This window comes from Heteronotia binoei, chromosome 1 (genome assembly GCF_032191835.1).
Source record: "Heteronotia binoei isolate CCM8104 ecotype False Entrance Well chromosome 1, APGP_CSIRO_Hbin_v1, whole genome shotgun sequence".
Lineage (NCBI taxonomy): Eukaryota > Metazoa > Chordata > Lepidosauria > Squamata > Gekkonidae > Heteronotia > Heteronotia binoei.
In genome coordinates this window covers 250,723,518-250,786,305 of record NC_083223.1, presented here as the reverse complement: position 1 = coordinate 250,786,305, position 62,788 = coordinate 250,723,518, and the positions used below count along the sequence as shown (strand labels likewise).

General features: G+C 47.2%; 2 protein-coding genes across 3 annotated transcripts; one reads left to right on the top strand and one right to left on the bottom strand.

Moving 5' to 3' along the window:
- The first annotated feature begins 2,052 nt into the window (after positions 1-2,052).
- KCNK7 (potassium two pore domain channel subfamily K member 7) lies at positions 2,053-7,220 on the top strand. The gene is made up of 3 exons (XM_060260181.1): positions 2,053-2,377; positions 4,778-5,173; positions 6,980-7,220. Exons 1-3 carry the CDS (start codon positions 2,053-2,055, stop codon positions 7,195-7,197), a joined length of 939 nt encoding a protein of 312 aa, XP_060116164.1. The 3' UTR covers positions 7,198-7,220.
- Positions 7,221-12,832: 5,612 nt separating this feature from the next.
- Positions 12,833-62,315, bottom strand: EHBP1L1 (EH domain binding protein 1 like 1). 2 transcript variants are annotated; one of them, XM_060252355.1, is made up of 18 exons: positions 61,955-62,315; positions 49,762-49,819; positions 49,536-49,631; positions 49,115-49,168; positions 47,274-47,452; positions 46,599-46,753; positions 35,819-36,155; positions 29,175-30,942; positions 28,068-28,237; positions 27,013-27,061; positions 25,088-26,353; positions 23,060-23,123; positions 22,035-22,111; positions 19,701-19,821; positions 17,032-17,131; positions 15,848-15,921; positions 15,112-15,226; positions 12,833-13,690 (listed from the first exon to the last, which is right to left on the bottom strand). In XM_060252355.1, exons 1-18 carry the CDS (start codon positions 62,056-62,058, stop codon positions 13,603-13,605), a joined length of 4,875 nt encoding a protein of 1,624 aa, XP_060108338.1. In that variant the 5' UTR covers positions 62,059-62,315; the 3' UTR covers positions 12,833-13,602. The 2 variants fall into 2 exon arrangements, with proteins under 2 accessions (XP_060108338.1, XP_060108347.1); XM_060252364.1 differs by lacking the exon at positions 29,175-30,942 and having other exon boundaries at positions 36,037-36,155.
- Positions 62,316-62,788: the final 473 nt, after the last annotated feature.

Sequence of the window (62,788 nt, the reverse complement as noted above, 5' to 3'; positions counted from 1 at the left end):
CTTTTTATTGCAGTTGAACATTGTCTCAACATTTTCAGTGAGTTATCTACCATGACTCCAAGATCTCTCTCTTGGTCATTCTTCAGCAGTTTGGGCCCCAACAATATGCATTTATGGTTAGGAGTTTTGGCCCCAATGTACATTACTTTGCACTTGGCCATGTTCAACCTCATTTGCTATGTTGATGCCCACTCGCTCAGCCTCGACAGATTGCTTTGGAGTGCCTCACAGTCCTCCCTGGTTCTCACCACCCTGAACAATTTAGTGTCATCCACCAACTTAGCCACTTCGTCACTATGGGACTCCTGCTGCTTTGTATGTTAAAGAGCTGCAGTTCAGTTCTTGGCATCTCCAGTTTGGGGAAATCTCTTTGTTGGCGGGGGGGGGGGGGCAGAGCAGGAAAGGCTACACCAGAGACAGTACAGGGGTCAAGTACGTGGCTCTTTGTGAGTTATGGCTTGCATGACAATGTATTTTACTATGCACACAGGGTAGAACTCGCAGCACTCTGTTGTCAAAAGGATCATGTGTCTTAGAACCTCCCCTGGAATCATTTGTCTTGGGACAAGAGGCAAAAGGAGGGTCTTGATTATGGCCAGGGTGGCTGGATCTTCCCAACTGGCCACTTGGAATGTATGAACAACTCAGAAAATGAAATTAGTGCAGGGCTTCTTGATCTCCCCTTCCCCAGCAATCCTCAGGGTTGCCATATGTTGCAAACAGCCAAGCTGGAAAACTTTCTGCTTATTTTGGCTGGGAGCAAACAGGCTGGTGAAAATAGTGCTGCAGTCCCTGGGACTCAGTCCCCATCTGTCCCTGTTTGCTTTCATTGTTGTAATACCTATTTGTGTTGGTTTTGCACTGGAATATCCTGATGGCATCCATCCACGGGGGCAGCAGGGAAAACAGCACTGAGGTAGAATGGAAAACTCACTGAGAATGTCAATTCAGTGCAGTGGCAATGAAAAGGAGCACATTCCTTGGGATGAATCAGGGGAAATACCAAAAAGTGAGTGCAGCGGTGTAATATTTGTGATTAGTAGAAAAGATTCAGGGGCTGTGATCCAAGGCAGCCACAAGAACTTCCACTTCCTCTTTTTTTGGGGGGGGGGCACTGCATACAGATTTGTCCAGCCTTGTAGGAACTTTGGAACCTCAATTTTTTGACAATTTCACTTATCCTAAACTGAGGGTACTGCAGCCTTTTAGTAGGAAAGTGATACATCCAAATGGCAATTGAGCTCTGGAGATGGCCCCTAAGTGTTCTGGAAGGGAGCTGAAGGTGGAAGCTTCACTGCCTATTATACATCTCTTAATTTGGGACTGCAGAGAACAGTTTGCACAGTTTTGCAAATCATAAACTGCACTGCTGCTGCTTACCAGAAGCAAAAACTGGGCTCTGGAAGGCATCTGAAGCAGCAATCCCTAAGTAGCTTCAACTCTCTTATTTATAGAACACAGTTGTAGGCCAGTAGCACCTTTAAGACCAACAAAGATTTATTCAGAATGTAAGCTTTTGTGTGCACGCACACTTCATCAGACAATGAAATGGGGTATAGTGAGCAGAGTTACCTGTAGCTGTGGGCACCAGCTATAGGTAACTCTGCTCACTGTACCCCATTTCATTACCTGATGAAGTGTGCGTGCACACGAAAGCTTACATTCTGAATAAATCTTTCTTGGTCTTAAAGGTTCTACTGGCCTCCAACTGTGTTCTATTGCTTCAGACCAACACGGCTGCCCACCTGGATCTCTTATGTGCTAGTTCCATTAAGTTCTCACAGCAGCACCCCCTTGGGGGCCAGCCTTCCCTTCTTTGCCCCGGCCGGGCTCACACCTGCTTTCCTTGTCTCCAGTGGCGCATCTTTGCCCCGGTTCTTGCTGCCGGCCGCCTCTACTACCCCGTGGGAGGAAGGGTGGAGGCCGCGTCTCTGTGCAGCGCCCAGCACCGCCCTGGGATTAAGAAACCGCTCTGAGTCAGCGCGCGGGCCCTCCCTGGGTCGGGGCCAGCTCACCTGGGCTGGCACAGGTGGGGCTGCGAGGCGAGCGAGGATGGAGCTGGCCGGCGTGCCGCGGCCGTGGCGCTACGGGCTGCTGCTGGGCGCCTACCTGCTCTTCCTGCTGCTGGGCGCCGGCGTGCTGGTGGCCCTGGAGGGCGCGCCAGAGGAAGCCCTGCGCCGGGAGCTGCTCGACGCCCGCGCCCGCTTCCTGCACGACCACCGCGCCTGCCTCTCGGCCCCGCAGCTGCAGCGCCTCCTGGAGCGCCTGGTGGCCGCCGACAGCTACGGTGTCTCCGGCCTGGGCAATGTCTCCGGCGACGAGAACTGGGAGTTCACCTCCGCCCTCTTCTTCACCGCCAGCGTGCTCACCACCACCGGTAAGGCCCCGGAGAGCGGCCCCCCAATCCCACCCCGAGCCTGGACGAAGACCACCCCCACGAAAATCCGCGCCCAGCCCGAGCTGGGGCTCCACGCTGACCCCTATTGCCCCCCCCCCACACACACACACACGCACACCCCAGCAGGCTGCTGAGCCCTGCCCCTGCTGTGGCCCCAGACCAGGCAAGCAGAACTGGGCCCCACCCTCTAAGTCCTCTAAACACAAAACAGGACGCTTGGGGGGGGGGGGGGGTTTGACCTCCGGGCCTCTTGAATTAGGGGCTCCGCAGCACCTGCAAGCAAGGGGAAGCAATCTTGCTGCGTTTGGCTCGCCCGGCAAAGGCCCAGGAGCAGGGCCAGAGCAAAAAGGGGGAAGTCATTGGAAGCGCGGGGTGGGGTGGGGGGCCATCCCACAAGAAAGACAGCTTCCCTCTGCCCAGCCCAAGCAGAAAGTCAAACTGGACATACTTTTCTGACCATCCTGTAAATCCCCAGAGATGGAATTGGGGCAGGGAGTGGGAGGCTGCTGCCCAGAACCCTGAAGATCCTTTCGTTGTAAGGGTCTGTGTGATTTGGAAGGGATGCCAGCCTCAAGGTGGGACCTGGGGAACTCCTGGAATTACAGCTCATCTCCAGACTACAGAGATCAGTTCCCCTGGAGAAAATCGATTCTTTGGAGGGTGGGCTCTATGGCTCTGTACCCCACTGGGCTCCCTATCCTCCCCAGGCTCCATCCCCAAATCTCCACCAGTTTCCCAACGTGGAGCTGGTAACCCTACCCTCCATTCCTCACCCTTGGTGTTGTAGCCTGCAGCATTATGTCTCTCCAAAACCACTCTAGTGAACATACCTCTGGGCACCAGAGACCCCCGCTTTATTACCTGGCAGATTTCTATCCTGCCTGCCAGGACGTGTTCTTGGCAGAATTGACATAACAATGACACAAATAGAAACTTGAAAACTGAAAGTCTGTGAAGGCACTAATAGAACCAAACATCATAAACTGAAATCAGCTACAGTTAAAGAGCAGGCACTTTTTTAACCAGGCGAAACTGGGACTGGCCAGCCATTCGGTACTCCAGTGAGGCTTGATGAGTAGCTCAAAGTAGGAAATGCCAAGCTGGAAAACAAGTTACTAACACTGAATGCTCAGAATAAACTTTCGTTATTCCAGTATGGCAATTTTTGTTTGTAGGAGAGAGAAAATGCCCTCAAAACGTCTGCATTATGTTGCTGCAAACTCTCTTTCTCTTGGCTGCCAAACCCTTTACTTTCATAAACACATATTGTTCAAACTTCAGGCATCAGTGATTAAAGTTCCTTTGTTCAGGCATGTCATTCTGCCTTTCCAGCAAGCGCAGAGACAATATCTCCAATAATAAGCTCTTTGGACATTAAGAACAGAACTCCCAAAATACAGGCTCTTAACAGGATGTCTGCGTGGCAACTCTAGAAGGTAGTATTTAAGTGGGATTAGGGGTGATGTGTAAACACACAGTGAGGATAAGGAAAGGGTTAGCACTGTGGGGGGGGGGGGGGGGGAGGACTTCAAGGAAGGAAAGGCAAGTTTTTTAAAACAAGGAACCAATTCCAGAGTGCTACTCAGATAACCTCATTCTGGAGCTTGCTCCATCTCCCTAAGAGCAAACACACAGTTCACATGGCCTGAGATATTCTGTTTCAGAATCTACATACCCATGCACCCTGGGGCAAACCTGTTGTTTTTTGTACCTCTGTCCCTTGGAAACCATTGTTCCAATTTTGTTTTGGAGGATGTCTTTGAGATGGTTGCTAGAGGGACATTTCAGCAAAGAAAAATGATAGAAGAAATCATTCTTTAAGCTACATTTTCAAGATAATATGAAAGATGCCAGTTACCACTGAACCCACTTTAAACTGACATAATTAGGGGTTTTTTTGAGCAGGAATGCACAGGAACACGTTCCGGCTGACTTGGTGTCAGGGGTGTGGCCTAATTGGAAATAAGTTCCTGCTGGGCTTTTTCTACAAAAAAAGCTCTGATAAAGATCACTGTGATTAAACGGTGAGCATTTCTTCCTGGTTTGGGTGTGAAGGTTGTAGACAAGTGTAAACAGAGTGAGAGTGGTTTTTCAATCTGGTTCCTTCCTCATAGATCAGGTGGACAAAAGTGCAGACGTTCTTCACATAATCTACATTCCTGAGTCTATAAGAGCTGCCACATTACTGTAAAAACCAACCGATAGAGAAAATCCCATTTGAAGAAGAACCTGAAAGCTTGCGCCTTGTGTTTTAGGCATGGATTATTGAGCCAAGGAAAGCGATTGCTTTGGTTGCTTCTGCCATTCCTTGTCTGTTGGGAGTAATGTGACTCTGCATGCTTAGGGCAGAGACTCATGGCTTGTTTCTCTTGCTTGTAGGTTATGGCCACACGGTGCCTCTCTCAGATGGGGGCAAAATATTCTGTGTCTTGTACTCGCTGCTGGGGATCCCGATGACGTTACTGCTCCTGGGCTGCCTCCTCCAGCACCTGCTGCCCTTTGTGAGCTATCGGCCCGTACAGTACATCCACAAGCGCTGGGGTTTCTCGCTGGCCCGCGTTGCCCTGACCCATGCTGCAGGGCTGGGGCTGGCCACTCTTGGACTCTTCATCCTCATCCCAGCTGTCTGTTTCTGGGCACTGGAAGGCAACTGGAACTTCCTGGAGTCTGTCTATTTCTGCTTCATCTCACTCAGCACCATCGGTCTGGGAGACTACGTACCCAAGGGAAGCTCCCAGCCATCTCTGCATGAGCTATATGAGCTCAGCATCACCTGTAAGCTGTCACCAGGGGGCAGTGTCCACCAGAAATTATTGTGTAGTCAGTGTGTTTGGGAGGGGGGAGTTGGTATTTGAGCCCCACTTTTTCAGGCAGGGATTCCTGTCTATTACAACCACATGAGAGATCTGACTGCTACAGCTTTTCTCAGCATGGAGATGTGTGTGTGTGAGAGAGAGAGAGAGAGAAAGAGGGAGGGAGAGAGTGAAAAAGATTAACCTGTTGAACTTCTGCTTACCATGCTTCTGTTAAAGGCAGGGGAGGACTGTTTGGAAAAACAGAGCCAGGCTGATCTGAAACCAAAGGTATAGATGCAGTAGTATGGATTCATTGAATAAAAGACTCTTCTTATTTAGGTACAACTAGGGTTCAACACCCCGACCTGAGATGGCCCAGGCTAGCCCTGGTTAGTACATGGATGATAGACCATCCAGGAAGTCCAGGGTTGCTACCTGGAGGCAGGCAATGGCAAACCACCTCTGTTCAGCTCTTGCCTCAAAAATCCTACAGGGCCACCCTAAATCGTCTGCAGCTTGATAGCACTTTTCCAACACTGCTTGAAATGTCAGAGGTCCACTTTGAAATGTTCAGTGAAATGTTTTAAGAAGCAGAATATATATTTGTTTCGTTTCATTTTTAAAATTCTGCCCTTCTTCCCTGGAGCTCCAAGATCAGTCTCTGCTCTTCCATTTTACCTTTGTGACAATCCTGTGAGATAGTGCAGTCTGAGTGGCTCAAGATCACCCACCAAACTTCATAGCCCAGTGGAGATTTGAACCTGGAACTCTGAGATCCTCTGAGCATGTATAGAGTGCATTCCACTTATTTATGGAATGACTAACAGCTGAGATAAGGAGGAAAAAACTTGAGTGTCAAAAGGATTGGGCTGAAAGATGAGCGTAAGGGCCAGCCCCTTGTGTCAGGAATGAAATGAATGCCTCAACCCATTAGGTTCAAATCCAACTTAAGTCACGTACCTTGGTTTCCCTGGTTGACAAAATGGAGATCCTGGTATTGCTGCATGTTCTGTAGAACAGAGAGGCCATGCACTCTCTCCTCCAGGAGTCTCACAATCAGTCATCATGAGCACTGGCAAGAGAGAAATGGGGGGAAAGCCAAGGGAGAAGGAGCAATGAATGGGGGGAAATGGGGGCAGGAGACCAGTGGGAGAATGGGATTGGGACACACAGAGAAGTTTTGAAAATGAGGAGCAGGGGAACACAGGCAAATGTGAGGGCAGGAAGGAAAGAAACGGTAGATGGGCTTGTACAGAAGCAGCAAGAAATAACCAAAAGAGACAGGGCTGAAAATATGGAGACCTGTTGACCAGGAGGTCCTGACCTGGATGGGCCAGGCTAGCCTGATACTGTCAGATCTCTGGAAGCTAAGCAAGGTCAGTCTTGGTTAGTGCTTGGATGAGAGACCACCAAGGAAGCCCAGAGCTACTATGCAGTGGCAGGAAACTGCAAACTACCTCTGAACATCTCTTTCCACTACCAACAATGAGGACAGGTAGGTCCGGAGATGAAAGGGGTGATGTGTCAGGAAAAGCCACAATTATACCACATGAACAATATCACAAGCAGGGCTTTTTTTGAGCAGGAACACACAGGAATGCAGTTCAGGCTGGCTTGGTGTCAGGGGGTGTGGCCTGATATGCAAATGAGTTCATGCTGAGCTTTTTCTATTAAAAAAAAAAGCCCTGGTCACAAGCGTGTCACTGTGGAAGCATTGCCAGTTCTAGTGGAGGAGATGGGCAGCTTCCCCTTCCTTACAATCTTTTCCTTCCTGTCCTCCTTCCAGGCTATCTCCTTGTGGGCCTTCTGGCCATGCTCCTGGCTCTCGAGACAGCATACAGGCTGCGGGAAGTCCGTGCTTTCATCCACTTCTTTGCCCCTGCTCGTGACTCTCCCCAGGAGGACGATGACCATGTGGAAATTCTGGCCAGGGACCAGTTTGCTTTGGCCACAGTGTCTACAATAAGTTCCCCAGACGGGCCCGCAGAAAAAGGGCCCACTTGATGTTTTCCTTGGCGGAGGTAGGCTAACTGTAGCCTTGCTCCTCAGATTCCTCCACCTCCCAGGGGGAAAGTTTTGGAGACAAAAGAGACCCTGTGGGGAAGGTTTGGGGCAGGGTGGGCTGGGGATCAATTCAGAGAAGAGCTGCTGGGACTCCAACATGCTTGTAAACGGTCCCCAATGGTGCTGTATCGAGATGTGTGTGGGGCTTGTCACTCTGTTGTAGTTGAGACACTCTTTGCCAATGCTTGATACTTTGGTGGGATACTTGACATTTCCCAGCTAAGGCCCAGCAGTTTGGGGTTTTAAAAAAGATATTCCTAGACCCACCCTGACATGGAAGTTCGCAGGCTACCCCAATCTTATCAGATTTTGGAAGCTAGGCAGGGTTGACCCTGGTTAGTATTTGGATGGGAAACCACCAAGGAGGTCCTGGGTGGCTACATAGAGGCAGGTAAACACCTCCAAACGTGTCTTGCCTTGAAAACCCCTTGAGTTTTCTGCAACTTGATGACATTTTCCACCACCACATTCCTGGGCCATTCCTTTTGTTAAGATACCTCATTTGGACTAGAAGATCTCCTTGTACTGCCTCTCAGTATCTTATAGAAAACACAGAACGACTGTGGTGTAGGAGACTATAACAAATACTAAAGCACCTTGTATATAACACATGCTTTAGAAAGACTATATTGTCTGAATTATTATGCGCAATGTAAATCATACAACAGAAAGGTGCAGACATACAGAAAATTACAAGATGATGATAATATTGGATTTATACCCCGCCCTTCACTCTGAATCTCAGAGTGGCCTACAGTCTCCTTCACCTTCCTCCCCCACAACAGACACCCTGCAAGGTAGGTGTGGCTGAGAGCTCTCTCCCAGAACTGCCCTTGAGCAGAACAGCTTTGAGAGAACTTGTGGCTGACCTAAGGTCACATCAGCAGGTGCAAGTGAACAAGTGGGGAATCAAACCCAGTTCTCCCAGATAAGAGTCTGCACACTGAACCACTACACCAACTGGCTCTCAACAACAGGTGTCTATATTCCTCTTAATGGATTTCATTGTGAACTGCTTGGAATTGTCCTTAGTCTTGCAAGCTTCTGTTTTCTGATGAATACAGACATCTTGTTGCATTGTGAACCGCTTGCAATTGTCTATCTGTCTGCATCTTTCTATTATATGATTACACTGTGTTTGCATATTCATAGAATTTATATTGCATATATGTTAATTACTGGGAATTCACAGTGCTTTAGTATTTGTTATAACTTCTCAGTATCTTGGCAGATAAAAATCACTATTCTAGTCTTGTTCAGGGGAGTTGCTGAGCTCTTCTTGCAGAGAGCCTTGGCAGCCTACGTGGGTGGGGTGGCCACTGGCTTAGCTTCTGGCAGAATTTTGGAAGCTCCCAAATGTACACTCCCCACCTTTTTCACACACACATGCACACTAGCATTAACCACTGAAACATAACATGTCTTCCCCATCTGCATCACAGATTTGCACATCTGAATGCTTTAAAATGTATTGTTTTGTAGAAAAATAGCTCATTAGCATATGTCACCGCCTCCCACCAACCAAAAGCAATCCAACGCAAGAAAGGAGAGCCCCGGGTGAGATCTCTAGCCAGCCCAAGCAGGCCTTGCTCACCTGGGGCTCTCCTTGGCCACCCCCCACAGTCAAAAGGCCAGCAAACCACCTGCCGCACAAAATCACATAAGAAGTGGAGAAAAGGTGATGCAGGCTTCTCCAGGGGTTAATGAAGGCTGCTGGGGATGCGGTAAAGTTCCTGATGGCTGGCTGGCTTCACTCTCCTAATCCAGGGATTGTTATGCAGCTGTATCTACTATTCAATGGACAAGGTAGGTAGGTTGGTAGGTAGGTGGGGAGGAAGAGGGGGAACCCTCAGAAAGGTTCAGGAGCTGCGCCAAGGTGTCAGTATTGTCATTACCAGAACTGTGGCTGGCTGTATCCCTGTGACTATAAGCTAGGCATCACTTTGGGTGGTTGCAGTGACCATTCTTTCATCTGGCTTGCTGAGGGGTGGGGGGAGGTTTACACAGTGCAGGCAGTTGTCGAGTAGGGAAATAACTCCTACTGTCCTCCTGACCATAAAGAATTGGCTAGAGCATTCTTTTTCAAAGCCAGCTTTGTCATCCCTTCATTTTATGGGAAGGCTGCTAGTGTCCTCCTTAGCAAAGGGAAGAATGCAAAAAGGACAACAAAAAAGCAACCTTTTTTTCTGCCAAACGGTACAGTATTTCATTTTGGAATCTGGAAGCAAATGGTCTCATTTGTTTGACCAAGTTCAAATGCAAATATACATCTCTTCCCATGTGCTAGGGTTCATGCAGACACATATTCCCAGCATTGTCTCCAGCTCTCCAGGACTTCAGGCAGAGGCTCCTTTCTTGATATGAGAGCTGATGGATCTTCATTCTTAGGTGCATCTGATGAAGTGAGGTTTGACTCGTAAAAACTTATACCCTGGAAAATATTCAGGTGGGTAGCCATGTTGGTCTGAAGCAGCAGAACAAAGTTTGAGTGCAATGGCACCTTTAAGACCAACAGAGTTGAGTTCTGGGTATAAATGCTTTTGTGTGCATACGCACTTCATCAGAAACTTGAATAACTTGGAATGCACATGAAAGATTATACCCAAAATTAAACGTTGTTGGTCTTAAAGGTGCTGCTGGACTCAAACTTTGTCCTGGAAAATGTTGGTCTTGAAATGTTAGTGGACTCAAATTTTGTTTCCCCAATATCCTCTTCACTAGGTATGCCAGCGATTGAACCTTGCAGTGTGAGCAGGTAGCTGTGTAGAAGATGGGGAGGGGGAGTTTGGAGGGAAGGGGGAAGAGTAGTCTGCACACACTCCAGTATGTCCTAAACTGCTAGGAACTAGGACAGGTCAAGTTTTCTTTCCATTTTCCTTTTTTTAGATCCATTCCTTCCATTTTCCTTTTTCTTAGATCCATTCCAGTCCGACTTCCGCCTGGGCCATGGGACAGAGACAGTATTGGTCACCCTCATGGATGATCTCTGGCGACATCTGGACCAAGGCGGTGCAGCAGTATTGCTGTTGTTAGACCTTTCGGCTGTGTTCGATATGGTCGACCACCGGCTGCTGACCCGCCGCAGGGATTCAGGGACTAGCCTTGCAGTGGCTTTCCTCTTTCCTGGAGAGCTGGGGACAAAGGGTGGCGATTGGGGGAGAGCTGTCCCGGAGACACCTACTTAATTGTGGGGTGCCTCAGGGGGCAGTTCTCTCCCCGATGTTATTTAACATCTACATGCACCCCCTTGCCCAGATTGCCCAGAGATATGGGCTGGGTTGTCACCAGTATGCGGATGACACCCAGCTCTATCTATTGATGGGCTGCCGGGCTGCTGATGTCCCTATAAATTTGGACCGGGCGTTGCAAGCTGTGGCAGATTGGATTAGGTCGAGTGGGCTGAAATTGAATCCAGCGAAGACAGAGGTCCTTTGCCTAGGCCGTGGTGGTCCGGAGGGAGGGATCTCCCTTCCAGCTTTTGACGGTGCGTCACTGGTACCAGTGCGCAGGGTCAGGAGCTTGGGAGTGCTACTGGAGTCTTCCTTGACAATGGAGGCCGATAGCAACCACTGCCAAATCCGCCTTCTTTCATCTTAGGAGGGCGAGGCAGTTGGCTCCCTTCCTGGAACGTAATGACCTGGCAACAGTGATCCATGCAACGGTCACCTCGAGGCTAGATTACTGTAATGCCCTCTACATGGGGCTGCCCCTGTGCCAAACTCGGAAACTGCAGCTAGTGCAAAATGCGGCAGCCAGACTGCTATTGGGCCTACCCCGGTGGGAACAACTGCAACCTAGGCTGCGGGAGCTGCATTGGCTGCCAATTGTATACCGAGTTCGTTACAAGGTGCTGGTTATTACCTTTAAAGCCCTATATGGCCGAGGACCTGCCTACCTTAGGGACCACCTCTCTCCATATGCTCCCTAGAGAGCACTACGATCCAGTTCACAAACCTTCTGGAAATACCTGGGCCAAAGGAGGCCAAATTAAAAACAACTAGAGAACAGGCCTTCTCTATAAAGGCACCCCAATGGTGGAACCAGCTGCCGGAAGAGGTGCGGGCCCTACGGGATATTAGCCAATTTCGTAGGGCATGCAAAACCGCCCTCTTCCAGCTAGCCTTCTAAGATGGAACTTGGAATAAACATCACGCCATCATTAATACAACTGAGATAGTAGCACTATAAGATTATATTTTTTAGATTGTTTTTAGATTATTTAAATATTTAATTGTTAATTGTATTGAATTATCTTGTTTTATTGTTTTAACATGGCTTTTGCCACGTCCTGTAAGCTGCCCTGAGCCTGCCTCGGCAGGGAGGGCGGGGTATAAATAAAATTTATTATTATTATTTTATTTTATTCTCTTCAACAAATACCCGTCTGCTCTCAACATTACATCTCATGTGGAGGGCAATCAGCATGCTTGGTCCTCATTGAGCCATTTTCTAAATTTACTAAACTGTTTTGCATACCTGGGGAGTCCTGCAGATATGCAGAAACAGTCTTTGTGAATGGCCTGCTTTTGCTGCCCTGCAGAGGGGCGTACAGTCATAAAATCTCTTAAAATGACAATAAAGAGTCTGGATAACTTTACATGTGCTTCCAGGGAAAGGACTGTGTACACAAAAGTCTCCTGCATTGGAGGAGCAGCCAGTGAGATTCCTTATCCATGGAATCAACCAGTGGCTGTAACAATATGTCCCCCCTGTCCTTACATATTTGTTATTTGAATTGCCTGGATGTACTTTTTGCATGCATGCATACCCATGAGCATAGGCACATGCACTGAACATGATGCCTGCAGCCAAATGCTGACAGCACCTCCTTTACCATTCAAGCTGAACTTTCACTTCCTTCACAGGATGTTCGTCAGCATCCTACTGCTGACATCCTGAGCTGTCGCAATAGTTTGAAACATGATGTAGCAGCGTGGGGCACCAACAACCTTTTTTTAATGAAAAGAGCCAAAGCACATCAAAATTCAGAGTAACAAAGACTCCATGTAAGAAAACACATTTGCATAATTGCAAATAAGCAATATCACTGATAATTGGCATGTTGATGAGTAATCCATAGTTTCTGCAGCCCGAACTGGTTGTTGTGAGTCCTTTATTAGAAAAGGGCACACTCAGGGTCTCACAGTAAGTCATGAATATACACAGAAACATCCTGCACAATTGTTTCAGTTCACAGGCACAAATCTGTGTGTGGTTTTCCCTTGCATCGCTGGCAACAGTTCACCTCTGACATTTCCCTTTCTAAGAAGCATCCCTACAAAGTCCTTTACTTATGTGCAACGTCTTTACCAGCCATTTTCTTCACATACTGGTTACTCCGGCAGCCCACCAACCCTTCCAACATACCTTAAAGATTTCAAAGAATCTTATTTGGGGCCACACTGAGCCATATTTGGCTCTGGAGCCATAGGTTGCAGGCCTTCTGTGATGTGGCCAACAGCTGAGAAGGATCTCCCCAGCAACAGTATGTGTTTCGCTTGTGTTTGTTTGAGTAAGACATACAAAGAGGATTTGGGATCAATGCTTTGTCACAAACTTAATTTCTCAAGCCTTATGTCTTTTTGATATGTTTATTTCAAACCCTGGTACAGATTTAGTGCAAATAACCTGGAAGAGACCAACTTGAGTGCTGTGGGGTGGGGGACGGGAGAGAAGAAAAGGGCGGTGTGAAACTGGGAGAGCTTCACCATGACCAGATCTGGCTGTCTGAGTGTCCAAGGCACTTTGTGACTTTTGTACCATTGAGGAGAATAACATTGATAATTAAAAAATAAAATAAAACACAAAAGCCCTGTGAAAGCTTTGTTTTTTAAAAAACAACAGCATCCTTGGTTTGGGGAGGAAGCAGACATTAAAACCAGAGGAGGAGCTCATTCACGGACAAGCACACACACACACACACACACACACAAATAAATAGATTCAAAGACTGGAGAGAGAGAGAGAGAGATTAAAAAGTTGTTTTCTGCTTTCTCCAGGTAGTAGATTCATGGGCACTGCCCTAAAAAAAAAATGCCATCCAAAATATCCTCTAGTTCTTGGGAATGGAGTCAAAGAATGAATGCAGTTCAGGGCTGCACCCCACCCCAAACCCTTCTTTGGCATAACTTATGTCAAGCGACAAGCAGCTTAAGGCCCCAAAGGACTGTGGGTAATGATTGGCACTGGCAGGACGCAATACTGTGTCAGGGCAGGAGGTGCCCTGAAGGTGGGGAGGGGAGGTGCTGTCTTTAGGGAACAAGAAGTGCTGTCATTTGCTGACTCCCCCTGCTGACATGTGGTGGTGGGAGGGGGGGGAAGGATAGCGACTCGCTTTGCCCCATCTCAGCTGACGCGGCATTTCTCCTTGCGACTCAGCTTCCGTCTTCTCTGTTGCAATCCCCGCTCTAGCCTGGCATCCTCTTCCAGAGCTCTGAGAAGTCCAGGGTAGAGTGGGAGAAAAGAAGGGAAAGGAGAAGGGAGGCAACCGGAAGAGAGATGTTAACCCTTTCAGAGATATGCATAAAAATCAACTTAAATAGTAGGGATGATCGTTTATCATTGCACTTTTTGTCCTTACCATTTTCAAAAAAAAAAAAAAAGTTGTTAACTTCTCAGTTGAATGACCTTGATGACTTTCAGGAAGTCAAATCATGCAAACTCTCTGGCAAGCTGCCAACATTCCTACTTCCCTCCAATATGATGCTAGATTAATCTGGTACAGCAATCATCAAACTCATTTTGTTTCAATACTTGCCCTTCCCAGCAACCTATCTTCCTATCAGTCCAAATACTGCTTGCTTCCCAAAGGGACGTAATTGCCGGGGGAGAGGGCGTTGGGAGATTCTTAAATTTTTGGAGACTGGAGGAAATGCACATGTCATCTTCACTGTATTTGAAATGTTCAGTTTTGCCCATGAAATAAAAGAGAAGATATTCCCGGGGGGGGGGGGGGGCGGGGAGCAGAGTAAAACCCTGTCTATATTATTAGAAAAGTACTAGTTTTTATAAATGCCCTCCCTCTCTGTCCTGCTTGCATCTCCTCTCCCATATCCTCAATACACTGAGAATTTATTAACAGCCCTGTGGACACGATTCTCTATCTCTTGGTTGCTTTGCAATGGCATGGCCAGTCCATGATTGCAAAAGGTGCCTGAAGGACAAGGGCACAAATGTTAATTCTTCTCTAAGAGTTCCATCTATACTCACACCTTTTCCAGCGTCCATCATCTTTTCTCTGCATTCCCCAAGTACTAGGAAATGTTTTCCCTTCCCTTCTGCACCCAGAGTTTAATTTCTAAAATGCAAGGTACAAGAACTCAAGCCTGGCTGGAAGATTTTCCCCTCAGAACTGAAAGCCCTGCCTCGTCCGTTCCAGAAGTAAGCTTGGTTATGAAGGGAAAAGCAGGCCTGTACATGCTCAGAGGCACTAATGCCTTCCTTATTACCCTGGCCCCCTGCAAAAAGTCTGAACAAGTGGAACATCCTGGTTGCTGGCAGAAACATGACACGTGAAGCTAGCTGCCTTATACTGAGTCAGGCTACTCATCTGTCAAGGTCAGTATCATCTACTCTGAATGGCAGCAGCTTTCCGGCATGTCAAGCAGTGGCCTTCCACACCACTGTACTATCTGATCCTTTTAACTGGTGATGCCAAGGATTGAACCTGGGACCTTCCGCATACCAGGCAGATGCAGTGCCCCTGAGCCACAACCCTTCCTCAATGGACCAGGGAATCCCAGCACTGAAAATGCCCAATCCAGGGGGGCTGCCAGCCTTCTGTAGTTTGACTCCTGTTCTCTTGGGGTGCATTCTCTCCTTGGCAACTCATCCCAAGAAAACAGCACTACTCACATCCTTTCTTTGATGTCCAGGTCTCGCACCAGCTCGTCCCTCTGGTTCACCAGGGACACCAGCTCTTCCAGCAGGAGTTGCTCGCGCTGCTTCTGGGCTTCTGTTTTCAGCCAGTCTGGGGGAGGGGGAAGCAGACCCTCATCAGTCACAGACGTTGCAGTTCATCCCTCCCATCTGCCCCCCCCCCGCCCCCTGCTGACCCTTCCTGATCTGGGAAGACTCTTGGTGTGGCTCAGAGATGGAGGCACGTCCAAGAGGAAGGTTTTTATACCCTGCTCTTCTCAAGAGTCTCAAAGCAGCTTATAATTGCCTTTCCCTTCCTCTCCCCACAGCAGGCACCTTGTGAGGTAAGGTGAGGTTGACAGAACTGTGAGAGAACTGTGGCTGGTCCAAGTTCGCCCAGCAAGCTTCATGTGGAGAAGGACTGGGGAATCTCACCCCGTTCTCCAGATTAGAGTCCACTGCTCTTAACCACTACCCCAGGCTGGCTCTCAGTACAGATGAAAGGTTGGAAATGTCCCAACAGCAACAGTCTGGCTGCAGAGGCATTCTTATTCATTTCATTTATGCCCGCTCTTTCTCGCCACAAAGCTTGCCACCTAAGTGGCTTACGTCATTTTCTTATTCCTCATTTGATCCTCCCGACAACCCTGGTGAGGTAGGCTCTTCTCTCCAGCCAACCTAGAGACGTGGCGGCAGCTGCCCTTCCTCTCCTTCCCCAGGGTCAAGGTCTCACCTTCAATAGCCATCATGGCTCTCAGCTCACGGCTCAGGAGCTCGAACCGCCGCTCCAGGTCTTGCTCTTCCATCCTGGAGGAGGAAGCAGAAGCTGTGTTCATACCAAGGGTTGTGAACCAGTATTAAGAGCATCTGCCTAGAGTTCTGCGCTCTTGCTTTCTCTCGCAAATGTGCACACACACTGCCAGGATTGGGTTCCCTACAAGGGTGGTTATGAACAGGAAGGACTTACAGGGCTCTTCTTACAGGACCAACTGTAAGCTCCAGAAGGATTGGCTGCACCAGGGGTGTATGGCCTAATATGCAAAGGAGTTCCTGCTACAAAAAAAGCCGTGTGCACAGGGACTTCCTGAAAGACCAGAGATCTCTACTGTGCTGCTTCAGAAAGTAGGTGGAGGACAGAGGCACCTTGAGAAGAGATGCGGCAGGGCCTGGCCTAGAGACAGTGTTCACACATGAGCTCACAAATTAAGATGAGAGTCCTGAAGCACCTTCAAAACCAAGATTTTGAGGACATAAGCTTTCCAGAGTCAACGCTCTCTTCATGGGGCCTGAGAGGAAGGCTCTCCTCTCTGGACAACCTACAGATGGAGCTGCCATGTCTCTTCCTCTCCCTCCCCAGGGTCAAGGTCACACCTTCAGTGGCCATCTGATAGAGGAAACTTTAACTCTCAAAAACTCATACTCCCAAAAATCTTCTTGGCCTCCAAGATGCTAGTGGACTTGAATCTGGCTCTTTGACTGCAGACCAACACGGCTACGCTCTGAAACTAAGTTGGCATGAAGCCTGCAATTCTGCCCTTTCCTCTCTCCCTCACAGCTGGTTCAGACAAGCCAGTCACCACTCCACACTCAATGAATGGGCAGCCAGATATGGCAGTGTCACCAGGGTTTGTTACGTTGTGCCATTTATTCTGCAATGGCTTGTTCAGACGTGCAAGTCTGGTCTTGGTCCTGAAGCCATCTAGTGAGTGAACATACACGTCAGAACAGCAGCCTCCAGGGTTTGTTGAAGCCAGCTCATATGTTAGACCAATGCAGGCTTTCTTGGGGTGGGGGAGTGCATAGTAAACGCACTGGTAACCCATCCTTGTGGGTACACAGCCCTTCCTACACCCTGTCAGGGGAAAACTGGGCCACAGATTATAGGAAGTCCCTCCCTTTGCTTTCTGCTACACTCACAGAAGCTGCAGTTGGTCCTGCCGCCGGATCAGGGCATTCTTCTTATTTACCAGCGTGAACCATTCCTGGATCAGCTCCTCTTCTTTCAGCTTGTCAGCACCTGCAATGGAATAGCCATCATTTCACTTTAGCATCTCCTACCAGGCACTGCCTGGCCTCAGCTGTGCATTATCTGTAAAATGGGAGCTATCAGGTGTGAGCCTGCGGGCATTCATTCAGGATCCTATCAATGCAGAGTGACTGTCTTTAAGCTCAGGCTTGCCTACAACCACTCTGGTGGTCACCTGGGGTGAGTATGCATCACCTCTAAGTGTTCAGAGTAGCTTCCGTAAACAGGATGTCGAAAACGAGGAGATGATGAGCAAGTAGCTAGTCAACACTCGTGAACCAGCACATTACAGAACATGTATTTACAAAGAAACTTCTAACCCCCCCCCCCCATTAGGCTTGTACCTTCTAACCACCGCCCCCCCCCATTAGGCTCGCAGAATGACTTCCAGGTATAAACCCGCTGGCCATGCAAGGGAAATATTGCTCACCGAGAAGTTTACTCACATATGCAGTTTAGACAGGAGCCACAAACTCACAAAAGATATTGGGTTTCCTCCCCCCCCCCCTTTGCAGGCTTCTTTATGCGAAAGGGGAGCTGCAATCTTGTGCGTTTGCACCTCCTACACGTAGGCCATTTACACAGACAGCTTTTAAAGCACAAGTCAGCTCTGCCATACTGTGAAAACCAGTTTGGGGACAATGGGGTGGGGATTCAACGTTAATATGATAATGGCAGAAGCTGCAGGCAGTCTCCCTCTCAGGGAACTACTAAAAGGATGACAATTGCAATGCAATTACAGAAAAGGAAGCATCAATTTGATGCAGTTGGCATGGGCTCAAGAGACTCATCCTTGTATCCTCCATGCTGCATCAATTCAGGAGGACTGCTCTTACACCTGCAAAGGCATCTTTCCATCTACTTCAGAGTATCATGAACATTTTATACAATGCATCCCCCCACACCTATCTATCCCCCTCCTATATATCCCCCCCCCAAAAAAAAAACTCTTAAGGGCATATCCACAACTACACTGTTAAAGCAGTAGCGGCTTTTCTTAATTGCCATGGCTGCAAAATGAGGAAAATGTGGAACGTTTGGTTCTGTAGAACTCTTTTTAAAAAGCACACTCTACTCCTCACAAAACAACAATACTCAGGATTCTATGAGAAAAGCTGAACCAGTTCAACCAGCCAAGAACAAAATCTGTGCAAGGCTTTTTATTAGGCCAACCTGATTAGCCCCAAACTGCAAGCTTTCATGCTCACCAGAAGTCTTTGTTCTTTTATTATTATTATTTTATTTCTAATCTGCCCCTTCCCCCTTTTGGGGGGCTCAGAGTGGAGTACAACAGTTTAAATTAAGATCACAATAAAATCATAATAAAATCAACTCCAGCAATCAGTAAAGTGCAATAGGTTACTTCAGCATGATGATATGAAGCAAGATAGTATAGCACCACAATACAGTGGTGTAGCGGGCCATAAGGGCGTATGGGGAGGCCAAGTGATCTAATAGGTGGATAGATGCCCGCTGCCTCATCCAAGACCTGGTGGAACAGCTCTGTTTTACAGGCCCTACAAAAGGCCAACAAGCCAGGCAGGGCCCGGATCTCCATAGAGAGCTGATTCCACCAGGTCGGGGCCAGGACCAAAAAAGCCCTGGCCCTGGTAGAGGCAAGACGGGCATCCCTTGGGTCGGGAACTATCAGAAGATCTTGGGAGGCCGAACGAAGCGACCTCCAAGGCATATATGGAAGGAGACGGTCCCGTAGGTATGTTGGTCCCAGGCCGCGTAAGTCAAAACTAATACCTTGAAATGGATCCGGTATTCTATAGACAGCCAGTGCAGGTTGCGGAGCGCCGGCCATATGCTCACCTGTATAGGTGATGCAGTCAGCAGGCAAGCTGCGAGCTATTGGGCTCAATGTTACAGAATTTCAAGACAGAAGGGCAGCAGGCAGAAGCCTTAGGCCACACTGTTGGTGAGCAAGCCTGCACAGAGTTTTGTGCTAATTTGGTAAAAAATAAAAAATGAATTACCTAGATTTTGCACGTGGTTGTACAACTTCTTCCACCCAACAACCTCCAGTGTGCCCTGAGATTGTCTCCTGGTGGTAGTTCCACATTCAGACAGTGGGGGGCACAAACAGTTTGCTTGGGATGGCAAAAGCCCAGCAAGGACCAGAGAGGGTCACCTCTAAGGAGAGCATGTCACTGTTTCATCAAAACTGTTCTGGCTTAGTCAACGCTCTCCTCTTCCAGAGAGGAGATCCAGTTTGGTGTAGTGGTTAAATGTGTGGACTCTTATCTGGGGAACCAGGTATGATTTCACACTCCTCCACTTGCAGCTGCTGGAATGGCCTTGGGTTAGCCATAGCTATTTCAGGAGTTGTCCTTGAAAGGGCAGCTGCTGTGAGAGTCCTCTCAGCCCCACCCACCACACAGAGAATCTGTTGTAGGGGGAGAAGATATAGAAGATTGTAAAGCCGCTTCTCTCTGATTCAGAGAGAAGAGCTGGGTATAAATGCGCAAAGGGCGGGGTATAAATCTACAGTCGTCATCTTCCACAAGCTCCTTCAGACATTGTGTCACTTTTGGAGCCAGAATCCTCTCCCTACCTGATTCCATGAGTCCTCGTAGCTCCTTCTCCACGATGGCTGCCCGTCCATCAATTTGTCTCTGTTCCGTCTCCAATGCCCGAAGTTCAGCTACCACATACTGGCTGGTGTCCTGGAATTTCTAAGGCAAAGCCAGGACAGACATTAGAAGTAGTGCCCTCCTGAGTCAGGGTGAGAAGGACAGTATAAGACTGCAAGGGGGCTGCACCACAAAAAAAAAAGCTCCAGAAAAGTGAAATTTGAGGATGAGACAGGGGTCCCCAGTGAGATGCCTCTGGGCATCATGGCACCTGAAAACACCTTTTCTGGCACCCACCAAATGTTTTTAGGAAGTGGGTGAGGTCAGGCAGGGCTTTCGGCCAGCAAGGCTTCTGATTGGCTACTGGAGATTTAATTGGCTGTGCAGGTTTTTTTAATGCTGTGCCACTGCAGCATAAAGATCTGTACTGTGTTACCAAAATTAAGCTGTGGCAATCATTTCGTGGCTGGCTTTGCCTTCTGCAGCAGCCAACCATTTTGTTGCTGCGCCCACCATACTCTGTCAGAATTCCAAGTGTGGCCACAGGCTCAAAAAGATTGGTGACCCCTGAATCACTGCTACTTCCCAGCAGAAAGCCTGTGTTTTCTCCTTTCTCACAACAAACATTTGTCCTACTGGCTGGAGAATCACACTCAAACATAGGAGAATCAGCCTCGTCTCTGCCTACCCAGCCAGCTTTGGGCTCCTTCTTTCAGTCTCACCTTTCCGGATCATTAAAACGGAAACAACACTAGCCTACCTTGCAGGGTTACTGGGAGGAGACACCAGGCATATGAAGCCACTTTGTGGAATCAAACCAGTGGTTCAGCTGGCCTAGTATTACCAGCTACTGACTGGCAGCAGCTGTCTTTGCTCTGCTGCCTGAGACCTTCCAACTGGAAATGTCAAGGATTAAATCTGGGATATGCTGCAATCAAAACATTTGCTGTAAACACTGAGCTATGTTGCTTCCCTGGCACAGACCAGTGAGAAAGAGGCTGCACTAAGGAAAGACTTTCCACTAACCAGCTCTCTCCTGGAATACCCACACATTTTCCAGCACAGTCATGAAGTCTAGAACTTCACAGCGTTAAAATCATTTGCTTTCTGCTCTGGGAGGTCCTACTATTCTCCTGAGGAATGGAACAACTGAATTTGCTCCATGGTTCAACTGTGCTGTCTTCAGCAAAGATGGTGGCAACGCACATGTGTCACTGGCATAATTTCTGCAATCGCACAATTTCTACAATGACACAGGGCATGGGAAGACGGCCGTGCTTCCAATTAATGAATCAGGCAAGGGGCTCATCACAAACACAGTTGGATCGAGGCTGGGGAAAACAAAGATGCAAGCGGTCTCCTGAACAACAAAGAAGACAGAAAATTTGCACAAATGCCTCGGGATCTGGAACAAAGTGATTTGTTGTTCTTTTTGTTATCATTTCTGAACTTGAATTTTGCTCTATTCCTATAGATTAATGCAGCTACCCACCTGGAACGATCCACAAAAGTAGGGAACTGTTTTTATAAGTATGAGACACAAGGTTTTAAGAATGTAAGAGCCCTGCTGGATGAGGCCAGTGGTTCATCTAGTCCAGCATCCTGTCTCACACGCTGGACAACCAGTTCCTCTGGACAGCTAGCAACACAGCATAGAGGACAAGGCCTTCCCCTGATGTTGCCTCTTGTCTCTGGGATTCAGACGTTTAGTGCATCTGAATGTGGAGCTCTCCTTCAGTCACCAAGGCTAATAGCCACTGATAAACAGTTTTAAGCTGTCCAATGCTACTACAAACAATACTCCCTCTGAGCTGTGGAGTCTTGTGAGCAAAAATTCTACATAGTAAGCTACTGGCATTAAAGTTGTGAGCTACAGCAGAAATTAGTTTGCTCTGGGGCCATTTTTCCTGAGCTGGAGGCTAAAAAACTGTGAGCTAGCTCACACTAACTCAGCTTAGAGGTAACACTGACTGCAAGCTAATAACTTGGACTAAGATATCTGCAAAAGAACTCTGCATGGTCTCCAAACACAGAGGATATGTTCTCTTAGTCCAGGGCTCTAGACTCTTAACAGTGGCCATTTAGAGGCCGAAAGGAGAGGGGAAAGCATATACTTATTTTTAAATAAATTTTAATTATCCTTCCCTGCTGTTCATCTCCTCCAATGCAAAGCAGTTAATTTCCCCCGCTGTTGTCCCCATCATCTGGGAACCTAAGGTAGATTGCTCTTGAACTTGGAGGCTCTATTCTGAGCTCTCCCAGCAAAGTACACCGAAGCCCATTAGACAGCTAGCCCAGGTCTTCCCACACCTTACCGGAACTTCCTCTTCATTGGTGCTGTTCTTGAGGCCAGAGTCCTGGATCTGGTTCTGGGAGGTAGTGCTGGAAGGAGCTATAATGGAGAGAGAAAAAGCACGATTACACTGAGCTCATAGCAGGCATCTAGAAGTGAGAGCATGGGCTAACCACTAGAACCAGCACAAGCTGGAACTCTCCCCTGCCTCCAGTGGTCCTTAGAGAGCCAGTTTGGTGTAGTGGTTAAGTGCGCGAACTCTTATCTGGGAGAACTGGGTTTGATTCCCCACTCCTCCACTTGCAGCTGCTGAAATGGCCTTCGGTCAGCCTTAGCTTTTGCAGACCATTTGTCCATGAAAGGGCAGCTTCTGGGAGAGAGATCTCAGCCCCACCCACCTCACAGGGCATCTGTTGTGCAGGGAGAAGATATAGGAGATTGTAAGCTGCTATGAGTCTCTGATTCAGAGAGAAGGGTGGGGTATAAATCTGCAGTCTTCTTCTTCTAGAAGACGTTCTGGGATATAGTGAGGGGAAAGCCCCACCCCACACATGCACCCTGACAACAGAGGGGTGTCATAACAGAGGTTCACAAAACTTTGCATGAGATAAAGAAGGCAGAGAAAGAAGTACTCTTCTCCCTTTCTCACACTAAAAGAACTCATGGGCACTCAATTAAATTAATAAGCAGTGGGTTCAGAACAGATAAAAGGAAGAGTAATTAACCTGTGGAATTCACTGCCACAGGAAGTGGTAGTGGCTACAAGCACAGCTTCAAGCAGAGGTCCATCTGTGGCTATTAGCCGCAAGGTATACAGGGAATACTACGTCTGGGACAGTGATGCTCTGTATTCCTGGTGCTTGGCAGTGGGGGGAAACAGTGGGAGGGTTTTTTGGAGTCTGGCCCTGCTGGTAGACCTCCTGATGGCACCTGGTTTTTGGCCACTGCATGACACAGAGTGTTGGACTGGATGGGCCACTGGCCTGATCCAACATGGCTTCTCTTATGTTCTTATCTACCAGTCCAGCTGACAACCCACAAACTCACCTGGAAGTTGCTGCACCTTTGCTGGGCCTTGTCTGAGTCTTGAACTCTCATCTAAGCCATCATCCTGGAAGACCAGAGAGGAACAAGAGTCACCACATCAGAACACACAGAACTGAGTCCTAGAATTATTTTTTTCTCGTAGGAAAAAAGTTAACTTGTACAGAAAATGCACCTATTTACACACATATACACACAACATAAAATCTTACCATGAGAGGAGACATCAAATGTTTTTCATGTGCCTTTTTTGAACATGCAGGCTGGATCTAGGGTCCCCCACCCTGGGTCCTGTGTACACTGTGGGCTCTCCTCAATTCCCAGAAGTGTTATGCCTGATTTGGATCATGGCTTCAGTGCACATGGAGAAGGGTCTTCTGCTTTCCCACCCTGCACCGTTTTCCCAACCTGAAATGGTCCTGGGGAGCCCTACTGGGCTCACTGGGAAAACTCAAGTGAACACTGAATACCCAACCTGTCCACTCCATAATGTGTCAACAGGCTGCAAGTACAATGGGAAAAATCTGCCCTGACCTGGATAGTTAAGCAGGGTTGACTCTGGCAAGTACTTAGATGGAAGACCTCCTTGGAATACCAGGAGGCAGGGGCAGGCTTTATTCAGCCACCTCCCTGAATATCCTCCAGACCCCAGTAGGGGTCAGTCACTAGAGGTTGCTATTGCTTCCAGGTGTGCACACATATAAATATAAAACTACCCCCCAAAAAGGAGGGGGGGGAGTACAATTGGAGAAATCAGTGCTCTTTCTTTTGTCACATAATGCCAAATTCGTTCATAATGCCACATGGAAAATGTAGAGATTGCTTTCTTTAGACCAAATCCCACTCCACCCCCCCCCCCAAGAAAAGGACAGTCTGTTTTTGGGTACTCCTGTGCCTGCATCAGATGAAAAGGAGAAAAAGGCAATGCAAATAAGGCAGGTGTGGCAATGTGACTGGCTTGTGGGCCACCTATCCTCTTCCCAGATTTTGGTTCTACCACAAAGTAGATGCTGAGCAGGGCAAAAGGTCAGCCCAGCTGTCCCAGATAAACATTAGAATTAGTGAATACCCAGGGAGAGAACCCCGAGATGCAGAAAAGGCTTGATAGATACAGATTCCAGAAGGTTGTTAGTCTTTCACAAGGGAAAAAAAAGACAGTCATGCAATTATTTAAAGGTTAATAAGTTTATTGTAGAAGAAGCATTTATGGACCACTTTGTTACATGCAGGGCCACCCAGCCAGGCAGGCATCTATAATTTCACAGACAGAGAGAAACAAAATGTGGGTCTAGTATATAATGTTTTTTGAATGAAAGGTTGCTGGTTCTTAGTTCACCGGGACAATGAGAAATGGATCCACACAGAATGCATCACACTTCTCAACACTTGCTTCAGAGCAACAGTCTGAATCACTGCATTGGATCTTGTTATGCTGCAGTCCAAAAACTCATCTCAGTTAACCTTGGGCTGGGGGCAAAATGCTAACTGCAAAGTGAGGAAGAGAAAGTGCCTCTGCTCTTAGGTGAAAAGAGAGACCCAAGACAACAGGACTAGCTGTCACCCAATGAGAAATAAGCCACACAGTAAGAGCAGTGAGGGTGGGAGGGAGGAGTGAGGAAGGGTCAAAGGCTGTGCAGCTGCAAGTCCCACAAGATAGGGAGAACATCTCACTCCAATGTACAAGACATCTACTTCCATCCCAACTTCACACCGTGTAATCCAGAAAAGCAAAGAGTTCCAACTATCAAGTCCCTGGCAGTCAAGCATGCTGGGATGCACTGTCCCCTAGCACAGAAACATGCAGGGTTGGCTTTGAAGCAGAGAAAATGTGATTCTGCATGCACCACTCTGAGCTAGTGGCTGAGACCTGCGATCAAATCTCCAAGGGGAAAAAACATTCTGAGTGTATCAGGACAGCAAAAATGATTTGCAAAGGTTTAGTGCAGGCAGGACTGACAACCTGTCATGCAACATCTGCCCTGTCAGAAACTCAAGCAGATGCATCCAGAGCCTCCCAGGAGCACCACTCACCGCAGCCAGCCTTTTGGTGGAGTCCTCTGAAGGGCCGCCTGCATCTGCTTCGTCCGTCGACAGGGAGGACTCGCTCTTGAGCCGCGAACGCCGCTTCTTCACCAGGTCTGCATCCCGCACATGAGCGAAGGTGGACTTGCCTGCATGTGGTCGTGGCGGGGCTACAGGACCCTGCTGGCTCCCCGTGGAGAGGGTGCGCTGCAGGGGGCGCTCAGCACCACTCCGGGAGGCGATCCGTTTCAGCCGTGGAGGGGGCACCAGCTTCTCGTTGTTGCTGGCCGATGGTTTCCCATCAGACTTTTCAGCTTCTATCCCACTATCCCCTGGAGCCACTGGTCCTGTGTCTTGGATGGGCATAGAACTGCTAGCTAATGCCTTCCCTTCATTCCCAGAATCCCCAGGGGCAGAGAACTCTTCATCTTGTTCAGTACTCAGACTGGCCATGGCACCATTAGACACTATGTCCCAATCAAGTTTTGAGGATTTAGCCCCAGAATCCACTTGGGCCAGAGAATCTGGCTCATGTTCTGTGGTTGAATCAGCTACACCACCATTTGTAAATGCTTCTTCCTTGGGCCTAGAAGCCTCTACCACAGAGTCCTTGGGGAAGGGCTGTGACCTTGGGGTACATTCAGTCTGCCCATCAACCTCTGCAATCTCTGCTTCACACTCCACAGACACCAGGGGCTCCAACTTCAGTTCTTCAACTGTTTTGGCAGTGATGCCATTTGCAACTGCCTTCCCATCACCCTTTGCAGCAACCACAAGTTCAGATGCCTGCTCCAGCTGTGCAACTGGCAAAGGTTCTGCATCACCAGCTTCTGCCTTCAAGTCCTCTGTTAGGGCTCCATTCCCAAAGCCCTCTGGAACATCTGTGCTTTCTGCACTTCCAGCATGTTGTTGGGGAGGGCCCTCCGCTTCTGGTTTTTGATCATTCCCCGTCACAGCACCAGATGTCTTCCCAGAGTCCTGGGCATCAGGGTTCCCAGGAGCCTCTGGCTGAGAGGCGACAGCTTGAAGAGACTGAGAATAAAACATGGCAGGATCAACCAAGGCAGAGGAGTCTGTGTCAAATTTACCCACCTTGTAGGTGGTCTGGTTGCTGTGGCCAGCAAGCTGCACCACATTCAGTTCTTGCCCCGTGAAAAAAGCCCGGATTTGGCACAGGTATGTCATGACAATCAGCCGATCTGGCACTGTCAGGAAAACCATGTCGGCAGGGTCCATCACCCGGGAGATCCCCAAGGAGGCCAAACCATCAAAGGCCTGATGGCAGAAAAGAGAGAGAAAGGGAGAGAAACTCAGAGCTTGTTATTTATTACCTGTTATTCCCTCCCCCTAATTCCGATCTTCTCTTCCCCTGCCCAGAATGTGGCCAGGCAGTCCAGAATCAGGATGCAGTTTCTAGAGACGTCATCTTGGACTTCTTGTTAACCTGGTCTTCTTTTAACTTTCTTATGATAATTTTCTTATGATTGGAATTTTAATGTTTTGTATGTTTTATGGCTCCATGCCTTTTTGTTGCGCATTGCCCACAGCCCTGAACAAGCAGGGTTAGGGCTATTAACAAATCAAATAAATAATAATTATAATTATACATAAGGAGACTTTTAAAAAAATCATGACCTTCTACTTCTCCATAGCATCTTTTAATTTCAGTAAAAATACAGAAAGCTGAGAGAGGAAGAAAGCAAAATGTGACAAAGTCTCTCACGTTCAGGCCCCTCCCTCATGAACCACACTGTCTCTTTATTTTCTTTACCTCACAACAACCCCAAGAAGTGGGTGAGGCTGGCTACTCAAGAGAATCTTTGGCAGAGCAAAGGACACAAGGTTCCCCTCTCCACGCCCTCCTGACACCCACAGTGTTTCTAGGTGGTCCTCATTCTTCTTCCACTCTATGGAGTCTGGAGCTACCAACTCACCAGTTTGTTGTTATGTCTGATATCCAGCGGGTCCAGGGTGTCATACTGGCTGAAGAGGGAAGGGAAATATAAACTCGGTCAGTGGCCACTGGTTGCTCTAAACCCTTCCCCGATAACATTCCATCACTTCAGAAATCTCCCAGCTCCTCTCTTTCACACACACTCACACACCTCAAACTCATCGAAGCTCCTCCTCAGTCTCTTTCTCCCAGTCCCCTCCCCCCACCCAGCTATTTGTAACCTTGCCGGCAACCACTCCCATGGTCTCTCTCTCTCTCCTCCTCCTCCATTAACTCTTCTCACAGTTCATCTCGCACTCACTAGCCTCCACTTTCTGTTAGCAATGCCTGGCCCCCCTGATTCTTCACCTTCTGTTATGGCTCTAGCCACTCAACCAGGGCTCGGAGACATACTATCAGATGAACATGTAGATCACAGGTGGCCAAACTTGCTTAATGTAAGAGTCGCAAGACATGAGCATCAGATGTTTGAGGGAGGAAGCAAGGAAGGAAGGCCAAGCAGCCTCCAGCTTAAAGAGAGAAATGCTTTCTCCAAGCCAGCTGATGGGGTGGTTTGGGCTATGAGAGCCATACAAGAGGTGTGAAAGAGCCACAGCTTATGCATCCCTGGTGTAGATTAATCAGGTAAAGCTTCTGCTGCTGGACTGGCAAGGGATAATTTATATCTGCAAAGCTGTGAATGAAAAAGGCAAATTTACCGGTAGTTATTTTCTGGAGACTACTTTGGTTCCAGTGTTGTTACTGCAATATACAGAATCAAATACGGCTTATTCTGATGGGGAAGCTTTGGGGAACATGCAATTTTTTTTCATGTAATGTACTGATTCAAAGGGAGGCAATTAGCCCAACTAAAATCATTCATATTGATTGACAGCCCTAGTTATAAGAGCTCAGCAAGCCTGCCCTTTCAAGCCTTGCACACTGCTGCACTGTCCCTGATCAACAGCAGGAGCAGGATCCCATCAAAACCAGCACCAGCTGCTCTGTCAATATGCCCTCAGTCTCATTCCAGCAGGAATTGGCTACTCAGCTCACATCATCTCGGGGTGGAAGTGGTGTAGAATAGCGCAGAAAGCCAGGCCGTTGCGCCAAGATGTGGTGAAGTTGGTGATGCGGATGCCCCTGTAGCCGGCCGTCACCTCCTGACACCACTCCAGCAAGGACTGGCTGGAACTCACGAGTGTTGGGCTGCAGGGGGAGTCAACCTAAAGGGTGAGGGGGGACAAACAGTCATGGCCACAGGCAGCAGTGGTAGGGAAGCATACAGGCATGTCCCTGATGAGCCACCATAGTTATGACATTCTCCAGCCTGAATTCCATACTGTGGACCTACAGCAGGAAGTAGCAGAACCCCTCCAAATAGCATGCCCATGAACGGAGGAATCAGTATGGCTCTGCAAATTCTGTGGCCAGGAACAATTCAACAATAAACCGGGGGCGGGAGGGGAAGCATATGGCAATTTTCCATCTTTATGCTGAATTCCGTTTAAAAAGTAGAACTTGTTCTACTTGGTACTGTTTTGCTTATTTTTTTCCAGATAATTTCTGAATCATTTCTGGCAAGGAAGGAGATGACAAAGCACCCTGCCTCCTGGCAGTATGATAGAGCTTAGACCCTCGCTTCTTCAGAAAACGAGTGGATGCCAAATTCCATATCAGAAAGTTTTAAAAATGCACACACACAGGAGTGCAGCTTCTGCAGAATACACACACCTTGAAGGATGGCAGTGTGTGTCTGTTTGCTCATGTACCCTATTCTAAGATCCCTGAACCTGCCCTGTACAGAGCAAAGACTAGTCTGAATGGTAAGTCCACCCCTTGTCCTAGGCTCACATTCCCATATCCCGAGTTATAATAGAGTCCGGGGCTGGCTGTTTTCCATCCTAGGTGGCATTTTCTCCCCTCAGCTGTACATCCCCCACTCCTGCATCAGGTGAAAGAGTTCAAAGCTCACCCCTCTAGAACTTAAGCAGTTTAAAACAAAGAAACTTTCAAGTCTCAAAATGGCATAGGTTGCCATAGCAACGTATCCTCCCCATACAAATTAGGAGCTCCCACCTCACCCCAAATACAATCAGAATAAGCTGAAAATGTACAGGTGGCTTTCAAAGGCGAGGAGGGAGCAGGCATGGCCGTCTGTACCTGGGCCTCCCCTTGACCTTTGAAATCCGGTGTTGTGCCACAGGACATGGAGGCGGGCACCAGAGGCTCGTGGTTGGGTTTGCCACACTTCTCCTTGAGGGCCCGGGGAGCTGGGAGGGGCAAGGTGGTATCCTGAGGTGGGAGGGGAGGGAGCGGTGGAGAGAGTGCCAAGGCCTCTGCCCCCTCACTGTTTCTCGCTGGCAAACTCTGCTCTGCCCAAGACCCTTCAGTGCTGGCTTTCCTTTCTTCTTTTTGACCTCCGCCATCAGGCAGATCTGGGCTTTTCTTTCCCTCATGACCAATCCCTGCCCTTTCCTGGCCAAGGGTGCTGCTCCCTGAGAACTCCATATGCAAAGCTTCTTGATCTGGTCTGTGTGCCTTTGCCAGAGTGACCTCCAGAGTCTCATCTGGAAACTTCCGTCTGCCATCTTCCCCTTTGCCCTGCTCCTCTTCCTTCTCTGGTCCAACAGGTCCCCCTCTTGAAAGTTCCTTTTCTGCCACCAGCTGCACAGCATCACCAGAAGACATGCTCTGGCCCACATCACTCCCACCATCCAGTTCTCCTTTCTCCACTTTGGCAGGAGCCTTCAGGGCCTCAGACAGAGTTTGGAGACTGCATTCAGCAGCTGTTGTTTCCTGTTCCTTTCCCTGACAAACCTCTGGATCAGCCAGGGAAGGTGTGGGGGCCTCTGCCCAGCCCGCTCCTACAGCCTCTTCCTGGCACCTCTCCACAGGAGGTGGTGAGTCTGCTGAGGTTTGGAGTTTGCCATTTGCAAAGTCCTCTTCAACCTTCAGTTGTACCTCCCACCCTTCCTGCTCCACCAAACCTTCTGGGGATAGATTGCTTGGCAAAAATGGGTTTTTTGACATCTCAGAGACTTGGCAATTCTCTGCATCTAACCCTCCCCCTATCTGATGTGCCTTCATCTGAGGAGAGGCTTCTGGAGGAGGTGCTGAGTCAGTTTCCCCTCCGGAAGTGGTATCCCTGTCCTCCAAGCTGTCTTCAGCCTCAAGCTGGCCCCTCTCTGGTTCAGCTGGAAGCCACCAAAGCGACGGTTCTCCCATCATAGGCTTCCTCTCACTGTCAGAAAGCTCCTCTTTGACTACAGGTTGTTCCTCCTCCATCCCATACCCTGCTGGCTCAGCTGGGGGCACTACTGGCAGTTCTGACAGCTGCCCCACCTCTCCACATCCTCCCCCACACTCCATTTCCATCACTTCCGCCAGGCCACTAGAACTTGTCGACGCAGGAGCGGCTTCTGGCATCAACCAATCTCCCACTGAACTCTGGACCTCGTGGCTGGGTGCCACCGGAGATACCCCCATGATAGGAGACAAGGCCAAGAATGCCGCATCTGAAGACCCTCCGGATCCTGCTTCGTTGGTGACAACGACAGGCCTCTGTTCAGCCAGGCCTGTTTCCTCCACAAAATACATGACCACAGAACTATGGGACTGTGGTTGAGAGATGGGCACTTCCACAAGGCTCCTGCAGGAGAGTTTCTCCAATGCTGGGGTCTCCAGGGCAACAGGCATTGTGGGGCGAGAGTCATTCTCTGAAGGTGTGGCCATTTCCTCCACAGCCTGGGGATTCCCTGGAGGTATCAGCTTCTTCTCCAGCCGGCGTTTCCTCACAGGGGGTGCCTCAGGTGCAGCTGAATGCAATGTGGACAAATCTGCAGGTCTGGTGGGTCCCTTGGAAGGACTCTTCTTCCTTGGTGGTACAGACAGAGGATTCTGCTCCCGAGGTTTCCAGACATCAGTAGGCCTGGAGGTGAGAGAGAGAGAGAGATTTGGGGGGGTTGCATAAGTTCTGAGGAGTGGTCCCAAAAGGACGATTCACCTTCCTGTGACTCAGTATCCCACAGAACAGACCCTTAACATGCATCTCCAGTTGTTCTAAGTCAGTGTTTCCCATTTGCAGGGTCGTGACCCAGTACCGGGCCATGGAAGCCTCACTACCAGATCACAAGAAAAGCCAAAGCTAGCCCCACCCCCAGCAAAGCTAGCCCCGCCCCATCTCTGTGTTATGCAGAGAGGAGCTGGGCTGCCTCTCCTTCCTTCTCCACCGCTCCCAGTGTTTGAGAGAAAAGCTGGCATCCACTGGCACTTTAGACCCATGAAGTGTTCTTCAGGGTATGAGCTTTCATGTGCCTTGCAGTATGTTCTTTTGGAGAGATTTCCCTGGGAGGCCTGGGCAGCAAAGAAGGGTGTGTGTGTGTTTTTCAGCCAGGAGGGGCAGGGAGTGGGCATTCCAGTAGCTATTTTTTTTAACCAAACGACCCCTGGGCAGAATTGTTGCTGGCTGGGGTCATCTGATGGTGAGGAAGGCTTTTTTTCCTTTGCCCCCCCCTTCCTTCTTTCTTTCTTTCTCTGCAAGGGATGCTCTGTCTGTATTCTTGGTGCTGGGGGTGGGGAAGCAACAGTGGGAGGGCTTCTAGTGCTCTGGCCCCACTGGTGGACATTCTGGTGCTTTTGGGGCATTGTATGAGGGAATTTTGGACTGGATAGTCAATTGGCCTGATCCAACATGGCTCCTTTTATGTTTATGTTCTTCCTTTCCTTCCCTTTCCCTTCCCCTTCCATTTCTACTGGATGAAACTTTTCTGTTCATCATACTGAACAAAGCAGGAGTCAAGTTGCACCTTTAAGACCAACCAAGTTTTATTTAGAACGTAAGCTTTCGTGTGCTCTCTTAAGCACACTTCATTAGACGAGGGGATCAGGTATTGTGGGCTGAAATACAAGCTGTTTGTTGCTTAAGTATGTGACCAGGCTGCATACTTAATCAACAAACAGCTTGTATTTCAGCCCACAATACTTGATCCCCTTGTCTGATGAAGTGTGCTTAAGAGAGCACACAAAAGCTTACATTCTAAATAAAACTTGGTCTTAAAGGTGCAACTGGACTCCTGCTTTGTTCAACTGATTCAGACCAACACGGCTGCCCACTTGGATCTATGTTCATCATACTGTTGTTGCAGACATAGGAGCTCTGCCAATGAAAAGTTGGCACCCCCAGTTGCAGCCAGGTGGCCTTCTATGAGATTTCTGTGTGAGTGAGTGAGAGTAAGAGGTGTGGGGCAGAAAGATTATTGGAGATTACTACGGTATATCTGAACAGCACTGGAAGAGATGGTACTATGAACTTGGCACCATTTTACTGGTCCTGCTTTTTACAGCTGTCTGACACCAAAATTAAACTCCTGTAGATATTAAAAAGGATGAAAGTAGTTCACTCGCTTTTGCACAACAGGTTGCTTTTAAAGGCATGGGAAACACAGCCAGTAAGAAGCGGCAAGTCCCTCATAAATATCCTTTTTGGGATAACTGCAGAAAAGCTTGTATGAACTTCATATAACTTGAAATTAATTTATTAATTGCAGTACAATTCTCTGCCACCTTTCACAGCAATTTCCCAGTGTTTCAACCAAAGAAAAGTATGAAAAATAGCTGTTGAAAGATTTTCTTGAAAGCAAGCAAGCTTGGTTGTAGCTTGAGACAGGGTTCCAGTAGTAGCAGCTGAAGGAAGGGCCTACTAAATGTGTCAGCATATTTTGAGGTAGAGCAGCTCCAAGGGCCCAGGGTGGGTGGTACTAAGTGCTGGCATTCCTGATGGCAGTGGCAACAGTACTCCCAACTGCATACACTGGCCAGTGCTGTTGAGGAAGGGATGTGTAGTTGGTGCAGGCAACTGAACATGGGCATTAGGAGTGCTTGCAAGCTGGAGAAGAATACACAAACAGATAGGTGTATGCAGGTTTAGGGGAGAAAAGAGAGGACCGCCCACTTTCCACCCCCATTTTGGTTCCGCATGAGCTTCAGAGAGATTTTTCTGAAAATGAATTTACTTCCGAAGAAGAGGCAAGTTTGGGGGAGTGCCCTGGATGTGACATCACAGGAAAAGGTGGAGTTTTGGTTCAGTGTGCCCCGGAAGTGACATCACTTGGACCTTGACACCATATGAAATGACATAATTCCTGTCTCCCGGCTCCACCCCCAAATTTTAGTGGGCCATGAAGGAGAAGTGTAAAAATAACCGGGCCACAGGAAAGAAAAATTTGGGATACCCTTTCTAAGCCATTGCCCCTCTAGAGACTTATCCAGCAATCAAGCTTCTCCTATTCTGCTCTGTTCCACTTTGCACCCTTAAGATAAAAGTTCCCAAAGGTAGCGTTCAGAAATGCGCACAACCTACTTTGTTCCCAAATTACTTTGCAGCCAAATTACCTCCCAGTGAGACGTATCTTATTGTTTATAAGTGAAGGAAGATCTGTACAAGTGGTAAGATCCCAAAGGTTTTGAATATGGTCACATCTGATGCTGCTTTATACTGAATCAGATTATTGGTCCATCAAGGTCAGTATTGTCTACTCAGGTTGGCAGCAGCTCTCCAGGGTCTTAGGCAGAGGTCTTCCACATCACCTACTGCCTGATCCCTTTTAACTGGAGATAACGCGGATTGAACATGGGACCTTCTGCATGCCAAGGAGATGCTCTGCCATTGACCCATGGCACCTCCCTAAACAAAGCAGGAGTCAATTGGCACCTTTAAGACCAACAAAGTTTTATTCAGAACGTAAGCTTTCGTGTGCTAAAAGCACACTTCTTCAGGTGAGGGGATCAGGTACAGTGGGCTGAAATAAATGCAATTTGTTGATGAAGAGGGCCAACAGATACAGAGCTGGGATCACATGATTCAGCCCACTGTACATGATCCCCTCATCTGAAGAAGTGTGTTTTTAGCACACAAAAGTTTACATTCTGAATAAAACTTTGTTGGTCTTAAAGGTGCAACTTGACTCAAGCTTTGTTCAACTGCTTCAGACCAACATGGCTGCCCACTTGGCTCTATATCCCTAAATAGGAAGAGAGGAGAAAAAGCTTGATAGCTAGCAACTGGCCTCAAGAAATGGAGATGGATGGGACAGTTTGAGAAGTGTGGTGGGAAAACGGGAGAGTGCCTTGATTCAGAACACACCTGCGGCATAGAAGAGACTCCCCACACCACCAAAGTATCACACACCCCATAGGAAGGCAAGTGCCACCACCTCCCAGGAATCAGAGGTCTTCAAAGAGAGCATCCACCTGGGGCCAGTACCAGGCTTGGCATTCCTTGCATTGTTATGAAGCATTTCTGGGCACAGTTCCTCAGATAGGGTTGCCAGATCTAGATGGGGAAACACCTGGAGATTTGGGGGATGGAGCTTGGGGAGGGTGAGGTTTGGGGAGGGGAAGGACCTCATTAGAGTACAATACCATAGAATCCACTCTCCAAAGTAGCCATTTTCTTTCACAGAACGGAACTCTGGAGACCAACTGTAACAGCAAGAGATCTCCAGACCTCACCTGGGGGTTGGCAACCCTACTCTCAGTTCACCTTGCTGCATCAGTGCCAACCCCTTGGATCACATGCAATAGGGTGGCCCTCTTCCCATCTTACACGGCGGCCCAAAACTCTTCCTCATGACCGGTATCATTTTGTTCTTATGGGTTGGAATTCCTTTTGAAATGAATTGTTTCCTACAGTTCTTCACTTAGGTTCACAGCAATGGGAAGGGGGGGAGGGGTCAAAAGGGCAGCTAGTTCTAAACCTTCTCCAATGCTGCTAAAGAGCTGGACTTCCCATCAGCCAGCTCCCATCCACAGAACACTTTGCATGACTCAGCCTGGCCATATGCAAGAGCACCTGAAGAAAGGCACTTGCAGAGAAAGTGACAGGAGAAAGCTCTAGCAAGTGAGCCAAGTCACATAGATCCAGGAAAACTCAACAGATTCTCTGGAAGAGGAGCTTCTTCCCTAATCTCTAATGCAGCCAATTAATGGGAAAACTGTCCACTGGCCCTCTCCAAAGGAAATTGATGGGGGCTCGTTTTAAAGCTTGATATGTTCACACAATGGGACAGAGTTGTATCCTGCTCCCTTCCTCCTTCCTTCTGCTAGAGCAGAATTCCCTTCCACCCACTGCCCTCAAAGGCTTCTCACTTCCCATTGCTCTGAAAAGCCAACTTCTCTTTTCTCCTTGTGGGAGGAACAGCCTTGCTTCTTCCCCGTCTCAGGGTGGGAGGGAGAGAAACTATATCTAGCACCCTTCCCTCTCCGAAAAAGGAGAAACAAAAGTAGCAGCTGTTGTCCGTCTCGCTCGCTCTTTGGTGCTGAGTAACATTTAGGGCCACCCAAAATAGAGGCCTCTTCCTTGAAGAATCATGCAGAGGACAAATAGCCAGGAGGCTCCAATGCTCCCTTGTCAAGAGAAGAACAGTCCAGTCTTTTGGCTTCCTGCTATTAGCCAAGCAACTTCCCCCTTTCCTGCGCTTCAAAACAGGGGTGCAGGTGCCCAACCCTGCCTCCCTCTCCCAAGAGAAGAAGAAGACTGGATTTATATCCCGCCCTCCACTACGAATCTCAGAGCGGCTCACAATCTCCTTTATCTCCCCCCCACAACAGACACCTTGTGAGGTTGGCGGGGCTGAGAAAGCTCTCACAGAAGCTGCCCTTTCAAGGACAGCTCTGCAAGAGCTATGGCTGACTCAAAGCCATTTCAGCATCTGCAAGTGGAGGAATGGAGAATTAAACCTGGTTCTCCCAGATAAGAGTCCGCATACTTAACTACTACACCAAATCGGCTCACCTAAGGGACTCACCTCACTTCAGTGGTGCTCGGCGACGCTGGACGTCCTGGTGACCATGCAGACCCTTCCTCATCTTTCTCCTCTTTGGCCCATGCTCGTGCCGGTTCTGCAGAAGTGCCCGTCCATCGGTTCTGGATGCCTGGCCCCCTCTGGCTGTTAGTCGCTCCTCTTGGGCATACACCACTCGCCCCTCCATATCCCACATGCCCAGCATACTCCACATCACTTACTGCTTGGGGCGCTGCCGTGGAGACGGTGGGGGCTGACTCTGTCACAGGACGAGGGGGATCCGGCTGGGAGGTGCTGCCAGCCAGGGGATCTGTTGCTTTCCTAGGTACTTCAGTGACAGCTGCAAGGATGAGACCAAATTACAGATGGAAATCATTCAACATGGAAATAATTATAAGAATTTTTTTTTTACCATTTGTGTATTTCTGTAAATGTTTAAACAATAAGGCCCGTGATGCTTAAGTGAGTCTGTTATTGATGGCCAAGTGAAAAACGAGTGTCTGCAGAGCTGATCCCCCTCCCTGGAACCGAGGCTGTTTCTAATTAAGGTTCAGATGACAAGATTCTACTAGTGTTTTTAAACAAAATTTACAGCCCCAGACCAGAATCCCAGAGATTAGGTGGCTGACCAAAGCACCACAAGGGAAATGGACGGGCATCAAGGGCAGGGCCTGCCAATGGGCAATGTGAGCACCGAAACCCAGCTCAAGGGGCAGTATTCAGCCAATTATGAATCACCACTCTCATTTTTAAGAAATGGCTGTGAAGATCAGCTGTGATAGGCAGACAGGTGCCAGTGGTTTGCTACCTCGATTGTTTTTTCTTTGTTCCGATTTTGGATTACTTTGGCATATAATTTTGATTCCTGTCCTCCTGGATCAATGAGATCCATTCTACACAACGCCGTAATTACATGCTTCTTGTTTCTGAAAAATGGTACAGGGGGATTTTAAATTTTTAATTCATTTGCACGCCATCTTTATCCCCACTTGGGGACCAAAGTCAGCTTACATCATTCTCCTCTCCTCCATTTTATCCTCACAGCAACCCTGTGGGGTGGGTTAGGCTGACAAAGTGGGTCCAAGATCATCCAGCCAGCTTCCATGGCATGAGTGAGGATTCAAACCCAGGTCTCCCAGATACTAGTCCACTGCACTTAACCACTATATCGCACTGGATCTCAATGGAGAAGACTAAGCAACCTCCTTCTGTATGCTGTGGTTCTCATCCAAATCAGGGCGTTGTACACCTGGAACATGTAGAACATTTGGGAAAAGCAGGACTGTGTACATCTCAGAAGTGCTGAAACACCTCTCCATAGTACTCAGGAACATCCCCAGGGAAAGTATAATGTTGGGAAAGAACAGTCAACCTGGGTTTACCTCTTTGTATACGCGATCCACTGAGAAGGAAATGGCAACCCACTCCAGTATCCTTGCCAAGAAAACCCCATGGATAGTAACAAAAGGCTAAAAGATATGGCACTGGAAGATGAGCCCCTCAGGTCAGAAGGTGCCCAATATGCTACTGGGGAAGAGCGGAAGGCAAGTCCAAGTAACCACAGAAAGAGTGAAGCAGCTGGGCCAAAGCCAAAAGGTCACTCAGCTGTGGATGTGTCTGATGATGAAAGGAAAGTCTGATGCTGCAAAGAACAATACCGCATTGGAACGCTGAATGTAAGATAAGAAGAAGGGGATGGCAAAATATGAGATAGCTGGACAGTGTTACTGATGTAACTAACATGAATTTGAGTGGACTTCGGAGGGTGGTGGAAGACAGGAGGGCCTGGCGTGACTTGGTCCATGGGGTCACAAAGAGTCAAACTCAACTGTGCGACTGAACAACATACTCACCCTCTCTGATAAAAGGACTTGAGTGACACACATTTGTTTAATATGTCATGTTCACAAGTTACATAGTATTCATGGAGAATTAGCCCTACCATGAAGTAGGGTGAAGTGTCCTTCACAGATTTTGGAAACTGTCAAGTTCTACCCACATTATACCCTACCTCTCCAGTTCCCAGGACAGAGAAGAGTCTATGATTACAGTGTCCCATATAGGCTGCAAAAGGACCTTTCTAGGGCAAATGCCACACATTATCTCTTCTGGCCTCTGTGCTCCAGTGGCCAGGCACCAAAAAAGGATCAAAGGGGTGGCAGGGAGGGGGTTCCTCTTAGATGGCAGTGAGCCTTCTAACAGTTAAAGCTTTAAAAACAATTTACGAGATAGAGGCAACGCTAGCATAGGCAGAGAGAGAAGATGGACACTCCATATTAGGTTCCTGTCACAGGGCTTTTTCTGAGCAGGGGGTGTGGCCTAATATGCAAATGAGTTCCTGCTGGGCTTTTTCTACGAAAAAGTCCTGTCCTGTCAAGCAGGATTATCACATATAGGTTAGAATTGATCCTTATTGCTGGAATTTGGTGGCTATGGTTCAAACTGTAGCTGAGTCTTTCATTGTGGTGTCTGTTCAGTTCTTCTGTGTTCTGTACTCCCCACCCCTTATATAATGAAGCTTCTAAAGTTACAATTTGAAATAGAAAACTAGTGAAGGGAAGGGAAAGAGAAAGAAACTTCTTAACCCTTTCCCTTCACACTGTTCTTTTCCCCACTGAAAAATACTCTCCCTGCCTCTATGTGGCTTTTATAACCCAGCTCAGATAAAAATAACCCAAGGGAGGAGGTGATTTTTAGTAGACGGGGGAAGTGAAGGTGGGGGTTAAGAAGCCCCTCTCCACCCACACAGGTTGTCCACTTCACACTGGCAGCCATACTGCATAAAAGGCAAACAAATGATCCTAAGAAAAGTATTCTAGAACTACACATAATGGGGAGCTCCACCCTCAGTGCCCATTCATAGCATCTGCAAGGAGGAACTGGAGATTTGCAGAAAAATTAAAAAGAAAGCTGCGGTTTTGAAAAAATCTGCAAGTGGGATGTGGGTTTGCAGAGCTTGAAGATCAGTTTTTGCAATAAGATGTTAAAAGACAAAAACCTGATATAATATGGGAAGCCCCAAACAAGAATGGTTATTATGTATAAACAGAGAAGATAACCTACAAGGTGTGGTTTTAAGGAGTTGGTGCAAAAACGATGCCCATACAAAGTGCTTTTCCTTTCTTTTTAGTTCCAGAGAACTGGAGTGAGAAGCAGGGACTGCTCTATCACAGCCACTGGAAGGTGGCTCCATGTATTCTGGATCTCCAGCAGGCAATACTTTAACAAGCTCAATCTAAAATTTTTGCTAAAGGCAATGAGACTTGTGCTTAAATGTATGGGAACAGGCTGGGGCTGCTTAGCAAGAGGATAAAAGCCATTCTGCACGTGCCCAGAGGCATTTATTTATTCCAGAGCTCAGTGTTTTTAAAAAAATCAGGAGCTGAACTTTGGCACAAATCAGGCATTTCCCATAACATCATATCCTGATAGTTATGTGGTGCAGAGTGTTAAAGCTCTGCTCACAACCTGAATTTGATCCCCGGCGGAAGCTGGGTTTTCAGGTAGCTGGCTCGAAGTTGACTCAGTCTTCCATCCTTCCGAGCTTGGTAAATGAGTACCAGCTTGCTGGGGGAAAAGTGTAGATGACTGGGGAAGGCAATGGCAAACCACCCCATAAAAAGTCTGCTGTGAAAACATTGTGAAAGCAACGTCACCCCAGAGTCGAAAACGACTGGTGCTTGCACAGGGGACCTTTCCTTTCCCTCCTTCAAGGAGCTTAATGTTGTGTTCATGTATCCTCACAAGAATCCTGGGAGGTGGGTGACATGTTCAGTCTTCATGGCTGGCCTCTTCAGTCCAACATACTAGCCACTTTTTATGTCTAAACAGTGTGACTTATTTTTAGCCACATGCTTGTCTTTTCTGAAGAAAGTGGAAGTGTATTCTCTCTTCCCATTACTACAAAAGTACCTTTACAAACACAAATAATCCCTGATAATGCAATTCCACAGTTTCTTTTCATACTCACACAGGGCATGCATTAAAATGGAAACTGTGTACGCGCATCTGTGCTTTCATGACTTGAAAACACTTTGGTTGTGAATACAAAAGAGTTCTTAAAACTGTTTAAAATGAGATACAGTAATTAGTGGTCTACAATGATCCTATGGAGAAGAACTCAAGAACCCTGCTGAATCAGGCGAGTGGCTCATCTAGGCCAGCATCCTGTCTCATACAGCAGCCGGCCAGTTCCTCTGAATGGCCAACAGCAGGGCACGGAGGCCAAGGCCTTCCCCTGATGTTGTCTCCTGGTTCTGGAATGCAGATGTTAACTGCTTCTGAATCTGGAGGTTCCCTTTAGTCATTCATCGCTAGTAGCTACAAATAGATCCATCCTTTTTAAAGCCACCTATGCACCTGTGGCCGTCACAACATCCTCTAGCAGCAAATTCCACATTTTAATCACCCATTGAGTAAAGCAGCATTTCCTTTTGTCCATCCTGAATCTACTGCCAATGAAAACAGTGTGTACGAACAGAAAGAAAAAGCATTTAAATAGCACCACACTGTATAACTGTAACGGGCAGAACACATCTGCCAATGAAGAAAATCCTTAGGAAAGTATTGTAAAATAAGAACAATGATTATTGAGACAGAATTAAACTGACATGTACTAAATACATATCCAAAAAGAGGCTCTCAAGAAGCTGCCCATTACATTTAAACAGGGTGGTACTCTTTAGTATTTTTAATTTCTGAATCTACTGCCCATCAACTTCAGAGAATGAGTGCTGATATTTTTCTAATGAGTGCTAATATTTTTCTACTGCTTAATATGATAACTTGGAAATTATGGTCCACAACTTTCACAAGAGAAAAGGGGAAATTTTCACAAAGAAAATTATTCTGGTTACAGGAAGGCACTCTGGACATGTTCAGGGATTATCAGTACTGTCTGACCTCAAAACAGCTACTGTTGTTTCTCAGTTTCCTTACAATCCCAATGACTTGTTGTCTGTATGAGCTAGCATTGCCTCCTTTATTCTGGCTGTATTTCTGTGCCTTTAAATAACAGAGCAATAGTCAGAAATTCAACAGATACAGCTTTCTCTGCATGGGAATGAATTCATTTATGCAAACAAAGGACCCTACCAGAAAAAAAAAATGTAGTAATCTATTAGCAGTGGCTGTCAGGCTGCCGGTGGCTGTCTCAAGGGTTCTCCTTTGAGCTGTTTGGTTTGTTTGCTTCAAGCAACTAAAGCCTTTAAGCCAGCCCTGAACCTAAAAAGCATAATGATGAAAGCAGTCCTGGTAGTCTAGAACATTTTTACTTCGCTCTTCCCTCAAAGAGTTCAGAGTTGTTGTGTCCCTTATTTTATCCTCAAGTTAGACCAAAAGAGGGTAACTGACCCAAGGTCACCCAGTGAGTATCATGCCAGAGTGAAGATCTGAACTTGCTAGCCCCTGGATCCTAATTCTACTGTGTAACAACTACACTACCCTCACCACGTCTGTCCTCCATCCATCTTTTCCTTTACTAACTTGAAATATTTACATCCTGCTTTCACCTTGTGGCCCAATGCAGTCCACAGTTCCAAAACTTAAAAACATAACATGCAGTAAAAAATCCCTCCCTCCCACCAAGAAAAGGCCTCAGGCTTAAACCCCTCAGAAATAAAATGGCTTTCCTAATAGCCCTGAAAGAACTCCTTTTGGTGGGAACCAGTATAGAAAAGGAACAGACTATAATGTGAGACCACGTTAAGCAGGGGAACAACTAGAAGGTGGCAACCAGAAGTCCTGTGGTTGGCGTTATGGGGAGATACAGTCCTTCAGATATGTTATTATCCACAATGGGATTTAAAGCTGATGACCATCAGTTCAACTTGAACTTTGAATCCTTGCTAAAGCCTCTCTGTCTACTATCCATTTCAGACAGTTCCACAGAACTCTGAGAAATTAATGTGCCTCTCCCATCATTACAGATCAAACACCCACCAACCCACCCCATTCAATTGATTCCCTGCTGTGCTGTACAAAAGGTTGCCAACTCTGGGTCGGGAAATGCCTGGAGGGTGAAGCCTGGGGATGGTGCGGATCTCAGCAGGGTATAATGCCACAGAGTCCACCCTACAAAGCGACCACTTTCTCCATGGAAACTGATTTATGTAGTCTGGAGATCAGCTGTAATCCCATGAGATCTCCAGGCTCCACCTGGAAGTTGGCAATCCTAGCAGTACATCAGATTTCAGACTGTGCCTATAGCTCTGCAGCACCTCTCAGCTTCTGGAGACCTATGAGGAAAGATTGAAGGAGCTGGGCATGTTTAGCCTGGAGAGGAGGTGGCTGAGAGGTGATATGATCACCATCTTCAAGTACTTGAAGGGCTGTCATATTGAGGATGGTGTGGAATTGTTTTCTGTGGCCCCAGAAGGTTGGACCAGAACCAATGGGTTGAAATTAAATCAAAAGAGTTTCCGGCTCAACATTAGAAAGAACTTCCTGACAGAGTGGTTCCTCAATGGACAGGCTTCCTCCTTGGGAGGTGGTGGGCTCTCCTTCCTTGGGGTTTTTTAAACAGAGGCTAGATGGCCATCTGACAGCAATGAAGGTCCTGTGAATTTAGGAGGAGGTATTTGTGAGTTTCCTGCATTGTGCAGGGGGTTGGACTAGATGACCATAGAGATCCCTTCCAACTCTATGATTCTCTGATTGTATTGCAAGCAGTGGGCCTCCAGTTCAGTCCCTGCTATTTTCACCTTGAGTTATAGGTGTTCAGAAAGACATTTTGCTGCTCAAGACCCCAAAGAGCTGCTGCCAGTTAGAGGAAACAATGCTGGGACTTAGATGGACCAACAGCCTGACCGCAGGTTAAGGCAGCTTCACATGACAACATTTTAGCCTTCTCCACTACTACTGACTGTTATCTTACACAACTCTTTCTCATTGCTAGGCAATGCCACATCCAGGGATCCTGTCTCTCCACCTCCTCTTGCTCCAATCCCAAAAGGCCACAGAACTGGGGATGCTACCCCGGCACATACCTTCCTTTCTGAGCGACCTGGACGAGGCAGATGAGGCTACATGGCTTGTGGCCTGGGCCGAGACATCCTCCTCTTCCTCTGCCAGAGTGTTCAAATCCCGTGAAGTGTCTGAGTAAAGGGGAAGGGAGAAATGAAGTGCAGAAAGAAAAGAAAAACAGAGAGCGGGTGAACTTATCTGCTGCCTGCCCCAAATGTCAAATGACTCTACATCAAGATGGGTAGTCTGTCTGTAGCAGTAAAAAAGACCAAGAGTCCAGCAGCACCTTAAAGACTAACAACATTTGTGGGAGGGTATGAGTAGAAGAAACTTTTACTCAGAAAGGCTCATATCCTGCCACAGATTTTGTTTGTCTTTAAGATGCTACTGGACTCTTGCTCTTTTCAAAGGAATCTGTCTGTTTTCTCTTGCACTTCATAGACCTAAAACACCCTTCCAACATTCATGATTCTGACCTCTCCCTCCCTGACTGTCTCTCCAAATCAAAATAACCTCATCTGTAAAACCTTTGGCTTAATTCCTTTAAGTGGCCAAATTGTTGTTGTTGTTGTATGTAATAAAGCCAGAAGATCCTAAGACAGTCTGGCAGCCAGAAGTTCTAACTCTTTTAGCATTATGCTAGGTAGCAAGCTAGACTTGTTTTTAAGGCAAGAGACATTTCAAAGGTGGTTTGCCATTGCCTGCCTCTGTGTCACGATCCTGGTATTCCTTGGAGGTCGCCCTTCCAAATATTAGCCAGGGCCGACTCTGCTTAGCTTCTGAGATCTGACGAGATCAGGCTAGTCTGGGCTATCCAGGTCAGGGCAGTGACCAAATGACACATGCTATTCAATATGTCCCAATTTCAATCACTCATATCTCCATAACAGGAACTCCAGACATGTCATTCATGCTCACCCCCCAAAGAGGGAGAAGGTACCACAGTCTTGGGAAAGGGGGAGATGGTTAATTCTTTCCACACTGACTTCTTCAGATTGCTCTAAGTCATTGTAGAGAAAATTTTGTTGTATGCTACAAACTCTCCTTCTCTGTGCTGGGCTTAACAGCTGGGAGGTGGGGGAACCATTTCCAATCTGGGAAGCAATGTGGAACGTGGAATGAAAGAGTTGACCCACCCTTTCCCAGCGCCATAGCCCCAATCCATCTTGAGCCCTCATGGAGCTGCTTTCTATAAGCAAACATGTCAGAAGTTCCATTTGTGGAATTCCAGCGTCATGTCATGTGTAAATTTAACCCTTTAGCCACAACTGAAATGCCAACGCAGTTCTCAGAATATCTTTGGATCACTCAGCCCTTATTCGCCTAGCCTCTTCTTTGATCTTTTGCTCTCCTCTAAGATTAGACTGTAAGCAGCACAGGGCAGAGACTCTTCTTATTCACTTACGTTATTCTGTAAGCCACCACTGTACACTGGTGGAGATAAATGAATGAAACATCCAGAGCAAGCAACACTCCAGGAGAAGCAGTCAGACGCATTACACCAAAAGAGAGTTTTGATTGGACCCAAAAGCATGAATGGGAACTCAGAGGAACAACAATTCTGCCTTTTGCCCCCCAATCATGAAAAGGACCATGTGGTTAAAGGGTTGATGAGCATAATTTTATTTTGCACCCATATGCTACCAAGAAAGGGGGTCTGGGGAAGCCTACCTGAGAAATAGTCCGTCAACACATTTTGGAGGAATCCTGAACAGACGAAACAGGCAGAAAAAAAGAGAAAGAGAGAGAAAGAAGAAGAATGACTACACGCAGAAGAGTAGGCATGCAACCGCGCAGCCAGTGGAGGACTACTAATCCTAAAAGAGGGAAAAATAAAGAGACATTTTAAGAAGTCCATGCTGAAGTAATGATGCTTCCAGCAGCAGCAGCAGATGAAGAACAAAGAAAGTCTATATATGCCCATCCCCACCCCCAGATGTTTGACGGGCTGTAAAAGGAGGATTTTTATTTATTTATTTTATTCGATTTTTAGCTCGCCCTTCCCGTAGAACAGGCTCAGGGCAGGTTACATCATAAAAGCAATCAACAAGAAAAACAATAAAACACCAATTTAAAAATATAACATCTAAAACTACAGAATGACAATAGATTAAAATGGCAGGTTCTGCCTCACAGACATGCCCTATTGTCCAGGTCCAGTAGATCTTATAAGCGCTGGGATGGAATGAAGGAGAGAGGCCAGTAACAAGTGACGTCCACTGCCTCAGCTGAAAGCCTAGCAAAAGAGCTCTGTTTTACAGGCCCTGCGGAACTGGAGCAGATCCTGCAGGGCCCGGATCTTCAGTCTGGTTGAAATGCTCTGGAATGTTAAGATACCACAGTACCAATGTAGCACATGATACACAGCAAATGGGGTCAAGTCTTCAGAGAAAGTTCGCCTGAAATAAATAAATAAAAATCACGCTTCTAGATCTCATGCTCCCAAAGGCTCGACAAAACCTAAAAAGCAAGAAGGAAGATCGAAGGGAGATTTCTCCACAGTTGGCAGGGTAAGGCTTCAGTGTCCAGCACAGCTCCTGGACCCTCCTCCCATGACCAGCAGCAGAATAACAAACGATGCAAATATTTGCAGTTTTTGCATACTGCACAGCTTACTGAACATGTACCATGTAAACAAATGGTAAAAGCCAAGAGTCTGCACAATCCCAAATTAGTACCAGTGCCGCAGAAAAAGTCCAAGGGGAAGAACTGTGTGCCTGAGAATCAGATGGGGGAGGTAGGAAAGGAAAAGATTTAGGAGCATCTGTTACAAAATTAGATAAACTCTGGCCCAGGACATCTCCAAAGAAACAGGCAAGTTTGGGGACAAGCACAGGAGAAGAGACTTCCCTTTTCTCCACGGTGCTCCCTCCCACTTAGAAATACCACTTTCCAAACGTATGACACATTTAGATACTTCAATGCCTCCTTGCTGCTTGACAACAGCCAATAAAATAGTAAACAAAAGCACAGTAAATGCAACCATCAAAATTAAATCAGGCAATAAAAAGAGATTGAAGTTGTTAGCAAAAAGGTTCTGTTAACTATTTAAACTATTTTATACCCAAACCTGGGTTTAAAATAGTTAAATAATTAAACCCAGCAACAGTCAGAAAACTGACAGCCCACAGCACACACAACTATCTCTGTCCAGAGAAAAATCCTGCCATATGTAAGGGAGAAGAGACTGGCGGAGTCCAAGTCAAGCCTACAGAAGGAGAAGACACCACCTGAGTCTCCATGAGGAGAAAGGTCCATAGCCAACAAGAAGGCCCTATCCCTAATGGCTACCCACCTCACTTCTAATGATGGGGGTACTTTGGATGGGGCCATCAATAACAGCCCAAACATTCAAATGGCCTTACACAGAGATAGGCAATCTTTTACACATTCTAGCTTCAAGCTGTTCAGGACTCCGGCGCTGCTTGGGCCAGATTAATCTCCATCCTGAGCAATAACCTTTTCATTTCAAACTAAATGTGACAGGAGCAAAGCAAAGCACATTGTAGAACCTCTGGTCTACTGCAACCTAACCTTTTACTAACATGCCGCCTTGCAAAAGTTGAGCCTCTAGAGCCGCTTGCAAAACCTGGGTTCATTCTCACATCAATTTTAAATCAGCTTTGGTTAAAAAACCGCAGCAATCTGACCGCTTTGATTTGAGATGTTGCCAGGAAAGATCGGCTCGGCTTTTTCTAATAGGTCTAAGCAATGGAATCAAGATGTGGGAAGGGAACCCTCACCTCCCTCTTTCAGTTTTTCATGAGATGGCTGTTCCAGCCTGTGGGATCAAAGCTAAGAAATGGGAAGGAGGCCCCACCTTTAGAAGACACCCCATGGCCTGCACCGTCTGCCTGCCGGCTCTGCTTTGGAGCTTCTTCTGATTCTTCCTCGCTGTCGGCGAAGTCATCCAGGTTGCCGATATCAGAGGGTTTGACACTCATCAGGCTGGCTAGGCTTTGCATGTCCTCGTCCCTGCAGAAGGGTGAGGAAAGGAGAAAAGGTGTCACAGGTGGACAGCTGCCTTTTTAATACACACTCACACATATTGTGTGTGTGTGTGTGTGAGAGTCTCTGCCTGCCTGGAAGTCATGGCTGACTTCTGGTGGCCCCTAGTGGGATTTGGAGGCAAGGAACATTGAGAGATGTGGCTTGCTATTGCCTGCCTCAGCATCCCAGTCCTGGTATTTCTTGGAGATCTCCCGTCCAAATATTTGCCAGGGTAGTTTCCAAAATCTGCCAAATTTGGGCTTGCCTGGGATGTCCAGGTCAGGGTGACAGCTGCCTTTTGATGAGCACAAATTGTGTGTTGGTGAAAAACTGGTAGAATTTTTAGCCTGAAGTGACTCCCCAGATGTCTTAGAGACAGGCACCCACTCATTTTCTGGAGACCTTCTTATATATGACAAGAAAGAAATGGCAGAGCCCAAGTCAGACTCTGGTTAAGAAGGATCCATATTCATCCAAGCTTTACTCCCCCTGAAGTAGCACTCACGTGGCTTTTCCCTCATACAGGAACGCGCAACAGAGCGTGAGCTGTAGTGTAGCTGCCACCACCTTCACCGACCGCGGCTTCAGCTTCAGATTTAGGTCAACCTGGGTAGGAGTTGAGCTGGCGAAGCGTTTGAGGTTTATGTCCACAGAAGCCAGCACCTTGCGCTGCCCCTTCGACTCCTGGTGAAGAGGCCATGATCACAGTTTCAGCATACACAACATAAACACAAACACAACCTTCCTTTCCCTTGTCCCACAGTTTACCACTCTCAAACTTCTCTTTCCTGCAATGCTCTGAAAGATCCAAGCCTCACAACACCCATTCTCCAATTTCAGTGGATCCTGCTATTGAAATCGCTACCCTACTCCTTTCTGCTTAACTGTCATTTTGGGGATGTGTCATGGAGAGAAGGAGCAGCATAAAGCTACTATGGATTTTCAAAAAATACGAAAAACATAGCACAAATGGAATCCCCCCACGTTCAGCAGATTGCAATAGACTTCCCACCAAATCTGTGAGTTCAACCTCCCATACTTCAAAACAAAGCATATTTATACCCTACCTTTCTCCCCAATGGGGACCTAAAGCATCTTATATTAATCTGCTCTCTTTCATTTTATCCTTACAGCCACCCTCTGAGGTAGGTGAAGCCGAGAGTGTGTAACCGGCCCAAGATCACTCAGTGAACCCCCATGACAGACTGGGGATTTGATGCTGGGTTGCTCAGATCCTAGTTCAACACTCATCACAGCACCACACCATATCTGGCTCTCATATAATATTGGGTCTTTTTAATTAATGTTGTTATGTCTGTAATACCTCAGCCAGTTCAAGTTTACAATCAGACAGACAAGAGGGTTTTTTTTTAAATATCACTAAATAGAAATAAATCGGTCACTGTGACATATAGTAGCTTCTAGTCTCCTGACAGGTGCTAGCTGGAAGGACCACGTACCACCTACTCTCAGCCATGGTTACCAGGTTTCTGGGCTCCTCAAAATACTAGCTTTCATCCTTAAAACCCTATTTTGTGCCTGTGGGCACCTTCAGATTTCTGACATGGCACAGTGGGTACAACAACAAAATGGCTGCCACAGGAGGTGGAGCCAGCCACAAAGTGATTGCTGCAGCTTATCTTCAGTTATATAGACCTTTTTGCTGTGGTGGCAGCTGCTACCAAAGCAATATTCTAAAAAATCTGCACAGCCAATGAAATTTCTAGTAGTCTGTCAGAAACCTTCCTGGCAAAAGTCCTACCTGGCCCTGCCCATTTCCTAAAAACACATGGCGAATGCCAGAAAAAGGTGTAAGTGGAGCCATGGTGCACAAGGGCATTATGTTCGGAGTGCCTGCCCTAAGCCTTCTGGGCCCTGAATATCTGAATAATGGCATTCGCTCATATATTCTCTCCCATGCCCTGAGATCTGCCACAGAAGACTTGCTGTAGGCAATCTGCTATCACTAGTGCCACAGGTGTTGCCATAAGCAAACCAGCAGAGACCTCCCTAGAAAGGCCTGGTTACCCTGCTCTCTTCCCCAATGCAAGAGACTGCATCAGACTTCCATGTTCAAGAAGGTTCCCACAATTGACTCTGATCAGTCATTGTGTGTGGCAGGTGAACCAGAGACATTTTCTTTTATTTGTTTATGCTTGAAACTTTTGTGCACTTCGCTGCACAGCTTGTTAGAAGTCAAGACTGACTTTTGGCAGCAGCAGTAAGTTGCTAAGACCCTGCTTTGCTTCCAGAGGCAAGAAGAAATCTCAACCCTCCCCCCAGGCCCTAGGTCTGGCCACTCTAATACCAAGTCCCAGCCCCTAAATCAGGCCTGTTTTAACGTACATTTTCAATCACAAAGGTCCAGTCCTTATCTTCATATTCCTCTACATGGGGGTCCTGGAAGAGAAAAAGAAGAGGGTCGCTCAGTGTGACTGAACATACAACCCACAGGACTATAAAAACACTCACTAGTTTTGGATGCAACACTCTAGCTAGCTTTATACGAAGAAATCATTCAGTATAGGAGCAGAACTGGGGTCATGCACGGGACAGCAGATAGCTCAAGTGTGTTAATCTGTGAACACAGAGAAAGACACAAGTCTAAACACGGATTTCTGAAAGCAAGTCCTGTGTCCCTCCATGTCCACATTCTAGCTAAGAACCTGCTGACAGATCTTGAAAGGGCTTATCTTAACAACTTCTGTGTGTCAGAACCCACAAGATTGCCCAGGCTGGGCTGGATCCTCTCAAAAAGATGTCATACCCGATAGAGTGTCACCATGATGTCCACATTTTCAGGCACCATCCATACCACTGTGCCCCGATAGGGGTTCTTGATCCCCGGTTGCCAGCTGTGTGCCTGAAAAAAGGATGAAAGGGACAGATAAAACATTAATAAGGCCCTTCAGGTTTGAACCCTGCAACTCCCCCTCCCCTGTAAGATTAGCCACTCTGGATAAACCCCCAACCTGCGTTAGAGAGGTACACACCTTGGAACAGATCCGCCGGTTTCTTCGAGTCCAGACCACAACCAGTTTGTCTGGCTGCCTAGGGTTAAAGAGGAAAAATTCAGAAACAGAATGCAAAAAGAAGCAAATTTGCTAGCCCACAAAGGTGCCTACTTGCCCTTTTGCCTAGACACAATTTAGGGCACTCTGAAGACCTGAAATGTTCCCATGTACAAATGTTTTCCTGCCTAGGCATCTGGAAGCTACTATCATTAGCCACAGGTGCACGGCCACTCACCTAGTTCAGCATTCTGCTTCCAACAATGGCCAGACAGATGCCTCTTGGAAGCCCACAAACAAACAAGGACCAAAGACCTCTCATGCTCCTTGCACCCCCCCCCCCCACCAGCATCTGGTGTTCAGAGGTACACTGCCCCTAAACACAGAGGTTCCATTTGCCAAATGTGAGAATTAGAATCTAAAATTACTGCATGCTGGACAGGGGAAAGCCACACGACCCCACAGTAGTTAGTTAATGTGCTAGATTAAGACCGGGAAGACCTGGGTTCAAATCCACATTCTTCTGCCAAGGAAGTCACTCTTTCTCAACCCAACCAAATTACAGGTTTGTTGTGAAGCTAGAAAGGGGGGTATAATAGCTGTCTCCTTAAGTTTCTTGGACAAGAACAGGATGCTGGCTGTAGAAACTTATTGTGACCCCCTGATATTTTCCAGGCAAGAGACGAACAGATGTAGTTTGCCATTGCCTGCCGCTGCACAACAACCCTGGAGTTCCTATCAGGCCCACGAGCAATTCACTGTCATGTTTCCCTCTCTCTCCCTTGCTTCCTTCTGCATCACAGCTTGCTTTCCAGGCTTGTTCAGTCACACAGGAGCTACAAAGCAAAGCCTCTATTTTCTCCATTGGCTGACCAGCACATGAAGCAACGTAGGTACAAAAACTCTAAATGCTCAGCCATTTCATGTTTTCCCCTGGGTCTTAGCCTCAAAATATTGACCGTGAGATTTCTGTAATGAATGCCAATAAATCAAAAGTAGGTTTGCAACTTACAGACACACGCCTGAACAACACCTGATCAACATACTCAAGATTCCCACAGCACAGACATTGTCTCCAGATTTTGATGCAATAATTCAGAGCAAGAGGTGTCAGTTATCAGAAGCTGTTAAATAAACAAAGCATTGCAAAAGTGCTAATCTTTTAAGATCTTTTAAGTTTTTTTAAAAAATATTTAATTGTGTTTGTCTGTGTCCTTTTATAAAGTGTGTATCTCCACTACCTGGCAATACATTTTATGACACACATGGCCCAGCCCAACAAGGTCTCATTTATGTCAGATCTGGCCCTCATAACAAATGAGCTCAGCACACCTGTCTTACATCGCATATATTGGGTTCTGGATACTAATACAGGTCAGAAATTAGGGCAGAGTGGCCGGCCAGTCAGTTAATCTCTTCCCCTTTCCCTTTCCATCACCAGCACACAGCTGGCTTGCTGACTGTGGTGGAAGGTGTCAGAGTTTCCCCTTTCTCCTCAAGCCAGATCTGGAAGGAAACTGTCTCAAAGGCTTCAGCAAAAGAGCAGAAGTGAGTATCAAGCCAATTGGCACCTGATCAGGAGTCAAATTCAATCTCAGGTATACAGTCGCCAAGCACTTAAATGAAGCAAGAATGTGTGGCTGTCATTTTCATGCGCTCAACTCATTTTGAGTCCAGAGAGGGCTTCTCTGAGTATAGCAGAGCCTTGACCACTGGGGCTGCAGCCTATGGTCTGTGAGGTGGCAAAAATTATGACGGAACAGGTTGTTGGGATTAACTGGTATAGTTAGGCCAGTTCCCGCTAGTTAGCAGAGTGCTTAAATAAGCTGCAAACGCAGGAGCGTCACTTAACCGAGGTTACTCAGCTTACACAGCTACACAGAGCCACACAGAAAGCTTAAAAGGAAAAACACTCCTCTTTTCATTTGAGTAGTACACTTCGGATAGGAAAGAGCAGAGACAGGATAGATCACTCACTTACTAGCTAAGGATGGAAACAGATGGCAAGAGGGCCATCTGCCTCAGGGTGCCAAGAGTGGATGGCATGTTGTCCCTCCTGGTGTGTGCAGGAAAAAGGGCATTGTGAGAAAGTGTGAACAGAAGGAAGAAAGTTCCCTGAGAAAACAATCAACACTTCAGAGGGATAGTGGCAGAAGAGTAGACACATGGGAAAGAAGGGTCAATTTGACCATCTAGCTATCTCACTTGTTGCCACAACGTCTAGAGCACGAGTGGCCACACTGTGGCTCAGGAGCCAAATGTGGCTCTTTCACAAATATTGTGTGTCTCTTGAGGCCCGCAGAGCCCCACTGGTCAACTTGGAGAAGGCATTTGTCTCTTTAAATCACTTCTCCAAGTCAAGCCAGCCAGCAGCCTAGAGAATGCATTAAAGTTAAAGTTGCTTTCTTTCCACCTATCCCTCCATCCTCTCTCCCCCTCCCCCATCTATTTGCTTTCTTTCCACTTTCCTTCCCTCGTTCCTTCTTGTCTTGTGGCTCTCAAACATCTGATGTTCATGTCTTGCAGCTCTCAAACATCTGGCGTTTATTCTATGTGGCTCTTACATTAAGCAAGTTTGGCCACCCCTGATCTAGAGGCTGAGACAGGGGACAGCACCTTCACTTCCAACACATGCCTCAGTTTACATTCTGAAAAGAGCCTTATAAACTGAGACATTCAAGACCATGTGGTAACTTGAACTGCTCAGCACGGGTGTTATTTTGGTGAATACATTTATCTTCTGCTTCTCAGGCTCTTTGGGTGTGTCTCCAGTCTTCTACCCCCTTCAAGCAGGCCAAGCCCCACCCAGCAAGCAATACAAACACATGGGAAGAGAACAACCTCGACTGTCCTTCAGGCCTGATCATGTTTTCCTTCCACCTTCTCTAATCACCACAGCTCTTCACCGTCCTGATCCTTGAGATAGGACCCAGGCACCCTGGCTGTCCACTCCAAGATGAATAAAATTCCTTTTCCTCACATGGAATTCAGGCTCAAATCCAGAGATACTAGCCCCTGACACCCATGCCTAATCCAGTATTCCCACCTTTCCCATGTTCTGAACAGAACTCAGGTGTTCAGGCTCTCTTTTCACCAGAAAGAATACTTTAACAACATGCATGCCACAGCTCAGGTCCTGACTAAAATTAGTTTCTGTTGCTAGGCCCCAAAATCAGCAGAAGAACCAGGAAACTGAACTACCGTTGCCACATCCTCTAATCCCACCGAGACCTACTGTTGCCAGACTTGAGACAGAAACTCTCCTGCCACATACCAGCTGAAAAATTGTGATTTTTGTTACAAAGATGGAACTTTATCCTCACAACTCTGTGAGGTAGGTGAGGCTGAGAGAAAGTCAGTGTTTCACAGTCACCCAGCAAATAATAAAGCAAAATAGGGATTTGAACTTCTGTCTCTCATATTATAGTCTGATATTATATTATAACCACTACACACATTGCCACTATATCCCAAGACTGAGTCCTAGGTAAACCAGCACAGCGAGGATGACACATTTTGAAGCAGCCATTTCTTACTGCTGAGCATGGTACCTATGGACAGTTAGTAGATGTTTATGGATACTTAGATGTTTAGAAAAGATCTACCCCTGCCTTTCTGCTAAACACATCACTCAAGATAGCAAAGTTTCAAAAAAGAGGAAACAGATAAAATGCAGTATGAAAATCTAAAAAAACCCCTTCTAAAACAGCAAAAGCTAAGGAACAGCTGCCTAATAGCTGTCGATCACAAAACGGCACAACTAAAGAGAAGCAGAATAAAATACCAATGCAATAATGAAAGTAATAAAAAACATTACAGCTGGCGATAAAACCAAGCAGTCAGCTGTAACAATCAAAAGGATTGGAACAAAGCTCAATAAAATCACTGTGAGGGAATAATAAGATGTGCATTGCAAAGCACAGGAAGGTTAAACTGCAATAGATCAATCTTACCACACAGCTGATTGATTCAGAAACCTCATGTGAGCCCGTGAGCCTTTCTGTTTTTCTCTGTGCACTTGAAACTTGAGGAAGCCTAAGCAGGTCTGTTCAGAAGTACATCTCAATTTATTCCACAGGGCTTACTCCCATTAAACTGTTCGGAAAACACAACCTTTTTGCATGAGTAAACCAACAGTGGGAGAAGAGCAGAAAATGGCTTTAAGTGGCCTGTGTAAATTCAGTGGGAGAAGGGCAGAAAATGGCTTTAAGTGACCTGTGTAAATTCAGCCGAAATCGTTCCTAGGGCCAAGGACAAGATGTGGTATGGAGCTTCAGACCCTGGGAAGCCACTACCAACAAGGCCCAGTGGTCTATGAAATTATAGGCAGCTTTCACTGATTTGTTCTTTGTATAAATTATACCATTGCACTGTTTCTCTAGTTCTGTAGTTTGCTTTTATGGTTTGGTTGGGGGTATAATATTGCCATCCTATGGCATTATTTTAATTGTGTAATCCACTTGGTGTTTCAAGTCAGTCTATAAATGAAGTAATAACGATAATACTAAATAACATGAAGACATGCAGTGAGGCAGCAGGAACTGATCTTGGGTCATGTGCAGTGGAGACTCTGCTATGAGGCTACTGGAGGCCATTCTGGAGCCATTAACTTGGGCCACTCTGGAGATTCTCTTGAACAGGTTTCACTGCAGTGCATGAGGGCAGCAAAAGAGCACAACAAATCCCCTTATTTCATTGAAGTATGTGCAGGAGTTCCGAGTGGCACTGGCCCTCATCTTAGTCCACAGACCTGCTGTATTTCTGTTCCTCATCACATTCCAAAACATCGAGCCAGACTCTTGACAGAACACCTACAGCCTCCAACTGAACTGTAGTACAAAATCCAGTAGCACCTTTAAGACTAACAAATTTTATTGTAGCATAAGCTTTCAAGAATCACAGTTCTCTTCATCAGACGTGTAGTTTTGCTGCCTATGTTTGAAATATTGTTTATTGTGCTGTCTCTGATTCTGTAGTACATGTTTTATGATGTTATTTTATTCCAGATTTTTTTTTTTTACTGTTGTAAGCCGCCCTGAGCCTGCTTTCGGGATAGGGCAGGATTTAAATCCAGAAATTAAATCAAATTAAAAATTAAAATGAAGACCACTGTGATTCTTGAATACTTATGCTACAACAAAATTTGTCAGTCTTAAAGCCCTAGCTGGTGCCACTGGACTTATTACTCTTTTGTAGCAACAGTTGAACATGGCTAACTACTCTGGATCTACAATTGAACAGTGATGGCTTCTATAATTACTAATGCTAGGAATCTTGGGAAAGTGCAGGGCAATTATATTGGCCACTGATTCTGTGGCTGGAGACTACTGACAAGTAGCTTCCTCCACACCTCACTGAAAGCTTAGAAACTAGCAGTGTAAGCTTGGCTATGTTACATGGAGCTCACCTCCAAATTCTTACTTCACCCTCCCCCCAAAACTTTTCTATGGGTTTTAATAACTATGACTATAGCAAATGGGATCACACCATAAGGACTGGGGATGAGAAGGTAGCTCTGATGTCCAGCTTCATCTAACAGCATCTTTTATCCTCCTGGGCCAGCGGCCAAAGGCTAATTTTAGCCCCAGGGCTCGGGGGTCATAAATCCACTGCAGGCCTCTGGGTTAAATTTGGGCTCAGCAAAGAAACTTAATACAGCCACCAGGCGCCTTTCTCATAGCAAGGCCCAGCAGTATCAGTATAACTTTCACCAGAGAACTGGCAAGGTGGACCAGTGCCTGACACAAGCTGTAACAAAGGTTACTCTCAGGACGAGGAGAATGCTTAAAAACACAATCCTAAACAGAGTTACACCCTTCTAAATCCACTGAAGTCAATGGGCTTTTAATGGGGTGTAATGCTGTCTAGGATTGCATCATAAGTCTCCCCTGGGAGCCATATCCTCTGCTTAATTTTTTGTACATGTTCAGAGGCACTCTTCTTTATCAGCACTATAGTTTCTAGCTGACATAAGTTTTGTAACTAAATGCTCAAAAATATCTCAGTTTTCAGCAGACCTGGAAAAACAGGCATGTGCAATCAACGACCCAAGGCCCCTGTGATATCCCTAAAGAATAATTTAAATAAGAATTCAATATCAAATATTCTAATTTTTACATTTTTATCTTACTCTTCTTCTAAAGATGAGCTTAGAAGATTCCTCCTGACTCCATTTAATCCTCAAAACAACTCTAGGAGGTTAATTGGGCTTAATAGTGATTGTCCCAAGGTCACCCACCCAGCAAGCTTGTGGCAAAAGCAATATATGAAACTGGGCCCGAGGTCAGACGCACATAAACTGGGGAGATAGGCATCGATGAAAGCCAGATGCACGTCGGATTTTATGTGGTTGTCCAAACATCAGCAGATCGCCCACCTTTGCTGTCTCCCTGCCAGGGGAGGAAGATGACCCACCTTTGCCGTCTCCCCGCCAGGCAGAGAGACAGCAAAGAGAGTTGCCGTGCTCCCCCCCATTTAAACACCACAGTGGGGTGTTTAAATGGGGGGGAGGAAGATCACCCACCTTTGCTGTCTCCCTGCCAGGCAGAGAGACAGCAAAGAGAGCTCCTGGGCTTCCCCTTCCTTTCTGGGTGTTTAAATGGGGGTGGGGGGGCAGATCTAGGGTTGCCAAGTCCAATTCCAGAAATATCTGGGGACTTTGGGGGTGGAGCCAGGAGACACTGGGGTGGAGCCAGGAGCAAGGGTATGACAAGCACAATTGAACTCCAAAGGGAGTTCTGTCCATCACAATTAAAGGGACCTCACAACTTTTTAAATGCCTTCCTTCCCTCCACCCTCCCCTTCTCTGATTTCACCTCAGAGGCGGAGCGGGCCTGAGCCGATCTCGGAGGAGCAGCTACAGTGAAGTGGAGAAGAGGTGGCAGCAGCGGCATCGCCCACTCCGAGATGGGGCGGCTCGCAACGCTCCTTGGCGCCGTTTCCCCCCCTCCCCTGCTTCCGTTTTTTTGGGGAGCGGGGGAAGAGGCTAGAAATCCTGGGGCCCCCCGCCAGGGCGTGAGTGTTGGGAAGCCTAGGCAGATCGCCCACCTTTTCTGGCACCTTTAAAAAAAAAAAAAAGCCAAGCACAATATCCCACCTACTGCGTTTGCGCGAGTGTGGAATGCCATCTCAAAAAATGAGGTCCGGTTGAGACCTCTGATCAACCAGCGACTGGACCAACGCTGCTTAGAACTGAAGGATGGAGGGATGTCTGATCAGGAAATTCATTGTAAAAAAGCTGTGGGGTATAATAGCGACAGGTATGGGATGGATTTAATGGTGAGTGTGACCACAGCCTGGGTCTCTCTAATCATGGTGTGAATCCCTGAGCTTGTTTAATCTGTAAGTAGGCTCATTTGCAATTGTGGGAGCTGGCTGTGGATACCATAACAAAATGGTTGCTACAAGGGCCAATCACAGAACACTGGAAGGTTCTACAAAATGTTAGCAGGTTCCAAGCCAAGTATCCTCCTACAATAGAGAAAGCTATTTCCAAATAAGAGCTCCCTGCAGATGCAAAGGTGATGCTTCCAGGGGTCTTCTGAAGCACCTCATACTTCAATGAAGTCCAGGAGAGCCAAGACTGGCTCTTTGCTTTGGCAACGATGTAAAAAGGCACCAGGAAACTCAATGAAAGGAGCCATAGCACTAATGGACCCATAGCTGATTCACGTCAACAGTAAATTTCTGGGATTATGACACTATTACTTGCAGGAGTTTAATTTAGCGTCAGAACTTATTTTACAACAATTACTCAGCTTTCTATCAAGCAAAGATGGGCACATAGAAAGCTTTCAGGATGGGCTTAAACCTCAGTATTTCTTTCTTTCTTTAAATAACTGGACACTGTCTGGCTGTCTGCTCACCCCATCTCCATTCCCCACTTTGTACTGCCAAGAAAAGGCCAAATCTTGCCAAGTCATAAGAAGAAGGGTGGGGCTGAGGCTTGAAGCACAGAAAAAGGCATGGACTGCAGGAAGACTGAGGGCCCAGTAGTTAGAGAACCCCCAGAGCGGAGGGGCCTGGTTCTGTTCTCATTCAGCTGGGTCCCCCATCTGATAAACCGCACACACACACACACTTTTAATTGTTCAGCCCTCCTGGTATTCTAATACACTCCCCTTAGCATTCACCCTCCCTTTTCCATTTTTAGCTTCTGCAATGACTAAATATTTATCATTTCTCAAGGCCCTTATAAGGTCTTTGTCATGTCAGAATGGGGGGTGGGGAGGAATCTCATTGCATCCTTCTTCGTCTGTCTCGTGAAAGTATTCCATCTCCATCTTCCAAAGTCTGGCTGTTGCTTCTTGCCCTGTCAAGGGGAGGGGGGTTGCACATCTCCTGAAGACACTTTGCCTCCCTTTTCAAGGGAACCAGATGACGCAATCCAAAAGGCAGATACAGGACCATGCACATCTTGAGTGTTCTGAGACACTACAAAGGAGCTGGGGGGACATACTTCCTTTTATACAATAGGCTGTTTCACTGGCACCCCAATAAAGCAGTTAGCATGCATCTGCTACTAGACCAGCTGTGGCCCACCCCAATTCCTCTATCCACTTCTATAGCCCTCCCCCATCGATGCTTTCTTTTCCTGTTCTGAATTCACCCTAACAAGGAAAATAAAACAGCAGTCCAGTAGCATCTTGAAGGCGAATCAAATTTATTACAGTCGTTAAGGTGTTGCAGGTCTCCTGTCTTATTTTATTGCTACCCATCTGGAATTACTCTGCCAAGGAGCTCAGGAAAACAGGACCACTTGCTTCAATATGAAAGTTAAAGGGGAAAGAGAAGGGGAATCCAATCTCTCCCCCACCCCCAGGAGACCTGTCAGAAGGGCTCAGACTGTCTGTCAGTGCTCAGCTTTAGAGCCTATTTTCCAATGCCAGGATTCAGCCCCAAAAATGCTGAGTGTCTCTGTCCCCACAACACACACCCTGTGAGGTTGGTGAAGCTGAGACAGCTCTGAGAGAATTGCTCTTGAGAGAACAGCTCTGAAAGAATTGGGACTGACCCAGGGTCACCCAGCCAGCTGCATGTGAAGAAGGAGTGGGGAATCAAACCCGATTCTCCAGATTAGATTCCACCACTCTTAACCAAACTGGCTATCAGTTTTTGCTTAGAACTCAAAAACAAACATCCTACCCCCCTTTTTTCCAGTACGGGCTTACATCTGATCTTACGGGACAGAGGTTTGCCTTCTGCACAGGACTGAGCTTTTGGCATTTCTCCACCTCTCTTTTCATTCACACAAACAAAGCAATACATTTTATTCCAGTCCAGCCCTGAAGTGCACTAGGACTCCTTCCAGACCTTCTGTTTTCTTTTGTCCCCTAATGTGAATGAAAGCTTTGGGCCCAGAGCTTCCAATACCCAAGCAAAACGCTGGAACCATGAGAAAAAGCACATGTCCTGGAGCATGTGCAGAGAACTAACATTGACACATATCTTCAATGGACCCATATCACACTGGGGCAGGAGAACAAATGCCACTGGCCTTCCCTGGGTGGGGTGCCCAAACTGATCACTCTCAGGGGCACTCCAAAGGACCAGAAAAGAGCTATGATGGAAAGGAGAAAGTGGCCCATTGCTAGACCAATTTGCCAGATTTTTATACCACTCCCAACAAATGCTTCCATGCAGTTTCTACAGAAGAAGGCAGCAGGAAACCTCTGTGCAGCAGGAAACCTCTGAAGGCCCTGGGGAACTGATGTCAGCCAGCACACAGACAACACTGGGACAGCAGGACCAGAAGTCTGATGCTGTAAAGCAATTTTATCTGTAGTGAGGATGGCCATAAACTCATTTTGTTGGTTAGTTCTACTTCCTGGTTTTGTGTGACTACCTGCAGAGTTGTTCCTTGGCATGGCACTCAAGTTGCTAGAATTAGGCTCCTGTCAATTCCTAAAATGAAGAAGAAGCTTTGGCCCTTTAGCCATACACACATACACCTCATTACAGATACGAGCCATCCATCCATACTGGCAGCCACTGGAGGGGACCAACTGGCTGAAAGTTCACCTTGGGCCCTGCCCTATAATATTGATCGGGGTGCAGGGAACTGCATTTCTAACCTCCCCAACACTAACCTTCCTTCTTCAAAGCATCTTCCTCTCCAATTTGCTACTCTGCATTTGGCCCCTTTGCCCCAACATGCTTATTTATTTAACTGAAACATTTACTGTCTACCTTACAGGAACTCAAGGCAGCTTATGAATCCTACCTGTAGGATCCCATGACTCCAAGGTCTCCCAAGGTCTCTGGGGTAGCATTTCTAGCACACCTACCTAATTAATCGCCAATGTACATTTACCCTCTTCCATTTCCTAAAATGTAGATCCCACCCCAACCTGGTATTCTGTACATACATAACAATCCCAGACCTTGCTCCTTACTATATTGACATAGAAAGATGGGCCTTTACCTTCAACCACAAAACCCACAAAGATCCAAATCCCTCATAAAAATATAAGAGCCCTGCTAGATAAGACCAGCATGCCATTTCACAGTATTCCCATCAAATGACCCAGACGGCAAACAAGGCACAGAGGCCAAAGTAATCTCCTGATGTTGCCTCATGGAACTGGGATTCAGAGATTTACTTCCTCTGAATATGGAGGTTCCCTTTACACATCACGGCTAGTAGAATCAGTTTGGTGTAGAGAGCCAGTTTGGTGTAGTGGTTAAGTGTGCCATAGCTCTGGCAGAGGTTGTCCTTGAAAGGGCAGCTTCTGTGAGAGCTATCTCAGCCCCACCCACCTCACAGGGTGTCTGTTGTGGAGGAGGAGATATAGGAGATTGTAAACCACTCTTAGTCTCTGATTCAGAGAGAAGGGCGGGGCATAAATCTGCAATTCTTCTTCTAGAATCATAGAATTGGAAGGGGGCATACAGACCATCTAGTCCAACCTTCTGCTCCATGCAGGATCAACCTAAAGCACCTCTGACAAATAATCATCCAGCCACGTTTTGAAGACTGCCAATGAAGGGGAGCTCACCACCTTCCTAGGCAGCTGGTTCCACCTCTGAACTACTCTGACTATAAATTCCACCCCCTCCCCTAATATCCAGCAGGTACCTTTCTGCTTGTAATCTGAGCCCATAGTAGCCATTGATAGAACCTCTCCTCCATGAACCTATCTCCCTTTCAAAGCCACTATGCCTGTGGCCATCACTACCTCCACAGCCAGCAAATTTCATAATTTAATTACTCACTGAGCCGGTCCTGTACTTATTAGCCATCAACTGCATTGGGTGCACCCCCCACCCTGAGTTCTAGTACTGGAGTGGGGGCTGCTTTCTCCAAGCCATGCATAATTTTATAAACCTCTATTGTGGCCTCCCTTAGCCATCGTTTTTCTAACGTAAAAAGTTCCAGACTCTTTGGCCTTTCCTCAAAGGAAAGATGCTCCAGTCCCTTGATCGTCTTCATTGCCCCCTTCTGTACTTTTTACAGCTTTTGATCTTAGTCAGTTCAGAAACCTACGGCATATATTTAAAGTTAGGATTTTTTTTTTTTGTTTCATTATGCATCACCTTGCACTTATGAACACTCTCAGTCATGGGACATCTCTAAAGAGATACTTTCCAAGTTTAGGAGCAGTAAAACTCTGAATACCAGCAATGGAAGGCAACTTCAGGGGAAAGTCTTGACCTCTACACCCTGTTTCTTTGCCTTACCTCTGTGTGGAACAAGATGCTGGACTAGAAAATGTACCACTGGTCTGATCCAACAATTCTTACATTCTTTCAGCATTCCTAGATACTTTTGGGGGTTATAATTTATTACTGATAGTGGCCTACCTTATAAATAGGTGTACAGCTTTAAGCGATATTGCACGCAAACATTTTAGAACACTGTAGACATTTTACCCACTAACTTTTTTTTTTTTGTACCAACACGCCCTTTTGGTACATGTGCCCGATTCACCAGTCCTGGTGCTCCACTTCCTGCTCCCTGCTTTCTTCGCCTCTCCCCCTCATTTCCCTTGTGCATTCACAAGTGCCCCAGTCTCCGCCCTTTGGAGTGCACGCGCCCGATTCACCAGTCCTGGTGCTCCACTTCCTGCTGCCTGCTTTCTTCGCCCCGCCCCTCACTTCCCTAGTGCATTCACAAGTGCTCCAGTCCCCAATCCTCCTCCTCGTCCCGTTTCACCATTCTGCGGTGCGCGCTCACCATTTCTTGGTGCATTCCACGACGAGCTCCTGGTAACAGGCCACGAACTGGAACTTGGCCGCTCGCTTCCCGACGCGCTGGAGCCGCTTCCAGACCGAGCTCATGATGATCCAGCCCTCCTCCTGTCCCCGCCGGCTGCCGCGGTCCGCTCGGTAGCTGGTTCGCCCTTCTTCACAGCCGGCCGCCTCCTCCTCGCCTGGCCCCCATCGCTGTCTCCCCGAAGTCTACGACGGGACTATCGAAGACGCCTCCGCGCGTCTAGGCTGCGCTCGCAGAGAAGGAAGTTGGTGGTGCAAGAAAGTTGCAGAATCCAACCCCGAGCTCGGGGGAGGGGAGGTGGGGGGGAGATAGCAGTCCGCTAATGGTAAAGGCGGAACGGCTGTGGGAGTGAACCTCGAGCGGAGAAGGCGGAGCGGGGGAGGAAGGGAGCGTGGAGGGAGGCACAGCTGACAGCGACTCCCGCCTCGCGAGTCAACACTGGAGGGCGGGAGTAGAGAAGGGGGGGGCGGCCATCTCTCTGCCCTTGCCTTGGCCCCACCTTTTGTTAAACGATCTGGCAGTTGAGCGGAGTGTTTCTGACCATGCACGGAGTGTTTTTTCTCAGCAAACTTTTTAAAAGTTTTTTTTTTAATCTGCCTGTGCAGATTGCTCTGACAAACCAGCTGCTTTAAACGCTAAATCATGTTAGGGCGGTATGCCTTTGAGCATGTACAAAGTGCTTGGACTGGGCTGAGAACCAACTGTGGCATTCGTTTGTACAACGCCCCACGCGTTTGTTTTTCAAATTGCTGCTTCTAGGAAGTGGAAAAATAACAAAACACTTGATTCATTTTC

Coding starts and splice junctions, on each gene's coding strand:
- KCNK7 (XM_060260181.1), top strand. CDS start 2,053: ATGGAGCTGGCCGGCGTGCCGCGGCCGTGGCGCTACGGGCTGCTGCTG. Junction 2,378..4,777: donor CAGCGTGCTCACCACCACCG/GTAAGGCCCCGG, acceptor TCTTGCTTGTAG/GTTATGGCCACACGGTGCCT. Junction 5,174..6,979: donor ATATGAGCTCAGCATCACCT/GTAAGCTGTCAC, acceptor TCCTCCTTCCAG/GCTATCTCCTTGTGGGCCTT.
- EHBP1L1 (XM_060252355.1), bottom strand. CDS start 62,058: ATGAGCTCGGTCTGGAAGCGGCTCCAGCGCGTCGGGAAGCGAGCGGCC. Junction 15,922..17,031: donor CAGGACCAACTGCAGCTTCT/GTGAGTGTAGCA, acceptor TTCCTCCTCCAG/GATGGAAGAGCAAGACCTGG. Junction 13,691..15,111: donor CTGGACATCAAAGAAAGGAT/GTGAGTAGTGCT, acceptor TGGACTTCTCAG/AGCTCTGGAAGAGGATGCCA.